Below are 72089 nucleotides of genomic sequence, written 5' to 3'. Positions count from 1 at the left end.
TAGAAATTAGGTGAATGCATTAGGGTTAACTAAGGGCTAAACTAGTAATTACACTTTTGAGATTTGAGCAGGGAGACGCCGGTATTTTTCGAAGGAAGGGCTTCTTTCCTTGAAGCTTGAAGAAGACGAAATTGTGCTGGGGAGGAATCCGGGCATATTGGTGTCGGGACGGGCGGATTGTAGCAGGGGAAGAGAGCCGGATTTGGGTGAAGACGGCCGGATTCTGGTGGCTGCTGCCCGGGCGTCTTTGAAGGAAGACGCACGGATTGTGTTGTGGGGGACGGGCGGATTCAGGGCAATCCGCTCGGATTGTAGCGCAGCATTGTTTCTTCTTCTTTTCTTCCCTTTTCTTCATAAAATCCTAAGGGATTTCCTCGGGGATGCAAGGATCCTTTCTCGTCATTGCCCAACTACTATAATATGTACAAAGGCCTTCTAATCTTGTCTCTCCTTGATGCTTGGTCATTGAATTCAATCAATTTAGTCTCGTTTTGCCATGAAAATGCAAGATTCTTACTCCTTTCCTACCAAGGGATCAAAATCTCAAAGAATATGCAAAACAAAGAACTAAAGACAATAAATGACCTAAATATGCACTAAAAAGCATGGGAACAAGGCTAATTCGGGGGCTAAATATGCGCTAATTATGGTCACATCAAATATCCCCGAACCGAACATTTGCTCGTCCCGAGTAAAGAGGTGACAAAGACTAGGACCATTATTTAAACTAACCTAATAACATAGCCGATATGAGGCAATTAGCGGGTCTCACTCCGCCCCTTCAACTCACAACAAGACAACCATGAGGTAGGATGCCTTCTTGCAAGGCAAGGTGGGTCTTGCCAAAATGGTGACACATCCAAACATTAAGCACACAAAATCAAGTAATGGATGCATCTACAAAAGAATAGCCACTTTCCTCATCTAAGTGGCGAAAATTATCTACAAGGGAAGCAATTCAAGGGTACACACTCCTTCATAGATGCAATTTCTTCAAACTACTAAGCCTAGAAGGATACCAATAAATCACCTCCAAGTTGTGTCAAGCTAGGGTACCTTTGTCCTCAATCGTTAAATGCTTTTGTCAAGAGTAGACTCCCTATGGTGTTAGAAACACTGGAGGATCGCGGAATTCCCCCTCTTGCCCAGACAAGAAGAAGGGTCGTCCCCTCTCTACCATGCACAAAAATGGATACGATGGATAAAGGGATCGATAGATATTTGAGTTTCATTTTGGGAGTTTGCTTTTGTTTTTGTTTTCCCCCCAATTTCTTGTGGCATATAACATTTGAGAACACTTTCTTGCCATTTCTTTTTGATTTTTGGCAATTCAACACTTGGCAACTTTCAACTTTTCTTTGCATTTCTTTTGAACATTTTCAAAGTCACCCCATATGTAGTGAGGGTGGCTTATATTTGAAGCTTTAGGAGTTCTATTTTTGCTCCTCTTTTGCAAACTTTCTTTCACTTTTCATTTCATTGAACTCAAATTGATTTCTTTTTGTGCCCATTCCCTTTGATGACAAAAATATGGTAGAACATGGATGACGGATGGATGCATGGTTTCAAGGGTCACCTTGGAATAAACGGTAGCCAAGGAGTTATCACACCACAAGGTATTCATGACTAGGCCTTAATCCATGGGTCAAAGGATACTAGCATGACACATCCTAGGGTGTTTTACAAGCATTCTAACAAGCAAAGTCTTAAGAAGAAAAAGCATCTACTAGGGCCTATATACACTTGTCAAGCATCCCAAGTAGACGGTTTCGCAAAATTTTCTAACATGCAAACTACATGCCATGATGCAACTAACATATAAACATCCTAATGCAAATGATTCTACCAACTAATATGACATATAAACTAAATGCAAGTCCCAAGTTCACATTGTTTATACCGCATCAATCAAAATAAAGCCACATAGTCATTAATATAGAGAGGAAAAAGGATATTGGAAAGATCATACCATGCGGTCTTCAATATCCTCATGTCTCGGATGTGGCGTAGTCGATCAATGTGAACAAGGATAAAACAAACACAATATATACAACAATATATACATGACTACACTACAAAGGAAATGAACTTGTTTTTGGTTTTTCAATTTTTTCAAATTTTTATGGTTTTTGATTTTATGAAATTAAAAGACATATTTTTGGGATTTTTCGAAATTTTTCAATTTTTATGTATTTTTGAAATATAAATTCCCATCCCCCACTTTATTTTGGACATTGTCCTCAATGTACATGTAGGCGGAGGAATAAAAAGGAAAACATGTTTTTGGATTTTTGAATAAATGCAATGATATGAATGAATGCATGCTCTAACTAAATGCAATTCTATATGACATATATAACAAATGAATGCAATCTACACAATATTATATGATGCATGATTTCTAGTAAACTATGGTCACTTATGATCAAACCTCCCCAAACCGATTTAAACACTATTTCTAGTGTAGAAGAGAATAGGATTGGTCATTAGTGACTATGCATGAATTCTAGTCTATATGCAACTATATACATGAATCATGTGAGATATATTACAATGCAACTATACTATATGAACTAGCTAATGTAAATGCAATATGAAATATAATACAAATGCAAGCTAAATGTATATGTATATAACTAAATGCTCCGGCTTATCCGAAAAAACAGGACAATCCGAGCGGATTTTCTTCGGGACGGGCGTCTTTTAGTAATGGGAGACGGGCGTCTTGGCTTGAATCCGGGCGGATTCTAATGCAGGGATTTTTCCAAGTTGAGAGCAGGAAGAAGACGGGCGTCTTCTGAGTCGGGCCGTGCGTCTCGCTCGGGACGGGCGTCTTGGATTAAATCTGCCCGTCTTCTGGTGCAGCGCAAGATTTTGTTTTTAGATGACATACGGGACGGGTGTCCCGCGAAGAATACGGACGACTTCTTTCAGGACGGGCGTCTTTGCTTGGATCCGCCCGTCTTCTGCTACAGCGCCAACCATTCCCTTGACGTGGGTCCTAGACGGGCGTCTTCCTCTAAATCCGGGCGTCTTCAGCTCCCTTTTCTTTTTTTTTTCTTTTCTTTTCCTTGCAATAACATACCCTTTCACCCATTTGCTATTCCTCCTTATCTTTTTCTGAAATTTGCTCATTAAACATGTAAGATGACTCTCTCTCTCACCACTCTCATGCAAGAAATTAAATGCAAATGCAATAATGTACAATATTATACAAGGTAAAGGGTCCAAGAAATATCTTACAAATGGTGGTTTGAGACAGGACTCCACCAAACTAGTTCAAATCGTAGAAGTTCTTATCCATAGAGCTCAAGGCTCTTAATAAGAGATCAACAGCTTGTGAACAAGCTCCAAATAAGCATGAATATGAGTTGCTCAACTTGAATATGTAATTTGGCCAAGGAATTTTGTCATATGTTCTTTCTTTCACCTTGTCCTTGGCACTAGAGCTTTCCCGATGCTTCAAACCAATTAGCCCATGATTCCTTTCATCACTAGGTATGAAGTATGGTTTATTTTCGTCCGGAGACTTCCACTTATTACATTTTCTTTCACTTTCGGTGATGATGATAGCATTTGAATTTATCAATCCTTCATGAGTAGAAGGAGAATCCTTATGACCTTGATGACCGAGTTCCTTGGAAGTGGACATTGTGGGTGCCAAGTTTCCACAAGTAGCTTCACGTGCAAGTTTCTCTTTGAGCTTTGCCACCAAGTAGCTTTTGTATGATGCCTTGACCTTTTGAAGAAGGTCCACCATATCCTCTCCAACAATCATTGGCTCCATGGTAGGGGCCAAGTAGTCTTCATGGGAAATGGGGAAAAGGAATTCATCTTCTTCATGGAAGCATACCTCAAACTTCTCAAGGATGGGCTCCTCAAGTAAGGCAATCTCACAACTCCATTCCTCTTCTTCATTGCAAGACACATATCCCGCATAAGCTTCTTCCATAGGCTTGTCATCATCGCTATCTCCATATGAATCATAGATGGGGGCTTCATTCCTCTTCATTAATTCTTCCTCCACCATCTCAACATTCACATCAAATGATACACCCTCATACTCACAAAGGTTAAGAGTATTTGGCTTACTCAACTTCATATCTTCCTCATCAAACACCACATTTTCATACTCACAAGAGCTCAATGAGGTTGGCTCTTCCCACTTCTCATCAAAGGTAACTCCTTCAAACTCACATTCATGGTCAATGTCTAAAGACTGGTGAGGGGTAGTTAGTTGGGTTTCTTTTATTTGGGCAATTTGAATTTCCAACTCCTCACCTTGAGTAACAATGCCTTGAAGAACAATGTCCCTTCTTTGGCTCTCTTCTAGCATTTGTTTGAAGAAGTTTTGTTGATCTCCCATCATTTGGAGAATCACATTTTGAATGGGTTCATCTTCTTGTTGTGGGTAGGTGTGAAAGTGGTTGTATTGTGGCATTTGGAATTGGTTGTAAAGTGAGTTTTGGGTGGTTGGTTGTTGTGGGTATTGGATGTGGTGATTTTGGTGGGGAAAGTTGGGGTAATAGTTAGGATTTTCATTGTATGAGGTGTAAGGTAGGTTTGTGTTGACTTGCTCTTCAAACTCCCCATACCCATAGTCATACTCAAAAGATCCACCACATACTCCATGTACCAAGTCTTGGGTCATCATTATAGCCAAGATAAAGATACAACTACAAACATGGGAACTACACAAAAACGGTAAGAATAATCCTTGAGGAACAAGTTCCTCAAGGTGAAAGCAAAATCAAAATAGACAAATAAGTAAGAACTTAATCACATAGCACCATCCCCGGCAACGGCGCCATTTTTGACGTGAGCGTGTCGTTGTACACCCAATCAAGACACATTTATAATACTCAACAAACAACTAGTTAGCGGTAAGTCGAGGTCGATCCATGGGACGGTGTGCTTTGGGTTCTAAGTCTATCTATCTCAATTTATGCTAGTGTCACAATTTTTTTGGGTTTGTAGTTGTGTCTAGACTAATGAAAACAATAAAGTAAAGCAAACAATGAAAGGGAAGATGTAAACAAATGATTAAAGGCACTAGGTTGTCATGGGTTCCTAAGGGATTCATGGTATTGATCATACAAACATGTTTACAAAGTTGCAAGCAATTAATGTTGTGGAGGAACCGAGTTGGTTTATGTCTTACGGTTCATAGGAAGAGTTGGGTCCCGGAGCCAAATCGATTAGATTGTACAACACCTACAAGTCGACTTACTTTCCTCCTATTCAACTTCTATGCATGGTCTAACAAGACTCGAGTTGGTTTATATCTTACAAGTCAAGTTTATTAGATAAGAGATTGTTGTAAATGCAAGGATTCATAGGCTTAGCATTTCATCAAACATAACATGTGCATAAAGTTGACATCACAACAAGCAAGCAATTTAATCATGTGAACATATTAGATTAAGCACGAATCAATCCCATGTTGGTTTCCCTTAATTACCCACTAATCCTAGCTAAGAGACTACTCACTTATTATCAAGTTTAGCATGTTAACAAGGTTGTCAATCATATTCACAAGGTAAAACATGATAAACAAGTAAGAATGATTAACAATAATTAAAACAAGGATTAAGAGGATTATACCTATGGAGATTCCAAAACAATAATGCAAAGAATAATAGAAGAAACTTGATGATTGATGGAAGGTTGTCAATCTCTCAATAATAACCCAATAATCTTCAATTACCCAATAATAAACTTGAATAATAAACTTGAATAATAATTAAAGAGAGATTAATGTGAGATTTGTGGAATGATTGAGATTAATCTATTCTAATCTACTCCTAATCTAATCTAAGAGAATTTCCTACTATGAGAGCTTGGTAAAAAGGATCCTCTTGATTATTTACAAATGGGGTATTTATAGTAGAAATTAGGTGAATGCATTAGGGTTAACTAAGGGCTAAACTAGTAATTACACTTTTGAGATTTGAGCAGGGAGACGCCGGTATTTTTCGAAGGAAGGGCTTCTTTCCTTGAAGCTTGAAGAAGACGAAATTGTGCTGGGGAGGAATCCGGGCATATTGGTGTCGGGACGGGCGGATTGTAGCAGGGGAAGAGAGCCGGATTTGGGTGAAGACGGCCGGATTCTGGTGGCTGCTGCCCGGGCGTCTTTGAAGGAAGACGCACGGATTGTGTTGTGGGGGACGGGCGGATTCAGGGCAATCCGCTCGGATTGTAGCGCAGCATTGTTTCTTCTTCTTTTCTTCCCTTTTCTTCATAAAATCCTTGGGGATCTCCTCGGGGATGCAAGGATCCTTTCTCGTCATTGCCCAACTACTATAATATGTACAAAGGCCTTCTAATCTTGTCTCTCCTTGATGCTTGGTCATTGAATTCAATCAATTTAGTCTCGTTTTGCCATGAAAATGCAAGATTCTTACTCCTTTCCTACCAAGGGATCAAAATCTCAAAGAATATGCAAAACAAAGAACTAAAGACAATAAATGACCCAAATATGCACTAAAAAGCATGGGAACAAGGCTAATTCGGGGGCTAAATATGCGTTAATTATGGTCACATCAACGCGTTATCAAATCCCTGAGGTAGAAGGTCCGCTCAGCTGGGGAACATGAATTGATTATCTTCTCCAGATATCTCCGCCCTTGTTTGCTTGTTTGAGATCCCTTCTCGAGTTTTGATGATTCGGAGAGCGAAACCAAGACCTTGTCATCGTCCGAACCGAGCACTAAGCTATGGGCAATTTTATTTTGGACTATAGTGGAGACTCAAAATATGTTTGAGGATAAAGGATGAGTGGCATTTTGAAAGAGAAGCCCCCAGTGTGAGAAGGTGGGAATTTGACAAAACAGGAAATGGGCAACGTCCTAAGGAAGAAGCCCCCAGTAAAAAGGTATAAGATTAATTTTTGCAGTTGGGTGGGCTGCTTTTGAGGATTGATGCTGATGGTTGAGATTGAAATGAGTGTGCGGTTGTGTCCTTGTTGGGGGACTGCCTACGTATTCGCGTGTTTGCGAAATCAAACCAGATCGTAGTTCTGAGCTAGTTATTGAGGATTGAAAATTGGAAAGGTTGTGAAAGGAGTATGCGGTTGTGTTGGAGTAAGTGTCCCCGACAATAATGCGATCACAGTTGTCGATCATATTGATCGCATATTTAAATCTCATATCAAGAATACGAAAGGGATGATACATTACATATATAGTCAACTGGTCCATACATATCGGTAATGATTGGCTGGCTAGAGTTTGACATTAATGTCGTGCGACGGTGGTGATCAGTTGATCCCTTGAGATCACACCTAAAGGACGATTCCCTTAATTGAAAAGGTTAATTAATTGTATGACGATACAGATTAATTAATTCCTTAAAATTGAACAAATTATTATAAGAGAGAGAAAAATGACATCTTATTATAATGTGATTAAATGAGATTTCATTTAGTAATTTAAGAAGTTATATTACTAAAATTAATCGGTGTTTATAAACACGCGAGATGAGAATGATAAGTCTGTTATAATTACAAGATGTTGTTAATTATACTAACTAGTAATCAAATGACCATTTTATGAGAAAGTAATTTTATATTACTAGTCAATTTGTTAAATTTGATTTATTTAATTTGTAAATGATATTTAATTTGTTAAATATGCATTTTAAATTAAAACATGACATAAGACATGTCACATGACATACAATTGTACAATTGACAAAAATAATGGACTCCATATTACTACATAGAAACCGAAATTGGGTGGGCATGCTTGGAAGTTTTGTCTTTTTCCATTTGTCTTATTCATTTGTCCATGACACTTGATAGTGACATGACTATGGACAAAGCCTTACACTTTTGACTTGTGAAGACAAAAAGAAAAAGAAAAATGGTCATAAGACCATACAATGCCACCGGTTTTGGGAGGGATTGAGAGAGGATTTTTCCTCAATTTTTATTATTCTCTCATGTTTAAGAAAAACATAAAAACTTCTCTCTCTTGTTCATCATAAAATTAAATTTGATGAATCTAATTTGTATAAATCAATAACTAATAATACTAGTAGTAGTATATGAATATTAGTAATCAATTTTAAGGTAAACCACATTACAAATATCTAGTACATATTAGTTTGTGGGTTTTTGGGATAGTCTTGGGTGCTACTAATTGGAGGGCTTCTATTTTGAAGTCAAGAATGTTCATCCATTATTGGAAAGCTCAAGAACTAACAAGAAGGAGATCTTGTTGGTGCCCATTTGACCGAAATTTAGATGGTGAGAAATTGATTTTCTTATCTTTTCTTATTTAGTTTGCATGCATAAGATTTGTAATTAATTTTATGACGAAATTAATTTAGAACATATATGATTATGTTAAGTAATGAGATATAGATTTCTAACAAGCGGTATCAAGAGCCTTTGGTTGTTTGCATGCAAATCGGTTAAGTTTTTCCGAGTTATACGATTAACATATAAAACTTGTAATTTTGTGTTATTATGATATATCACGAAATTAATTATGCATATTAAAGTTTCTGATCCTAAAATGTATTTAGGATATTTTGGTTAATTTATGGATTTTTATTGTTCATTTTATATAATATTGGCATTAAAATGTGATTTTTATGATAAAAATGTCATTTTCGGACGAAAATTAGCTAAACTTCGAATTTTTCAGTGATTTTTGGATATGTTTTCACATATATTATTTTTAGATGATCTGGAAATTTTCAGAATTTTTGGAGTTTTTATGCTCGAAATATGGATTTTTCATGTTAAAAATCGGATTTAGATGAAAAATAGGTTAATATGGGATAAATTACGAATCTGGTCGTAGAAATTTAGTATGTTGTCACATGCAATTTTACAAGATGTGTGTAAAATAATAGGCTATAATGAAGTCTTCATGCATGATTTATGGATTTTTGATGAAAAATAGCATAAATAATGACTTAATTAGTGAATAATTGCTAAAACATACTTCATGACTAAGGAAAAACGTCACATTTTGCATTTTATTATCTTTTTCAGATCTAAAATTGAAAAGTTGATGAATATAATTTTTCTCATGTTTTTTATGATTATTATTGATAAATCCGATAAACCGCAACATAGTTTTTCCGATAATTTTACGAAATTTTAACCTAAGTTTTTTGAACATTATGAGTGTCATGGTATTTTTCCAGAATGTTCATAAGTTTAAATTTCAAATTTCAAATTTATTTGGAATTTTTGTGATTTATTTGAAGTTTATGGCATTTTATTGTAATTTTAAGTCCATTAATGAACAATTTTAGAAATATGAGTTAATTATGGTCAAATAGTTAGTGGAGACTAATTTTGAGTCCTAAGAGGTTAGGGTAATTAACTTATGCATAAATATGAATTTATGTATTTTATTGTGATTTTAAAAGGTTGAATCACGCAAATCCATAAAAACCGTTTAATATACGATATTGGCTCCTTAAAGGCGATTTAGCATAAAATTGGGCATGTTCATACATATTATAATGCTGCATTTTATTTATGATTGTCATAATTTTATTTTATGTAATTTTTGAATTATGTAATTTTACTTAGTATGGCCTTAGTTTTTAATTGGTATTACCCGAAATGTATGGGAATATCGATTCGGTTGTAATTTATTGTGATCTCGTATCACCGTTTTGTAATTTAATAAATTTATTTTATTTTAATTACAAATGTATAATAGAAAATTATGTAATTTGTTATGTAATTTATTTATTCCGGAGTTCCTTGAAGACGGTGTCACTCAAGAAGGCGATACATAAAGACGGTGTTACCTCGAGATGCGTGCCAAGAACCGAAGTTCAAGGGACCAATGGAGTTGGTTTCCGAATATGTAATAGTTAATTAGATTTTCTATTTTAGGAAGGTCATACTATGATTTATTTTTATGCTTTGCATTTTATTTATATGTCGCATGCATCGCTAAATCGCCATAACGAAAACATGCATTGTCATTTTAATCGAGTTTATCGACCGTGTCAATTAGAATTATCGTAGTTCACCGCTTTAGTTCACTTAAAACGTGATAGATAATAAATTGACATGACCTCTCGCTAAAATAATCAATTGAGACATAGCCTTACCAAAAAGTAGAAACCATGAAAGCCTATTTCGTGAGGGAGTGCACTCGGCCACACCGGGGTACAAACTTTGTTACGTAGGGGAAGTGGGTGATAAATGTCTATCCTCCGAATTTATGTTAATGAAGGGTATTTCGGCCCACCGTGCCCTAAGTTGATATGAGTTTGGATCATGGACACATTTATTCGAAATTTGGGTTGAACTCAACGAAAGTATTCACGACGTATTTCCGGATGTGTTTCGGGCTAGAGAGAAATATTAATGTAATTTTATCGACCAAGAGTTCTAAAAGTAGAATCGATTAAAGAGTTAATCCACCGAGTTATATTAATAAAGGGTATTTCGGCACACCGTGCCCCAAGTTAATATGAATTTGGATCTTGGAATCATTTATCATAGTTGGGTAGAGGTCACTATGTAAATGCTTTACTTGTTATTTACAAGTATTAATAAAACGATAAATGTTAAGTTTCCACTATTCCGTTATCATATTGTTCTATTTCTTTACCACAATTCATATACGATATCATTTCGATTCTAATTCAAATCTCCATTAAAACATCGTAACAAAAGACAAAATATAAATTTGCTTCTAAGACCTCAAATGAACCATTGCTAAGGATCTCTTGTAAAGAGTATAGATAAAAGTTATTCATTATCAAACAGGTTTTTGATTCTTGACTAACACATCTACTTACAATGGATTGTTTTTCATATACTTAATTGAATTAAGTACCTTGAAGCGATAAATTATTATGGTAATTAAATTTGTTAGAATTCGTAATTGACCAAAATAACGCAACCACTTCAATGAAAGTTTTAAGACTAAAACGATAAATTGAAGAGTAGTCTTCATAGAATTAAATTTTTGCTTCTCTAAGCAAAGATTCATTGAAATGAGTGCGAGCATTCTCTTAAACCGTTAAGAAAAGGGTGAGGTTCAAAGAGGTAAAATTAGAATGGAATTGATACAAGGTTATGATAAAAGTGAAGTTATTGAGAATAACGATACTAAACCTATCAATCCCGACCGATAAAGTTTCGATTGTCTTAAATGTTGGACACAAGAAAGGAAACTACCCCAAATTATTGAAAAATCAACAAGTTAGTTGTGGGACATCTAATGGGATCTTCTTCTTTAAATGTTTATTTGATTGACATATATTTTGCTAGAACTACTTCGTCAATATTAGAAACCAGTGGAGGTTTTCATCATTGTGTTCGATACATAAGATGATTATAATATGACGACTAGCATCAATTAATATCGAGAGATAGAGTCATTATATAATCAATCTAGTTTTGGGTTTATAGTTGTACTTAGTTATGACTATTAAGTACATAAACTCTAAATAAGAATATATACTTGTTAAAATACAAAAGAGGTTTCACTTTTGTGACCCTATACACCACGATTTGATGTATGGCTAGCCCATTATCAAGGTGAGTATATTCTAAACCAAACTAGAATGATATATCATGTAGATGATGCAAGACTCAAATTGGTAACCCAAGATTAAACCTTAAATTCTCGAATGATAAACGCAAAGAGTTATCGAGTACTCTTGAAACCATTAGATTATTAATGGTATATGCGTATCTTGTATTCAAAGCAAGATGTCTCGTGCCTTTTGGTTGAAAAGGAGATCGAGATTGTAAATCATTGATCCAAAATAGGTTGATCATTTTCTTTTACCAACGATTTAAGTTGACGCTAATATGTTCACTTAATAAGGTAAATAGAGAAATCTTTGAAGAAGTTCAAAGTGTTCAAAAAATCACGATTTAGTCATGATGGGATTATCAAAGTGAAGACTTTGATATAAGCCAAAGGAAATGTGATTTAGAATCACAAGTTAATCTCTCTTAGCACGCATTATGGAATAATGTGTGGTTGGATAAGAAATCAAACACTATTCGATATGGTTTCGACTTCGATCAAGTTAATCTCTCTTTATTGGTTGTTTATTTCCGTTCCCCTGTATATATCTGCTGGTGTATGCTGGAGGACAACGAGGGTGTTGTCCGTTTTGGTTTGGGGAGGGTATTACATCCTTTTGAGTCTGCATTTGCATTTGTTTTGCATTCACGTTTATTTATTTCAGCTTGCATTGTTTATTTATTTCTTTAAAAATAAAAAAAATTCAAAAAAAATTAGAAAAATTCAAAAATATTCACGTTTATTTTTGCATATAGGTTGAGTCGGAACGGTTGATTTCCGTGATGATATTGCACTATAACTTGTCATTTTACTTGAGCCTTGTACTTCTATTGATGGTTTTTAGCTTTGTCATACGCATAGTCTACGAGTTTTTGTTCAAATATAGCTGACTGTTTAGACTTGACCTGATAAATTGGCAACCTACTTTACAATTTCTGAGGTTTAGAGCCCATAAATGGTGACATTCATGACCAGTTCATTAGGAATTAAGAGTAGTACTCCTTGCATAGCATGTTTATCATTTTTGCACTTTTATGACATTCGATTTCTTGTTAAATGCACACATTCGTGTTTGTGGTCGGTGTCACATGCAGGGAGGTGCTTGCAAATTTTTCCCTTTTCTTATATTTTTCACCCATTTAGCTCCACTTAAGCCAAAACTTGCCTTTTTGACCCATTAGCTACATCCCAAACTGAGCATGCCTAGTCAAGCTAGTTTAGTATGTCTATTGTGGTATATTTTTCCGTCTGCAGTTTGGCTTGTGTGTATATGATTGGAGTTGGTGTAAATAAAGGAAGGGAGAAAGAAGAAAAAAAATTTGGAAAAAAGACAAAAAAAAGAAAGAACAAAAAAGAAAGAACAAAAAGAGAAAAAAATGAAAAAAAAATCAGAAATCACGTTTGTACAGTGATAGAAGCCAGAGAAGGAAAATGAAAAAAAAAATTGAGCTGGTTATTCATTTTAGTCCTTCTGTATTCATCTCTATTTTGTGACAGTCTCACTCCTCCGTTTTATTCCATATTTTTGAGGAGATTGCGTATGTGAAAAGTGAGCTGTGTGCCAAATGAAGGGCACTTTTACTCTATTTTTCAGTCAGTTGAGATTCGGATGGTCTTATATGGTCCTGGTAGGAACTAGTTTGACGCTTTTACCTCCACATTTCCATAACTTGTTTTGCCTTTTTTCACCTAAACCTCACTATTCTCGTATCATTTGTAAGCCCTCGGCTATGACGGACATTATTGGTTGGAGTGTATGCATTAGTACTTGAATTATCTTTCATTTTTGTTGCATGCATGCTATGTAGGTCGCAGTTAGGTGAGTGACTGTTCCTCTTTCTCTCCTTCACATATATTCACCCTTTTACTTTCTGCCCTAATTACTTTTATGCAATTTAATTATCGTTTCATTATGTTTATTGTTATTTCACTCATCGTTATTAGTTTTGACAACATTAATAGTATGAGTAGCTAATCTGTTTCATGTTAGGATTAGGGGATCTACGGTAGAAATGTGACGATGTAGTAAATAGGTTAGATGAATTAATTGTGAGATTCTGTCCCCATAGCAATATAACTGTATTTACCGACTTAGTTGAGTGCACGCTTCTGAGTTACCTTTTTAACCTGGTTAAATTTAATCCTGGATCGGAAGATTGGACTAAATAGACTTGCTATGAACAGTAGACTACCCTGACGAGGACGAAAGTTAAGTTAGTGGTAATTTCGGATAGAAAGTGGACCGGAAGGACCTTTCCATATCCGTATCGCAGTAATTTATCTAAGTTGTTTACAGTTGAGTCATTGGACTACCGTAGTGAACCGAAATCCTGACATGTCCCCTCTCTATTGATAGTTTAATTCTACTCTCTGCCTTAATTGCTCTTTCTCTATTTCTCTTGCTTTTCGAATCTTTTAGTTTAGAAATCAAATTACAAACCCCCCTATTTGTGACCAAATAGACGGATCTTTTACAGATATCTTGCCTCCCTGAGGAGATCGACCTGACTTCCCTAGCTATATAGTTAGTTTAGTTAGTTATATTTGATAGGTATACGACAGCCCTGTCAAATTTTAGCGCCGTTGCCGGGGAGGCAACTACTTTATTTACCTGTTTTATTTTGTCTGTTTTTAGCCTCAAGGGGTTTATCCCTTGAGGCCGTTCTAATCTTTTTCTTTAGTGCTGTTTTGATAGGTCATGCAGGTTCTACCTAGACAGTTCTAAGTAAAAGATCGTCAAAGGGATGGCTTGAGTACCTTTGACCTCCGCATATGTTCCATCCTATGGTGCAACAGGTGGTTTACTATGGGAGATGTGGTGCTGCTAGGCACAATGCAGCTATTTACATGGCAGAGAACGACGAGGTCTACGCGTTCAAGCAGCATAGATGAGCTAGTCAACCTCCTGTAGTTGGGCCGCCACATCCACCGTATCAACGAGGCTATCAAAAGCCTCCATTTATCTGGCCACCGCACCAAGAAGCTCCTAATCCTGATAAGCGGAAAGAAGAGATTGCGGAGCTGAAATCTTTGATGAAGGCACTTGCATTCCGAGTGCAAGAAGATGATAGACGTAAAGAATCTCAACTAATTGATCTGGAGTCTCAAATAGCTCAGGTAGCTGCTCAGTCGAATAGTAGCCAACCAGAGAAGGTATACTTTACCGAGAGTGGTCTTTCCCATGAAGGACCCGAGTTGCCTAGCGCTACTAATGATTTGGATGACTCGGATTACGAAGATCTATCCGAAAATGAAGCGAGTTATGAAGATTTCTGCGATGCACTGCAAAAATCACTCGATCGAGCTAGTAATAGTGCTCGATCGAGTGGATTTCCAGAGAAAACGTTCGATCGAGTAGTTCAATGTGCTCGATCGAGTGAAAATCAGGAAGAAAGCCTTCGATCGAGTTCTATTTTTGCTCGATCGACTAGTTTGGCCAGAGAGAGCAACGATTTATCACATGGGTTCGTTTTGGGCGGCGATTTTTATGAAGACAATGGATACGGTGAATCTCCCATATTCAAAGCTGAGCTGGATGCGTTAAAGGCTGCGATTTACGGGACGGAATCCACTGAGGAGGGTGACGAGAAGACAGCTGAGTCGGTAATTGCTCCTAGCACGGATGAGGTATTATATTCTTTTGTCAATGATTCCGACATTGAGAGCAACCCACCTGAGGTAGTTAGCGATAATTTTATTATTGTTAATATTGATAGTACGCTACCTCGTATGACTCGTGTTTTTTCTTTTTATGCAATCGGTCAGTTAATTTAACAGTTTTTCACCGTTCTTGTCATCTTAAATTTGTTAAACTAAAACAATGCCCTAAAATATTATTAATTGCTCCTACGCTCCTTTATTTTATTGACAAATTTAGGAGCTATCATAGGAAATTTGTTAGGCTTAAACGGTCGCACATTTCAATTTCCTATTTTATTTTTATATTATGGTGCTACTTATGCTCTTGTGTAGCACATGCGTAGATATATGATCTCATGCTAAGAGCTTTGAGTTGTTTTGATTGTGACTGATTGGAGCAGCTGGATGAAAAAGAAGGTCGAGCTGGGACCTGTCTGAAACTAGCACTAACCGGGAGGCAACCCTGAGTTTATTTTTAATTTTTAGTTGATTTTTCAAACATTTCTTTTCAGTTGTATGTAATAATTGGTTTTCAAACCATAGACTATTCGGCTAAGCTTGTTCTGTTAGTTTTGCGGGCTGTTTTTATTGCGTCTTTGCAGGAATTAATTAAGGATGGATCGATCGAGTACTTTTTGTACTCGATCGAACCCTTTTGCTGCTGAATCTACTCGATCGAGCATTTATGCTACTCGATCGAGTACCTGCCAAGGAGAAACAACTCGATTGACCACAATTCTTCTTCGATCGAGCAGTTTAGTATGTCCAGCTCATTCGATCGAGTATCATTATCTCTTGATCAAGTGCCTTTGGATGCCCTTTGCTTGGATTAGCTTCCTGTGACGATGTTCTGAGCAATTTAGCGACCTCCCACGTTGCCGGCTGGTTTGGGGAGGTCCCTTATTCGTGAATCGTGTGAGTTTTCCGCATCTCCACTCTCTTTCTCTTTTAGTTTGCGTTTCCTTTCCATGTTTTGGTACAATGAGGGCATTGTACGGTTTGGTTTGGGGAGGTTATGCATCCATATCTGTGTCCGCATCTTGTTTTATTGCATTTCTGCTATCACGTTAATTTTTTCCGCTTTGAAAAATTCAAAAAAATTTGATAAAATTCAAAAAAATTCATGTTTATTTTAGCATATAGGTTGAGTCGGAATGGTAGATTTCAATGATGAAATTTCTCTATAATTTATCTTTTTGCTTAAGCCTTGCATAGACTATTATTCTTTTTAGCATTGTCTTTTTGCATATCTACGAGTTAATGTTAAAATTTAGCTGAACGAATAGACTTGACCTGAAATTTTGGCAACCTACTTATAATTTCTAAGATTTAGAGCCTTATAAACTGGTGTCATTTGTGACCAGTTTCATGTACGATTGTGAGTAGTTACTCCTTGCATATCATGTATCATTAATTTGCATGTATATGAAATTCAATTACTTTTTACCTGCATACATTCGGGTTAATGGTTGGTGTCACATGCAGGGAGGTGCTTACATTTCCTCTTTCTTACATTTTTACCCATTTAACTCCAAATTAGCCAAATTTGCCTGTTGACCCTTAGCTACATCCAAATTTAGCCTACCTTGTCAAGCTAGTTTAGATTATTTTGCGGTATATATTTTATTGTGCCGAGTTTGGCTTGTATCCACTGATTTGGAGTTGGTAATTTATAAAGAAAAAAAAGAAGGAAAAAACGTGAAAAAGAAGAAGAAGAAAAAGAAAAGAATTGAAGAAAAAAGACGAAAAATGATGAAAGAAAGAAACTGAAAAAAAAAGAAAAAAAAGAAAGAAAAAGATGTTGTTTGATGAGATGGTTTCGCTCCTATGCTTTATTTACATTTATTGAGGAGTATTTTCAGTTCGGTTTGGTGAGTTTTGTGCCAAATGAAGGGCATATGTGCTTAATTCATAATTGAGTTGGAAATGGATGTTGTCATATGGTTCTGTTTAGGTACTAGCTTGGCCGCCTATACCTCCACATTCCCATAAATGTTTCCCTTTTCTTACCCATTGCCTCACTTTACCATATTTTTGTAAGCCCTCGGTTGTGACAGGACCTTGTTGGTTGGAATGTGTGTACGGTAGCTAGAATTGTCTATCATATTGGTTGCATGCATGTTTATGTGGGTCGTAGTCTAGGTGAGCAACTATTTTTCTTTCTCTCTTACATATATATGTTCACCCTTTGCTTCATGAGAGAATAGTGACCCGTGAGAGTCCAATTTTAAAGGTCTTGCAAGGTCGACGGTTCAGCTTTTTTATAAACATCTTACAACTCGTTTGCATTTGACTGTTTGCTATAAGTATTAGTTTGCTTGCATTAAATTGGTTTAAGTGGGCATTTGTAGCTAGCTCTGAGTTATCTTTTCCGTTCCATTAGTTAGCATTTAGTTTACTCGAGGACGAGTAAAGGTTTGGTTTGGGGAGATTTGATACGTGCATTTTATATAGTCCTTTTTGGCCTTTTTATGCACGTATTTCTATGCTATTATCGTAGTTTTATGCTACGAAATGCCCCGAATATGCTACTTTGGTTTGTTTTGCCTTATTTGTAGGAATGGACCAGAAAGTAGTGAAATAGAGCCTTTTACCGTCCGTTTAGCATGCATTTGGAGGAAGAGTGAATTTGGAGCGGTAATGTAGCTATTTTGAGATGCGCATAGAAGTAAAATAGCTAGGCGAGCAAAGGAAGAACTTCAAATTGCTAGTGCCTACTTTTAAGAGCCATAGATCGAGTTATACAAAATATTTTCAGGATATTCCAATTGGAGATAAAATCTTGTTCTCTTAGCTTTCCAACGCCACCGGAAATGCTCTGTTTGCCTAAGTAACGAAGAAATGGCAGCCGTTTAAACTTTCGTGCGCGAAGCAGGAATTGTGCGCTGGAAAGTACTTGATCAAGTACAATTGTATTCTATCAACCCCTTTTTCTACTCGATCGAGTAGTGCCTATTTGATAAGTGTTCGATCGAGTACCTAAAGTACTCGATCGAGAGGTTTTAGCTTGGTTTTGCTCGATCGAGTGATATAAAAGTCCTCGATCAAGTATTTAGCTATTATACTCGGGATTTTTATCCCGTGATTAGGTTTAAGTTTGTACAATCCTGCTTCCCTATATAAAGGACGTCGGGATTAGGTCATATTTATCTTTGGCACTCCTTTGGACTACTTGGGACGACTCTCTACACTTCATACATTTCTTTTCTCTCCTTTCACTGTTAAACACTTCTTTTCTCTATTCCTTGTCGGATCTCTTAATCTGTAATTTCTTCCCTTTTGCTCTTTCTCTTCCTTTACTCTCTTCTTAATTTATGATGTTAATTATTCCTTTATTTTTCGCTCTTGTTCTACTTATTACTATGTCTAGCTAATTACCCTGTTAGGATTTAGGGGAGTCGATGGATAGTTGTTAATTGTTAATTAGGTTTATAGATCTGTCATTATTGTTTTGTCTATGTTGTTAATCACTGCTCATAATTGTATCTAGCTAATTGAATCGATGCACTTAGCCTTTTTAACCTAGGTAAGCCTTGACCTAGACCGGAAGGTTGGAAGGGATGAGACCCGCAGTGAACAATAAGATGCCTTAGTGAGGGCGGAAGCTAAGCTAATAGTATTTTAGGGCGAATTGAGACCGGAAGGAGATATTCGTTGCCCCTTAGACCGACACATCGACTGATCTGTGACCTTAGCTGCAATTAACGGACATTCAGTGATGACCCGACAATCCTAGTTTCCTTCCCCTCTTATTAATTTTTCATAATCTTTCCTCTTGCCTTAACCTCCTTTAGTTTAGTTTATTCAAATCAAACCCCCAATCGTGACCGTAGACAGACTAGAATTGACAATTAGATAGTGACCGCCTCCCTGTGGAGATCGACCCTACTTACCGCTGACTTCTGTTAGTAGTATCTAGGTATTTATTTTTGGTACCTGACGACAGTATCAAATAACCGAACCTTTACTCGTCCTCGAGTAAACTAAAATGCAACTAATGGAACGGAAATGAAAACTCAGAGTTAGCTTAACTTGTCTACTTGAACCAATTTAATGCAGCAAAAATTAACAGTCATAGCTAAGCAGTCAATACGCAAACGAGTTATAAGCTGCTCAGAAATATAGCCAACCTATCGACCTTGCAAGACCAACAAAATCGGACTCTCATGTGGTCACTCTTCTCTCATGACGCAAAGGGTGAATGATATATGTGAAGGAGAGAAAGAGGAACAGTCACTCACCGAACTGCGACCTACATAGCATACATGCAACAAAAATGAAAGACAATTCAAGTACTAATGCACACACTCCAACCAATAATGTCCGTCACAGCCGAGGGCTTACAAATGATATGAGAATAGTGAGGTTCAGGTGAGAAAAGGCAAAACAAGTTATGGAAATGTGGAGGTAAAAGCGTCAAGCTAGTTCCTAACAGGACCATATAAGACCATCCGAATCTCAACTGACTGAAAAATAGAGTACAAGTGCCCTTCATTTGGCACACAGCTCACTAATCACATACACAATCTCCTCAAAAATATGAAATAAAACGGAGGAGTGAGACCGTCACAAAATAGAGATGAATACAGACGAACTCAAATGAATAACAAGCTCAAAAAAATTTTTCATTTTCCTTCTCTGGCTTCTATCACTGTACAAACGTGATTTCTGATTTTTTTTCGTTTTTTTTCTCTTTTTTTTTTTCTTTTTCTTCTTTCTTTTTTCTTTTCACGTTTTCTTTCTTTCTTTTTTTTTCTTTTTCCAACTTTTTTTATTCTTTCTCCCTTCCTTTATTTACACCAACTCCAATCATATACACACGGGCCAAACTACAGACGGAAAAATATACCACAATAGACATACTAAACTAGCTTGACTAGGCAGGCTCAGTTTGGGATGTAGCTAATGGGTCAAAAAGGCAAATTTTGGCTTAAGTGGAGCTAAATGGGTGAAAAATATAAGAAAAGGGAAAAATTTGCAAGCACCTCCCTGCATGTGACACCGACCACAAACCCGAATGTGTGCATTTGACAAGAAATCGAATGTCATAAACGTGCAAAAATGATGAACATGCTATGCAAGGAGTATTACTCTCAATTCCTAATGAACTGGTCATGAATGTCACCAGTTATGGGCTCTAAACCTCAGAAATTGTAAAGTAGGTTGCCAATTTATCAGGTCAAGTCTAAACAGTCAGCTATATTTGAACAAAAACTCGTAGACTATGCGTATGACAAAGCTAAAAACCATCAATAGAAGTACAAGGCTCAAGTAAAATGACAAGTTATAGTGCAATATCATCACGGAAATCAACCGTTCCGACTCAACCTATATGCAAAAATAAACGTGAATATTTTTGAATTTTTTGAAGTTTTCTAATTTTTTTGAATTTTTTTGATTTTTAAAGAAATAAATAAACAATGCAAGCTGAAATAAATAAACGTGAATGCAAAACAAATGCAAATGCAGACTCAAAAGGATGCAATACGCTCCCCAAACCAAAACGGACAACGCCCTCGTTGTCCTCCAGCATACACCAGCAGATATATACAAGGGAACGGGAATATACAACCAATAAAGAATGAATAATAATAAAAAAAAAGGAGACAAAAATAAAAGAGTGAGATGGACATACAAAACACGAACTTCCCCAAACCAGCCAGAAAACTGGGGAAGTGAGTAGACCAGCAGCTACTCGTCGGCCTCCTCGTCACTGTCACGCATGTCCTCTACCGTTGCCGTGAAGTTCGGATCTACCTCCTGCTCTCTCCTCCTCCTCCTCTGCTCAGCTCGAGCTTTCTCCGCCGCCGCCGTCGGGTCCTCGTCCTCCTCCTCCTCACTAGCAGACTCCGGGTACCCCTCAGCTGGGTACCGGTAAAAGGAAGGGTGTGGCCAACCCTCTGTGATCGGACGGTGTCGCCGCATGTGATACTCGTATAGAGGGAACAAATTGTTGGAATATGTGTCCTCCGACAATAATGCGATCACGACTGTTGATCATGATGATCACATGTTTAAGTCTCATTAAAATGAATACAATTGGGAAGTAATATTGTTACTGTCAACTGGTCAACATATATCGGTAATGATTGGTGACTAGAGTTTGACATTTTGTCGTGTGACGGTGGTGATCGTTGACCCCTAGGTCATACCTAAAGGGCAACCCTCTTAATTGATTATTTAATTAATCGTATAATGTTACGAGTTAATTAAATTACTTGAAAATTGACGGACGATTTTGGAAGTAAAATTTACGTATCATATTGAAATGTGATTAAATAAGATACGGTCTGAGTAATTAAATTGTATAATTACTCGGATGAAATTATTGTTTAAAGAAACAATCGGAATTGAATGATTTATTATAAATACAATCTGTTGTGATTTATAAATTGGTAAAATATTTTGGCACAAGTAATTATGATATTACTAAGTCGATTTTTGTATGTGACGTATTTTTATTAATACGTTGATTTTTAATATGTTAAAAATACATAACAAATATATATATATATATCACATGTGACATGTGACATATTTACAATTGACAAAAATAAAATGGATCACTTGTTAATCCATGAATGCCGAAATGAAGGGGTAGTGGTAGCTAATATTGTGCTTGGTTAATTTATTATAAAGAACACAATGATTACCTATTTCCTAGCCATGCAACTCTAATTTTCTTGTGAAGACAAAATTGTTCATGCATTGGCTCCCCTAAAAGTCCCCCTTCCACCCGGTTTTTTATGTGAAAAATCATCATTGGTTTTTCACACAATTTTACCTATTACTACACTAAAGAGTTTAGTAGTATTCATTCATTCCATTCATCCAAAATACAAGTTTTCTAGAGAAATAAAATCCTCTCTTTATCTCTCATAATAACCGAAAATACTTAAGTGTTTTATAAATATTTTTGGTTCAATTTTCTCATAGATTAATATTACACTAGTATTGTAATATTAATTAGATTAAGTGAAAGCCTTGGGTATTAAGCTTAGGGAGAGATCTTGCTCTTAGATCTTTGTTCTTCCATTGGAATAAGCTCAAGAACAAAAGAGAAAGGTGATCTCTTTTGTGCCCAAATATCCGAAATTAATTATGTAAGGACATGATTTCTCCTCTATTTATATTATTGTTTGCATGCATAAGATCCGTTTTAATTTATGACAATTTTTTTAGACATATATGAGTATGTTATAATGTATATAGATCTACATTTCCTTCAATCGGTATCAGAGCCACGGTTGTTTGCATGCAAATTGGTTAAAAGTTTTTCCGAGTTATATGAATAACAAAATAAAACTTGTAAAATTTGTGTTATTGTGATATATCACGAAATAATTACATGCATGTTAATATTTCTGGTCCTAAAGTGTTTTAGGATTTTTTGGTTAATTTTTCGGATTTTTATTGTTCATATTTAATAATAATGACATTTAAATGTGATTTTATGAGTAAAAATGTCATTTTTGGTCGAAAATTAGCTATACTTCGAATTTTCACTTGGTTTTTGGATATGTTGTTACATATATAATTTTGAGATAACCTGTAAATTTTCATAATTTTTGCACTTGTTATGCTCGAAAAATGATTTTTTCATCATTAAATTCGGATTTAAGAGAAAAATAGGTTAATATGAGTTAAATTTCGAATCTGGTCATAGAAAATTAATATGTTGTCACATGCAATTTTACAAGATGTGTGTAAAATAATTGGCTATATAGAAGTCTTTTAGCATGATTTATGAATTTTTGAAGAAAAATGGCATAAATAGTGACATTATTAGTTGAAAATTAATAAAACATAACCTATGACTAAGGAAAAACGTCAAATGTTGCATTTTATTATATTTTTCCAGATCTAAAATGAAAAGTTAATGAAAATAATTTTTCCATGTTTTTATGATTATTTTATTAAATATCGATAAACCGCAACATTGTTTTTCCGGAAAATTTTCGAATTTTTTTTTAACCTAAGATTTTGAACATTATGAGTGTCATGGAATTTTTCCAGAATGTTCATGAATTTAAATTTCAAATTTTTGAATTTATTTGAAATTTTTCGATTTATTTGAAGTTTAATGGCTTATTTTTGTAATTTTTGGTCCAATTATGAACAATTTTATAAATAAAAGGTTAATTATGGTCAAATTATTAGTGAAGACTATATTTTGAGTCCTAAAAGGTTAGGGTAATTAACTTATGCATAAATATGAGTTTATGTATTTTTGTGATTATAAAATGTTGAAATCACGCAAATCCGTAAAAACCGAGTAATATACGATATTGGCAAATTTAAAGGCGATTTAGCATAAAATTGAGCATGTTCATACATATTATAATGCTGCATTTTTCTTTATGATTGTCATAATTTTAATTTATGTAATTTTGAATTATGTAATTTTACTTAGTATGGCCTTAGTTTTTAATTGGTATTTCCCGAAATGTATGGGAATATCGATTCGGTTGTAATTTTTATTGTGATCTCGTATCACCGTTTTGTAATATTTAATAGATTTATTTTATTTTAGTTACAAATGTATAATAGGAAATTATGTAATTTATTATGTAATTTTATTCATTCCGGAGTTCCAAAAGACGGATTTCTTCAAGAATGACGATACATAAAGACGGTGTTACCTCGAGATGCGTGCCACAACCGAAGTTCAAGGGACCAATGGAGTTGGTTTCCGAATATGTAATAGATTAATAGTTTTTCTATTTTAGGAAAGGCCATACTAGGATTTATTTATTTTTATGCTTGCATTTTATTTATGTCACATGCATCGCTAAATCGCCATAACTAAAACATGCATCCTTATTTTATCGAGTTTTTCGACCGTGTCAATTACAATTATCGTAGTTCACCGCTTTAGTTCACTTAAAACGTGATAGATAATAAATTGACATGACCTCTCGCTAAAACAAACAATTGAGATATAGCCTTACCAAATAGTAGAAACCATGAAAACCTATTTCGCGAGGGAGTGCACTCGGCTACCCCGGGGTACAAACCTTGTTACGTAGGGGAAGTGGGTGATAAATGTCTAATCCACCGAATTCATATTGATAAGGGATGTATCGGCTACCCCGTGCCCAAGTTGATGTGGGTTTGGATAATGGACACATTTATTCGAAATTTGGATTGAACTCAACAAAAGTTATTGATAAGGGATGTATCGGCTACCCCGTGCCCTTGTTGATGTGTTTTGGGCTATAGATAAACATTAGAGTAATTTTATCGACCAAGAGTTCTAAAAGTAGAATCGATTAAAAAGTTAATCCACCGAGTTATATTGATAAAGGTTGCATCGGCTACCCCGTGCCTAAGTCGATATGAATTTGGGTCTTGGAATCATTCATCTAGTTGGGTAGAGGTCACTAGAAAAATGCTTAAAACTTGTTTAAATCATACATTTTTACAAGTATAATTAAAACGACATTTGTTTTACTCCTTATTTTTGTTTTGTAGAACACTTCTTATTCATAACAAATGGCAACACCAACTCCCAATGCTACACCACTCGCTACTTCATCATGGCTCCGATCCTTTATGGATCGATGTAAACTTGAAAAGAATGGGTCAAATTTCTCCGAGTGGGATGCCCAACTCAAATTAGCCGCCGAAGGTGACGACAAGCTTCGTTACCTCACCGAGGCCTCTCCACCCGAGCCCTCCACTAGGTCCACCGCGGCCACTAGGGAAGCCTATGAGACTTACCAAAAGGAGTCCGCCGCAATGAAAAATGTCTTAATATTTGCGATGGAGGCGGAACTCCAAAGGAGAGCCTTCAAAATGGGCAATGCTAATGAGATTTACTCCAAACTTGTGACCATGTTTTCACAAACTCCGCGTATCGTCCAATATGAGGCGGCCGCGGCATTCTTTGATCTCGACTTCAAAGAGGGCCAAAAGGTTAGCCCTCATGTGCTCAAACTCATGGAGCTTGTCGAGACCTTGAAAATTCAAAAGGTTGAAATCCCCAAAGAACTCATCGTAGATAGGATTCTACACTCCTTGTCTAAGGTTAAGGCATATGTGCAATTCCGGGTGAATTTCAATATGCAAGACAAGGATGTGTCTCTTGAGGAGTTGCACAAGTTACTTGTGCAAGCCGAAAGGGACATGGGGTTAAATGTGAACCCTCCCAAGGATGTGCTTAACATAAGCACAAAGAGTAAGGGGAAGTTCAAGAAGAATGGGAGAAAGAGTAAAAAGCAAGCTCCCACATTCACCAAAGCTAAGTCTTGTGAAGCTAGCACATCCAAAGTCAAGAAGGGTCCTCTTGACAAATGCCATTATTGTAATGGCATGGGACATTGGAAGAGGAATTGTTCCAAATATCTTGGTGATATCAAAGCTGGAAAGATCACTCAGAGGTAAATGACTAACCTTCTTTTATGTTTCTAAATTCAACTATGGTATTATGATGCAAAGTTGTGATAATGTATCTCCCTTTTTATTGTAAATATGGCCTCCACCAAGCAAAGACAAGGGAAAAGAAAAACAAGCATGATAAACCATGGAGAAGCTAAGGATAGCTTTTATGGAGCCTTGTTTTTCATTGTCTTATTTTAAGTTATGTTTTGAATATTAGAACTTTAAGTTTCCGTGTTCGACATGGAAAGGTATTTTGGATAATGGTTTGTATTTTGAATGATGGTGACTTGGTTTGCAACCCAAGTTACCCGTTTTATCATTTATCCTTTTAATGTTCTAAATTTCATCTTTAAAATGCTTGCGTTTTGAAACATAAGATTATTCACTTAAGGTGATCTAATAGACAAATATAATGACCGGTTTCATTATATGTCCACATGCTTAAGGCGTGTGTATGATCACTTATAAAGTGATTTTGAGTCTATGAACTCTCCTAAAGGTATGTCAATCACCAAGTACACATATGAAATCAATTAGTCTATCTATGAGATAGTTCTCCTTAAAATTCAACTTCATTAATTTGTGTCTCAAATGCTATCTTTGAATCTATAGTGTATTTATTCTAAAGATAGAGTGGGAGAAAAATGAGGACACAACACACAAGGCAAGATAAAATTGTGTACTTGTGTATATGAAGATCTACACAAGAGAGAATGAATTGAATAAAGGTATATCTATTTACATAGTATACCGAATAGATGAGATCTATGGTCTCAAGTGAGTTCTATATGACTAAAGAGACCAAGTGTAGTAATAATAAGAATATATTCTCAAGATAACTACACGAGGAGACCAAAAGAAAGTTTTGGAAGAAAAATGAGTAATTTAAAGTCTTAACGAGTTTTGACTAAGTTTATGAAGCATTTGACCAATAGTTTCAATCATGAGTTTTACTTAAGAGCCTAAATGAATCAAAGTAACATACTAGTTATAATCAAGATTAAGTTGCAAAGATTTGATATACCGATATCCTCAATTGCTAAAAGTTAAACCATACAAATGTCATTGCTTAACCTCCCTATGAAATGGTTAAATTTCCTTCCAAAAGGGTATTTGTGAAGGACGTATTCTAGATATTGTTTATATTTGAATAATGACATTGTTACACATCATTATGACATGAGTGTGTTGGAGATTTAAAATCTCTTCACGTAAGGTTGAGATGAGACCACTTCAAAATAGGCATTTTGAAAGGATATGATGGGAACATATATGGTTTTATCCTAGTAACTTGGCAAAGCGATTTATATTCATATTCTTGACAAATTTCGATTGAGAAGTCAATTTTGAAGTATGTAGAATTAAGTGGGAGTTAGGAAATTCTCATGTGTAGACATGGAATTTAGTGGGAGCTATCATCCTTGAATATGTAAAACCCATTACTCATTAAAGAATGACGAGCTAATATCTTCTTTCATAAAGAAGCTTTTGAGTTTTCAATTCTGGATGAAAATGGACAATGATGAATCCAATTACATCAGGGATGTTGGATTAGTATTAAGAGATACACATCATATCAACATACATAGGTTATTCATATGAATGAAAATGGAATTACCATTAGCAGTCATGGTAGTTCATTGAACCTGAGAACGGTTAATCTCATGATTATTAGTAACTAATGTTTCCGCCATTAGAATAATCATGTACATGTCCAATTTTGAATCGTATGCATAAGAGCATGATGATTGGTTGGTGAGCCATAACAGAAACGTCATGAATTCTCGAGTAGAATCCGATGAGCGATTTCGGTGATTGACGGAATGTTCCATTGTGTGTTAAGAGGTTGCACATACTGTAGAAAATCCGAGCACATATGAGGATTTATGAGAATCCCAAATCTTTCAAGCCTAGAAAGAGAAATGAGAAGTTTTGGAAAGATACTTGGTTAAATAAGAGGTTATTCAAAACAATCTTTCCTAATAAAGCTAGGACTTATGAAAAGTACCAAGCCAATAATCTTGTCAATTGTTACAAGATTCTACAAAGCATATACCTAGTGCATTGTGTGTGGATGGAATACTTGATCGTACAAGTTGTATTATTCATCGCAAATTCGTTCGTTATGAGATGATCGATAAGAAAGTTCTTTCAAGTTAAAGAACCAAAACCAAGGTGGAGAACCTTGATGTGTACTTGGTAAGATTCATGCTATGAGAACATGAATGTGAAGGAAATAGCAAGTGTAAGAAGTTTGAACACATGGACACATGGGATGTTAAACTTCTATTGCAATCAATGAGTGTTTACACTTATGATATACATCACAAAGTTGTAATATGATATTGACTACCCGAGTGTGATGCCGACATTTGTCGTTTGAGTTATTATTAACTCACTTGGTACATTGTTATATCCAAACGGGTTGTAGAGACAATTGAACCCCGTTAAAGTGAACATGGATTAACATTGTTTTTTGCCCATAGTTACTTATATGAGGTGACGTCTCGAAGTGACTAGAGTGTGATGCGATTGATGGCAAGTTCAAGTGCCATAGAGTCATGTGAGATGACTAGTCGATCACATAAGTGATTGTTAGGAACTTTTTGTCGGGCCTTATGACCGCTTATAGAGTTCGGCAAATTTATATAGCCTGGTCGTGGCGAGAGCTACTATAGTATTCAAATGAGTCGATTCTTTTGACTAAAGACTATTCGCCTAAGATGGCACAGATTTAGATTAACTTTGATTTGTGTTACTACGACCTTCGTAAATGGGGTCAAATGGGCATATTTTGGGTTATGATGGTGTGGCTAGTCGAAGGGAATAAGTGCGATAGGAATTGTCCACCCCTAGTCGGGGTTATAACAATATCTCGGGGCCACTCGAGGAGTAATGAATTGGAAATGCGTGGCCACGCTCGGAAGGTATCCAGAGTGGATAAATCCGGTCAATCGGTTATTCTCGGATCGAGGAAACCACTCTCGATATGATCACTTGCAAGTACGACTGAAAGAGACCTTGCATTGAGTGGGAGATAGTAATAGGACAAGAGAATTGGTGACGCACACTTGTCGAGGACAAGTGGGAGATTGTTGGAATATGTGTCCTCCGACAATAATGCGATCACATTTGTTGATCATAATGATCACATGTTTAAGTCTCATTAAAATGAATACAATTGGGAAGTAATATTGTTATTGTCAACTGGTCAACATATATCGGTAATGATTGGCTGACTAGAGTTTGACATTATTGTCGTGTGACGGTGGTGATCGATTGACCCCTAGGTCATACCTAAAGGGCAACCCTCTTAATTGATTATTTAATTAATCGTATAATGTTACGAGTTAATTAAATTACTTGAAAATTGACGGACGATTTTGGAAGTAAAATTTACGTATCATATTGAAATGTGATTAAATAAGATACGGTCTGAGTAATTAAATTGTATAATTACTCGGATGAAATTATTGTTTAAAGAAACAATCGGAATTGAATGATTTATTATAAATACAATCTGTTGTGATTTATAAATTGGTAAAATATTTTGGCACAAGTAATTATGATATTACTAAGTCGATTTTTGTATGTGACGTATTTTTATTAATACGTTGATTTTTAATATGTTAAAAATACATAACAAATATATATATATATATCACATGTGACATGTGACATATTTACAATTGACAAAAATAAAATGGATCACTTGTTAATCCATGAATGCCGAAATGAAGGGGTAGTGGTAGCTAATATTGTGCTTGGTTAATTTATTATAAAGAACACAATGATTACCTATTTCCTAGCCATGCAACTCTAATTTTCTTGTGAAGACAAAATTGTTCATGCATTGGCTCCCCTAAAAGTCCCCTTCCACCGGTTTTTTATGTGAAAAATCATCATTGGTTTTTCACACAATTTTACCTATTACTACACTAAAGAGTTTAGTAGTATTCATTCATTCCATTCATCCAAAATACAAGTTTTCTAGAGAAATAAAATCCTCTCTTTATCTCTCATAATAACCGAAAATACTTAAGTGTTTTATAAATATTTTTGGTTCAATTTTCTCATAGATTAATATTACACTAGTATTGTAATATTAATTAGATTAAGTGAAAGCCTTGGGTATTAAGCTTAGGGAGAGATCTTGCTCTTAGATCTTTGTTCTTCCATTGGAATAAGCTCAAGAACAAAAGAGAAAGGTGATCTCTTTTGTGCCCAAATATCCGAAATTAATTATGTAAGGACATGATTTCTCCTCTATTTATATTATTGTTTGCATGCATAAGATCCGTTTTAATTTATGACAATTTTTTTAGACATATATGAGTATGTTATAATGTATATAGATCTACATTTCCTTCACAAAGTCAAAGCCATGTCGAGCTCCATACGAGCCTGTCTCTCTGCAATCTCAACTAACAAACCATCAGGGCGCCCATGGTCCATGACCGAGGACGCCTCAAAAGGTGGTGGGGGTACAAAATTAGCCGGTATGACCGACTGTGTCTGGTCGGCAGGTGCCGAAGTATGAGTAGGAGTAGGAGTAGAGATCGAGGTAGGTGTAGTTGTGGAAGTATGGCCACCCGTGGAAGGTGTGGATCCCTCTCTGGTCTCAACTCTACGCCGCTTCTTAGCGGCGGGTAAAGTAGTAGGTGGGCGGACCTGGAGGTGGTAGTCAGGTAAGGGTGGTGCAAGGTAGGTCCACGGACAAGGAACCGTCTATCTTCCAAGTCCGGTAGTCAGAAGTCTGCCAGGTCTGAGAGTGCATAGACGCTAGGCTCAGGTACCTATCTCCCTCTATGTACGGTAAGTCACGAGGCCAGGCAGGGAAGATGGAACGGGCAAGAATGGTGGCTCTGCCACCGCAGACAATAGATCCCGTGACCTTCTCCCCCTAGGCCTGGAAGTACTGGGCGGTCAAATAGGCGATGTTGAGGGTAAAAGGACCCTCGCAGTCAATGTTCAGGTAACCGCCTAAGATGGAGAGCTTGTTGTTGTTGATGTTGTTTGGCTCCCTTCGGCCAAAAATGGTACTCCCCGTCAGTCTAAGAAAGTAACGAGCAGGGGGAAGGTGGACCTGAGCGAGCTTTCGCTCGGAAAAGGTGGTCTGGGCCAAGGTCCGCCAAAGCTGACTAATGACCTTCCTAAGGGAAGCAGTGGCGCCCGTAAAGGAAAGGCCGAGTCTGGTACCAAACTCCTCCAATGTAATCGAAAAAGTCCGGTTGAACAACCGGAAAGACACAGAAAGACTAGTGGGGACAGCGTCGTGTGCCCCGGAGGAGATGGTGAAGGAGCTGAAGAACTCGAGACTCAGCTCCAGAAAGGTGTGGCCATTCATAGTGATGAGTTCGGCCATCCCCGTGCCCCGTAAAAGCTCACAAACAGGCTCATAGAAACCGAGCCTCTCTAGTGCTGGACGGTCTAAGAATCGGGTAGGAAGAAACTCACAGTCAACCAAATGATAAAACCTCTTCGATGAATACCATTAACAAAAATTACCTGAGGGAACCGAGGGTGCGAGTCAAGAGAGTCATCCCCTCGAACAGTGACCGTGCCAGAAGGAGTAGCAGAAGTACTAGGAGCTGGCGTAGCACGACCACGACCACGACCTCGGCCCCGGCCTCTAGAACCTGAGGTAGAAGACCGTCCAGTGATGGTACGAGAAACTAGGGCTGCCCGTAAAGTAGCTGCGACTGCGGGTGAGTCCGCCACAGGTGTGCTCACCGTGGCAGAAGTAGAGGATGTGGCTGCAGCTGTGACCGCCACTAAAGAAGAAAGGCTAGCAGTAGTGCTAGCAATAGTAGTGGTTGTGACTAAGGTGGTGGCTGAAACAGGGCTAGCAGCAATGCTAGCGGCATTAAAAACCGTACCAGCAGTAGAGACTAGAAAAACAGAGGTACTGGCAGGTGCGGAGACGGTAGTAGCAGCAAGGACTACCGTCTCAGACAGGGACAGGGACGGACTGGCAGTAGAGCTCGAAGAAGGCATCGAGCTAGAGTCCATCCTAAACAAATTGGGCAGGGGAATTTGATAAGGAGACAGCACGAAAACAGCGTGAAAACAACGTGAAGATTCCCCTAACTAGTCGAAAAATTCGACTATAGCCCAAAAATTACCAAATTACATCAAAATTTTGAATGGTAGCAGGTAGACAGCAATAGGGGCAGGGTGGCAGATGACATAAGCAACAATTTAAGAAACAAATGGGACAAATTAAGCCTAACCAGCAGCAAAAACCAATTTACAGTCGAAAATTCCGACTGTAAATACCCCTAATCGCAAATTTCTCGCTAAATTCGAATTAAACATGCAAAAATCAATGAGGTACGGGAATTGATCAACAAGCAAGACAAATTGGGCATAAAATTACAATTATAGTCGAAAACCTCGACCAAATAAGGAATTTCGAAACCCTAATCCTAATTCACATCATAATAAGCAAAATTAGTGAAATTAAAATGCAAAGAAGTGTAGGAATTACTTACTTGATGATTAGGAACCTACAAAGAACAATTAATCGACAAGAAACAAGCAAAAGGGGCGATTTTTGATCGAAAAACCGCGGAACCCTAATTCTCTTAATAGACCGTGTAAAGCAGCACGAATCATGGGGAAAGTAGAAGGCAAATGACAATTAATTAACAATAAACACAATGTAGGTGGTGGATTTGGCAAATGGGCAAGAAAATGGAGGAATTTGAGGATGATTTTGATCGCAAATTAAGGAAGGGGGTCCAAAAATTGGGAAGAAAATGAATTAGAAGTAAAAAAAAAAAAGAGGGAAGTTAAGGAGACTCCCTGCGTGGGCTTTGCAAAATCACTCGATCGAGTGGTTTAAAACTACTCGATCGAGAACTTCTAGCATGAATCCACTCGATCGAGTAAAAAGTTATACTTAACTCCACAACTTGTTCTAGCATGAATCATTCGGCAATTTCCCCCTGTCAAAATTTGACAGGGCTGTCGTATGCCTATCAAAAATAACTAACTAAACTAACTATATAGCTAGGGAAGTCAGGTCGATCTCCTCAGGGAGGCAAGATATCTTTAAGGTCCATCTATTTGGTCACAAATAGGGGGGGGTTGTAATTTGATTTCTAAACTAAAAGATTCGAAAAGCAAGAGAAATAGAGAAAGAACAATTAAGGCAGAGAGTAGAATTAAACTATCAATAGAGAGGGGACATGTCAGGATTTCGGTTCACTACGGTAGTCCAGTGACTCAAATGTGAACAACTTAGCTAAATTCCTGTGAGATGGATATGGAAAGGTCCTTCTGGTCCACTTTCTATCCTAAATTACCACTAACTTAACTTCCGTCCTCGTCAGGGTAATCTATTCTTTAAACCAGGTCTATTTAGTCCAATCTTCCGAACCAGGATTAAATTTAACCAGATTAAAAAGGTAACTTAGAAGCGTGCACTCAACTAAGTCGGTAAATACAGTTATATTGCTATGGGGACATAATCTCACAATTAATTCATCTAACCTATTTACTACATCGTCACATTTCTACCGTAGATCCCCTAATCCTAACATGAAACAGATTAGCTACTCATGCTATTAATGTTGTCAAAACTAATAACGATGAATGAACTAACAATAAACATAATGAAACGATAATTAAATTGCATAAAAGTAATTAGGGCAGAAAGTAAAAGGAGCAAAACAAACAATTAAAATAAATGCTCTATCTGTCTTTGTTTCGTTTATTTTATACAAAATGCACGTATCAAATGATTCAAATGTGCGACTTGTTCTCTTAACTCCACGATAACAATTTCATTTTTATTGCATTTTGGCGCCGTTGCCGGGGAGACAATTGCCCTATCTGTCTTTGTTTCGTTTATTTTATCCGTCTTAGGGAATTTTTATTCCTTGAGGCAGTTCTTATTTATTTTCTTTCAGTGTTGTGTATGCTCAGGTCAGACCGGTTTGAGTTAGTTTCAGTTGATTCTGAGCCAGAGAGACTGTTCAGGCATAGACTCCGTCTGCAAAGAGAATCACGAAAGGAAGACTTGAGTACTTTCGAACCAGAGCTTGAGCATTTCCTATTTACAGAAAATCCATCTTTTGAAGAAGATACTTCCAGTTCTGTAAGCCAACCAGTAAAGATGCCGAACATTGCTAGTCATTCGGAGCCTAAAGCATCATCAATTCCAAAGGGTTTCAATCTCCTGACTGAGGATAGGAATACATTTGACATCCGACCTTCCTATATCAATCTGGTAGAGAGAAATATCTTTAGAGGTGTGGCAGGTGAAGACCCGAGGAAGCATATGGAGGTCTTTACAGACTAATGTTCTACTATCCCCGCCACAAAAGGGGTAACTCAAGACAAGATTAAGGAGGTTCTGTTTCCTTTTTCTTTGACTGACTCAACTAGGGAGTGGCTGACTGATTTGGACCGTACGGCCGCGGGGGTCAGAGATTGGGAGACCCTTGCTCTTGCTTTTTATAAGAGATATTTCCCTCCACAGCGCACCAATCAGCTGAGGGCAAAGATCACAAGTTTCAAGCAGGCACCTGATGAGACTCTCTATGAAGCATGGTCTCGTTTCAAGAAGTTGGTGAGGTCTCTTCCTCACCATGGTTTTGATTCGTGGTTTATGTCCAACCAGTTCTACAATGGGCTGTACGATGATCACAGAGCCACACTTGATGCATCATCTAACGGAAGATTCCAAGAGAACACTGACGATGATAAGGGATGGGCCCTTATTGAAGAGATGGCGAACCACTGTGCTGAGTATGGAAACCCGATGGATGGTATTAGAACAGTTCATGCAGTCGATAAGCAAGTCGTGGCTCACCTGGAAGCCATGAATGCCAGGTTCGATAAGTTGGAGTTGCATTCTGCTGGGGAGACTCAGACGGTCCATTTGCTTACTAGAGGGGATACTGTCACATGTGAGAGATGTGGGAGCAACGCCGGTCACACTACTGTTGGCTGTCTTATGGAGAAGGAACAGGTCCTTGCTTTTCAACAATACAGGCAAGGAGGGGGTTCCTATTATAACAACAAAGGGGCAGTCCATCCCAATTTGAGGTGGACAAGTCAAAATGTGCTCAATCCTACCCCTCCTCCGCAGCACCAGCAGCCGTATGTCCCTCCACATAAGACTCAACAAGGCTTTCAGAAGCCTCCTTCCTTTCCGACACCTAATCAAGGTGCATCATCTTCTGGTGGCATAAGTGAGCTAGGCGAGTTGAAGTCGATGTTGCAGTCTTTGACAAAGCAGTAACGACTGAGTGATCAACAAAAAGATGCATCTATCAAGGCACTTGAAACTCAAGTTGCCCAGTTAGCTGCGAACCAGTCCACAAGGAAACCGGGTTATTTACCATCACAAGCTGATGAGAATCCACATGAGATAGTAAATTTAATTAATTTGAGGAGCGGTCGTTCATATGAGGGACCGGACGTGTTGAAATCAGATCCGAGGAAGATAATTACTGCTGATGAACAGTGTTCTGGTGAAGAAAAGGAGCTGACGACAAACAAAGTACTCGATCGACTGATTACAGGGGTTCGATCGAGTAGAAGTGCTGAAGAAATGACTCGATCGAGTAAAATTTCTAATCGATCGAGTGAACAGGAAAAAGATCTTACTCGATCGAGTGAAATTTTTGGTCGATCGAGTGATTTTGTTGAAGAAACTGCTCGATCGAATGGTATTTCTGGTCGATCGAGTAGTGTAGATAAAGAACAACTCGATCGAGAGCCTGCTAGTGCTCGATCGAGTGAAATATGACCTGAAAGACCTCGTTCGAGAGGAAAGAAGCGTTCAAAGGATTTGGAGCTTGATCCAGCTGACACGTTGGAGGAGAGGAACAAGGGAGTCGAGATACCCATCACAGTGCCCTTCCCGAGGCGTTTGCAAAGTAATAAAGCTAATTAACAATTCGGTAAATTTGCCGAACTCCTGAAAAGCTTGCAAGTCGCTATGCCATTCGCCGAACTGCTGACACAGGTACCCTCTTACCTTAAATTTATGAAAGAAATTTTATCCCGTAAGAGGCACATTAACGACCATGAGACGGTAGCTTTCACCGAGGTAACACGGCCCTAGTTCAGAATAAGTTACTTCCCAAACAGTCAGACCCGGGTAGTTTTTCGATTCCGTGTCATATTGGTACCCATTTGATTGATAACGCGTTATGCAATCTTGGCGCTAACGTGAGTGTCTTACCGCTGTCTCTGGCTAAGAGACTTGGTTTGACCAAGTTTAATTGCACAAACATGACTGTTCAGATGGCTGACCGAAGTATATCACAGCCACTAGGTGTCATAGAAGACATACCTGTTAAGATCGGGAGGTTCTTTATTCCCGTTGACTTCATTGTACTTGACATCCCCGAAGATACCCATACCCCTATTATTTTAGGGAGACCATTTTTATTTACTGCCCGTGTAGTAATAGATGTCGGGGGCAAGACATTGACTTTTCAGGTTGGGGACGAGGAATTGATATTCTATCAGTCTAAGTTCCGAAGGGCTCCCATGCAAGCTCAGCCTTGCAATGCCCTCTCTTCTATTGACCCTCCTATTGACACTCCAAACGAGAATTTGGAGTATTGTGCTGCTATTGTGACCCCTCCGTCTCAGGTTGAGAGCAAAAAGGAGGAAAGTTCGTCTGTTTTCCTTGTTGCAGGTACAGATGAAAATAATGTAGGAGCTGTCAAAGGGTATTGTGCAATCAATGTCAGTCAAAGTGGGAATGACGATGTCAAAGCCGGTGAGAAAGGAGTAAGGATGAGAAAAGTTCGCGCGTACGTGGACGTCAACTATTCTCCTCCTAATGATTCAAATGCAAGCTCGTGGAAATTGAAGAGGACGATTAATGTTGCTGAGATGACGTCCTCCAGCCAGAAGCCCTCCGAGGGGCTACTGAATTGCTTCGAGAAGTGAGCGGGGAAATGCCCCGTGTAACAAATTGTATAAACAATTTTTAAATTTTCCGTCGAATTTCATTTATTGCTTTTAATTAGGAAAATTAGAATTTAGACATTTTTAGCGTAGATTAGAGACATAGACTGTTACTTTTCATTTTTGGTATTTTGGGATATTTTTACAAGTGTTCTTCTGCAGGTTTGGGGTATTTTACGCAAATTCAAAGGAATGATAGCAAATTCAAGAGCTTACACGAGGAGAAGAGCTCGATCGAGTACTTTTTGTACTTGATCGAGTGAATTCTGTTCGATCGAATGATTCCATTCTACTCTATCGACTAAAACAGAAAAGGGGAGTTCTCGATCGAGTAACTTTTTACTCGATCGAGTAGATTCATGCTAGAAGTTTTCGGTCGAGTAGTTTTAAACCACTCGATCGAGTGATTTTGCAAAGCCCACGCAGGGAGTCTCCTTAACTTCCCTCTTTTTTTACTTCTAATTCATTTTCTTCCCAATTTTTCGACCCCCTTCCTTAATTTGCGATCAAAATCATCCCCAAATTCCTCCATTTTCTTGCCTATTTGCCAAATCCACCACCTACATTGTGTTTATTGTTAATTAATCGTCATTTTCCCTCTACTTTCCCTTTGATTCGTGCTGCTTTACACGGTCTATTAAGAGAATTAGGGTTCCGCGGTTTTTCGATCAAAAATCGCCCCTTTTGCTTGTTTCTTGTCGATTAATTGTTCTTTGTAGGTTCCTAATCATCAAGTAAGTAATTCCTACACTTCTTTGCATTTTAATTTCGTTAATTTTGCTTATTATGAGGTGAATTAGGATTAGGGTTTTGAAATTCTTTTTTTGGTCGCGTTTTTTCAACTATAATTGTAATTGTTTGCCCTATTTGTCTTGCTTGATGATCAATTCCCGTACCTCTTTGATTTTTACATGTTTAATTCGAATTTTGCGAGAAATTTGCGATTAGGGCTAATTACAGTCGAAATTTTCGACTGTAAACTGGGTTTTGCTGCTGCCTTATGCTTAATTCGCCTCAATCGTTGCTGAATTTGCTGTCATTGATGCGTGCTACCCTTCCCCTGTCGTTGTTTACTTGTTACCATTCGAATTTTTTAGGAAACATTGAGAATTTTTGGGCTGTAGGTCGAATTTTTTCGACTGTTAGGGAATTTTCATGCTGATTTCACGCTGTTTTTCTTGCTGTTAAACTACTGTCTCTTATTAAATTCCCCTGCCCAATTTGTTTAGGATGGATTTTAGCTCGATGCCCTCTTCGAGCTCTGGGTCGATGTCTCTGTCTGAGACGGTAGTCCCTGCTGCTACTACCGTCTCTGCACCTGCCAGTACCTCTGTTTTTTTAATCTCTGCTGCTGGTACGGTTTTTACTACTGCTAGCCCTGTTTTAGCCACCATGTTAGTCACAGCCACTACTACTGCTAGCAATGCTGCTAGCCATTCTTCTTCAGTGGCGGTCGCAGCTGCAGCCACAGCCTCTACTTCAGCCACGGTGAGCACACCTGTGGCGGACTCACACGCAGTCGTATCTGCTTTACGGGCGGCCCTAGTTCCTCGTACCGTCACTGAACGGTCTTCTACCTCAGGTTATAGAGGTCGGGGCCGAGGTCGTGCTGGTGCTCGTGCTACGCCAGCTCCTAGTACTTTTGCTACTCCTTCTGGCACGGTCACTGTTCGAGGAGATGACTCTCTTGACTCGCACCCTCGGTTCCCTCAGGTAATTTTTGTAAATGGTATTCCTCGTAAGAGGTTTTATCAATTGGTGGACTGTGAGTTTCTCCCTACCCGATTCTTAGACCGTCCAGCACTAGAGAGGCTCGGTTTCTATGAGCCTGTTTGTTAGCTTTTACGGGGCACGGTGATACGAATTGAGCAGCGGATTTTAGAACGATTTGGATAGTGCAGAGGATTGTTCGTACTAGGTACGCGCAAACCTGAAACTGATCAATTTAGAGAACAAAAGATTAAAAATTAACGGACTGTTTTTGGCGAACCGAACGTACTAGGTACGACCAGTTCTGATTTTTGTATATAAGGGATAGTGTTTTGAACAAGTAAGACCTATTACTTGATCAAAGTGAGTGAGACCAAGACCTATTGATCAACAACTCGAGAATTTTAATTAGAATCGCGTTCTAACCAAAACCAGTTTTGTTTCTAAGCAAGAAACGATTTTTGTAAACACAAGTTTGAGCAAATTTCTGAGATCATTTTATTCAAGCAAATGAAGGCATTATATAGCCCTCCAAGCAGTCGTGCAAAGCCAAGCAAAGTGAAGAGTTAAGCTTTTACTCTTCACTTAATTACAATCATTAAGACTCCTAATTCATTGAACTTAGACAAACAACAATTTAAGCTAACATTTTATTGTAAAGATAATCTGAAATGTAAAGCTAAAAATGTCTTATGGACCGTCCTCCTTGGGTTGCGTGCCTTCCCCATCAGCTCCCATGTTCCACACTTAGCAAATTAACAAAAAAAGGATAATTGTAGCTTAAAGGCTGAAAATTACGGACCAACATCAGACCTTCCCCTTGAGTGTTCATAACCAACTCGTCCAGCCCATCAACTAACTCCGAGTCATTAGCTTGGTTCGCATCATCCCCTCCCCCTTGAAAAGGAATTGACCTCAATTCAGCTAGGCCATCGTCATCCAAGTAAGGAGAGAGATCACCAACATTAAAAGTGGCGTGAACACCATAATCACCGGGAAGTTCAACCTTGTAAGCATTGTTGTTGACTCGACCCACAATCTTGTAAGGACCTTCCGCTCTAGGCATGAATTTATTCTTTCGTTTGCTTGGAAAACGCTCTTTTCTCAAATGCACCCAAACCAAGTCTCCAACCTCAAACACCCTTGGCTTCTTATTCTTGCTTGACTTGCATTTATAGGCTGCATTCACGGCTTCAATTCTGGCACGGACTTGCTCATGGAGCTTCAACATTGCTTTCAACTTGGACTCGGCATCTTTATGCACCAAATCATCCTTAGGCAACGGAATTAATTCCAAAGGAAGATAAGGATTAATACCGTATACAATTTCAAACGGCAAATGACCCGTATCATGAGTAGGCGACCTGTTATAAGCAAATTCGGCATGAGAAAGCTTGAGATCCCAATCTTTTTGTGTCTGGCTCACAAGCCCACGCAACAAAGTACCCAAAGTTCGATTTGTGATTTCGGTTTGCCCATCCGTTTGAGGATGGTGAGAGGTACTAAATAGCAACTTTGTACCCACTTTCCTCCACAATGTATTCCAAAAGTAGCTCAAGAATTTAGAATCCCGATCCGACACAATGGTCTTTGGAATGCCATGTAACCTCACAATTTCCCGATAGTATAAATCAGCCACATTAGAAGCATCATCGGTTTTATGGCAAGCAACAAAATGAGCCATCTTGGAAAAACGATCAACCACCACCATGATAGCATCCTTACCACGTTGAGTGCGTGGCAAAGCAACAATGAAGTCCATAGAAACATCGTCCCAAGGTCTGACCGGAATTGGCAAAGGAGTATACTCGCCCGGTTTGAACTTGCTCTTCGACACTTGACAAGTAACACACTTACCCACGACATTGTGAACATCCTTTTGCAATCGTGGCCATAAGAAATGCTCTTGTAAAATCTCCACGGTCTTTGCCACTCCGAAATGGCCAGCCAACCCTCCACCGTGAGCCTCCCTTACAAGTAGTTCCTGGATAGGATGCTTAGGAACACAAAGTCGATTTCCTTTAAAAAGAAAACCGTCTTAAATCAAATACTCTCCCTTAGCTCCTGATTTGCACTCAAGATATATTGCACCAAAATCTCCATCTTCAACATAGTAATCTTTCAAAGTTCCAAAGCCCAAGAGACGAACATCAAGCGTGGACAGCAAAGTATAACGACGAGATAAAGCATCGGCTACAACATTACTCTTCCCATCTTTATATTTGGATGAAAAGTGAAATGATTGTAAGAATTCAACCCGTTTTGCAAGCCTATGGTTCAACTTCTGCGGCCCAGTGACTCCAATGATCAAGAGCCCGGACGATAGCATAAAATTCTTTATCATAAGTGCAATAGTTCAATCGAGCTCCTCCCAACTTCTCTGAAAAATAGGCTATAGGTCTTTTCCCTTGGATCAAAACAGCACCTATACCTACGCCACTAGCATCGCACTCAACTTCGAATGGTTGAGAAAAATCAGGTAACGCTAAGATAGGAGCGGTAAACAACCGTTCCTTAATCAGTTCGAAAGCTTGTTTAGCAGCCACACCCCATTCAAACCAGCCCTTCTTCAAACACTCCGTAATAGGGCTGGTTATGGTGCTAAAATTATGAATGAATCGTCGATAAAAAGAAGCAAGCCCATGAAAAGGTCGTACCTCACTAACTGTTTTAGGCTCCGGCCATGATCGAATTGCTTCGATTTTTGATTGATCTACCGAGACACCATCCTTGGACACCACGTATCCCAAGAACACCACGCTCTCCACAAGAAAAGAGCACTTCTCTCGCTTCCCATAAAGTTTCTGATTTCGCAAGGTTTCGAACACTTGCCTCAAATGTTCAAAATGCTCATCAATACTCCTGCTATACACCAAAATATCGTCAAGATAAACCACAACAAACCTGCCCAAGAAGGATTTAAGTACCTCATTCATCAATCTCATGAAGGTACTTGGAGCATTGGTAAGACCGAATGGCATAACGGTCCATTCATATAATCCATGCTTCGTTTTAAAAGCCGTCTTCCATTCATCACCCTCACGCATCCGAATCTGATGGTAACCACTTCTAAGGTCGATTTTTGAGAAGATAACCGAACCATGAAGCTCGTCAAGCATATCATCAAGTCTCGGTATTGGAAAGCGATATTTGATGGTTATGTTGTTTATAGCCCGGCTATCAACACACATACGCCATGAACCATCCTTCTTTGGTACGAGCAACACCGGAACAACACAAGGACTCATACTCTCACGCACATAGCCCCTCTCCATTAATTCATCAATTTGCCTTTGGAGTTCTTTTGTTTCTTCCGGATTACATCGATAGGCAGCCTTGTTTAAAAGAGTTGAGCCCGGAATAAGATCAATTTGATGTTCAATGCCTCGAATAGGAGGCAAACCAGCGGGCAATTCATTGGGAAACACATCCCTGAATTCTTCAAGCAAATCGTCAATTGGGTTATGTTCCTGCAAAACAACATTAGCACTCGAATTTTCTTTAGCAACAAGCAAATAAGCTTGCTCTCCATCATCAATGGCGCGCCCCACATCTCGTTCTCCAATCAACATAGCAGCATGGGCTTTTGCTTTCGGTTTTGAACCCAAAGCGCGGACAGCTTGTGGTGACATTGGTTTAAGCACAATTCGTTTCCCTTTGTCTTTCAACTCATACTCATTACTCCTCCCTCTATGAAATACATCCCGGTCATATTGCCATGGTCGACCCAACAAAATATGACAAGCATCCATGGGAATAACGTCACACAACACCTCATCGACATAGGAACCCATAACCAAACCAACTCGGGCCTGTTTTGTCACCTTAACGCTGCTACCGTCATCTAACCAATGCAACTCATATGGGTGTGGGTGTTTAGTAGTCACAAGACCCAATTTTGACACCATTTCAGTAGAGGCCGCGTTGGTACAACTACCCCCATCGATAATTAGACTACACCACTTATCATTTACCCGACACTTGGTATGAAACAATTGATTTCTTTGTTCCGAATCAGTAGGTAAAGTCTTTACTTGCAAGGTTCGCAAAACCAGATTTGTGTCATAAATCGGTGCCTCATAGTCCTCTACTAACTCGTCCTCTTCCTCAACTTCATTGAAATTAAACAGTTCACCCAACTGTTCTTCCTCGGCTAACAACTCATCCCTACACTCTACCGCCTCTCTCAAGGTCACGACTCTTTTTTTTGGACACGTACTTTGGTAATGACCGAAACCTTGACATTTGAAACAACGGACTTTGGACAGATTAGTCTCCTTGGCCGTGGTCCTAGGGGTAGCATTTGAAGATGCCGCGGCTTTGCTAGGACTCACAAACGAACTCCTAGGTGTTTCGGTTTTGGGGTTTGTTTCAGTTTTGGTCCATGATTTGTTCTTTCCCGAATCTGAACTCGACCCTCCCCCATATTTAGACTTCCCTTGTGACTCCACTTTCAAACAAAGACCACAAAGAGTATCAAAATCAGAATATGGGTATAACTCAACGGAACTAGCAATATTATAATTCAATCCACGCAAAAATCTCGACATTTTCTGCTCTTCTACTTCCTCTAATTCACCCATCAAACATAAGTTTTCAAATTCATCAATATATTCACTAACACTTAATTTTCCTTATCTCAAATCAGCAATCTTACGATATGTAGCTAACCTATGGGTCGTTGGCACATACCTTTTACGAAGTTTACGTTTCAGAGACTCCCAAGAATCTATCTTCTCCTTTCCCGCACGCACTCTCTTGGCCTTCAACCCTTCAAACCAAAGAGATGCTCCCTTGCTTAATTTCAGAATTGCATACTTGCACCTTTTCTCATCATCCAACTCCTTGAAATCAAACATACGATCTATCTTCCGTTCCCACTCCAAATAGGCCTCGGGATCAGCCCCTCCAACGAACTCAGATAGTTCGTTCACCTTGAATGGTTCAGCCACCCTTTCAAAACGCCTTGGCTGCCACCTATCATCCCCTTCTTGCACGTTTCTCAAGGAATCACGGAGTTGTTGCAAAAAGTTAGGGTTATCAAAATCCATAGATAAATAAGGATCAAGAGCCGAAGCTCTGATACCACAAATGATACGAATTGAGCAACGGATTTTAGAACGATTTGGACAGTGCAGAGGACTTTTCGTACTAGGTACGCGCAGACCTGAAACTGATCAATTTAGAGAACAAAAGATTAAAAATTAACGGACTGTTTTTGGCGAACCGAACGTACTAGGTACGACCAGTTCTGATTTTTGTATATAAGGGATAGTGTTTTGAACAAGTAAGACCTATTACTTGATCAAAGTGAGTGAGACCAAGACCTATTGATCAACAACTCGAGAATTTTAATTAGAATCGCGTTCTAACCAAAACCAGTTTTGTTTCTAAGCAAGAAACGATTTTTGTAAACACAAGTTTGAGCAAATTTCTGAGATGATTTTATTCAAGCAAATGAAGGCATTATATAGCCCTCCAAGCAGCCGTGCAAAGCCAAGCAAAGTGAAGAGTTAAGCTTTTACTTTTCACTTAATTACAATCATTAAGACTCCTAATTCATTGAACTTAGACAAACAACAATTTAAGCTAACATTTTATTGTAAAGATAATCTGAAATGTAAAGCTAAAAACGTCTTGTGGACCGTCCTCCTTGGGTTGTGTGCCTTCCCCATCAGCTCCCATGTTCCACACTTAGCAAATTAACAAAAGAAGGATAATTGTAGCTTAAAGGCTGAAAATTACGGACCAACATCAGACCTTCCCCTTGAGTGTTCATAACCAACTCGTCCAGCCCATCAACTAACTCCGAGTCATTAGCTTGGTCATTACCTTGGTTCGCATCACACGGGGATGTCCGGACTCATCACTATGAGTGGCCATACCTTTCTAGAGCTAAGCCTCGAGTTCTTCAGCTCCTTCACCTTCTCCTCCGGGGCACACGACGTTGTCTCCACTAGTCTTTCTGTGTCTTTCCGGATGTTCAACCGGACTTTTTCGATGACATTGGAGGAGTTTGGTACCAGACTCAGCCTTTCCGTTACAGGCGCCACTGTTGCCCCTAGGAAGGTCATTCGTCAGCTTTGGCGAACTTTGGCCCGGACCACCTTTCCCGAGCGAAAGCTCGCTCAGGTCCACCTTCCCTCTGCCCGTTACTTTTTTAGACAGATGGGGAGCACCATTTTTGGCCGAAGGGAGCCAAACAACATCAACAACAACGAGCTCTCCATCTTAGGGAGTACCTGAACATCGACTGTGAGGGTCGTTTTACCCTCAACATCGCCTATCTGACCGCCCAGTATTTCCAGGCCCAGGGGGAGAAGGTCACGGGATCTATTGTCTGCGGTGGCATAGCCACCATTCTTGCCCGTTCCCTCTTCCCTGCCTGGCCTCGTGACTTACCGTACCTAGAGGGAGATAGGTACCTAAGCCTACCGTCTATGCACTCTGAGACCTGGCTAACTTCTGGCTAGCGGACTTGGAAGATAGACGGTTCCTTGTCCGTGGACCTACCTTGCACCACTCTCCCCCGTCTAGCCCCTTTGCCTACTGTTGCACGGGGCGCCCGTCTACCACCCTTACCTGAATACCACCTCCAGGTCCGCCCACCTACTACTTTACCCGCCCCTAAGAAGCGGCGTAGACTTGAGACCGGAGAGGGATCCGCACCTTCCACGGGTGGCCAGACTTCCACGGCCACACCTACCCCTACTCCTACTTCTACTCCTACTCCCGCACCCGCCGACTAGACACAGACACAGTCGGTCTTACCGACTAAATTTGTACCTCCACCACCCTTTGAGGCGTACTCGGTCATGGACCAAGGGCGCCGTGACGGTTTGTTAGTGATATTGCAGAGAGACAGGCTCGTATGGAGCGGGACATGGCTTTGACATTGTTCCCTCTATTCGAGTATCACATGCGACGACACCGCCCGATCCCAGAGGGTTGGCCACACCCTTCCTTTTACCGGTACCCAGCTGAGGGGTACCCGGAGTCTGCTAGTGAGGAGGAGGAGGACGAGGACCCGGCGGCGGCGGTGGATAGAGCTCGAGCTGAGCAGAGGAGGAGGAGAGAGCATGAGGTAGATCCGGACTTCACTGCGACGGTGGAGGACGTCCGTGACAGTGACGAGGAGGCCGACGAGTAGCTGCTGGTCTACTCACTTCCCCAGTTTTCTGGCGGTTTGGGGAAGTTCGTGTTTTGTATGTCCATCTCACTCTTTTATTTTTGTCTCCTTTTTTCTTTTATTATTTTTCATTCTTTATTGGTTGTATATTCCCGTTCCCCAGTATATATCTGCTGGTGTATGCTGGAGGACACTGAGGGCGTTGTCCGTTTTGGTTTGGGGAGGGTATTGCATCCTTTTGAGTCTGCAATTGCATTTGTTTTGCATTCACGTTTATTTATTTCAGCTTGCATTGTTTATTTATTTCATTAAATAACCAAAAAAATTCAAAAAAATTAGAAAATTTCAAAAATTTAAAAATATTCACGTTTACTTTTGCATATAGGTTGAGTCGGAACGGTTGATTTCCGTGATGATATTGCACTATAACTTGTCATTTTACTTGAGCCTTGTACTTCTATTGATGGTTTTTAGCATTGTCATAAGCATAGTCTACGAATTTTTGTTCAAATATAGCTGACTGTTTAGACTTGACCTGATAAATTGGCAACCTACTTTACAATTTCTCAGGTTTAGAGCCCGTAACTGGTGATATTCATGACCAGTTCATTAGGAATTGAGAGTAGTACTCCTTGCATAGCATGTTCATCATTTTTGCACTTTTATGACATTCGATTTCTTGCCAAATGCACACATTCGGGTTTGTGGTCGGTGTCACATGCAGGGAGGTGCTTGCAAATTTTTCCTTTTTCTTATATTTTCACCCATTTAGCTCCACTTAAGCCAAAACTTGCGTTTTTGACCCATTAGCTACATCCCAAACTGAGCCTGCCTAGTCAAGCTAGTTTAGTATGTCTATTGTGGTATATTTTTCCATCTGCAGTTTGGCCCGTGTGTATATGATTGGAGTTGGTGTAAATAAAGGAGGGGAGAAAGAAGAAAAAAAAAGTTGGAAAAAGGAAAAAAAAAACGTGAAAAGAAAAAAGAAAGAAGAAAAAGATAAAAAAAAAAGTGAAAAAAAAAATGAAAAAAAATCCGAAATCACGTTTGTACAGTGATAGAAGCCAGAGAAGGAAAATGAAAACAAAATTTGAGCTGGTTATTCATTTGAGTCTGTCTGTATTCATCTCTATTTTGTGACGGTCTCACTCCTCCGTTTTATTCCATATTTTTGAGGAGATTGTGTATGTGATTAGTGAGCTGTGTGCCAAATGAAGGGCACTTGTACTCTATTTTTCAGTCAGTTGAGATTCGGATGGTCTTAAATAGTCCTGTTAGGAACTAGCTTGACGCTTTTACCTCCATATTTCCATAACTTGTTTTGCCTTTTCTCACCTGAACCTCACTATTCCCATATCATTTGTAAGCCCTCGGCTGTGACGGAGATTATTGGTTGGAGTGTGTGCATTAGTACTTGAATTCTTTCATTTTTGTTGCATGCATGCTATGTAGGTCGCAGTTAGGTGAGTGATTGTTCCTCTTTCTCTCCTTCACATATACCATTCACCCTTTGCTTCATGAGAGAAGAGTGACCACTTGAGAGTCCGATTTTGTTGGTCTTGCAAGGTCGATAGGTTGGCTATATTTCTGAACAGCTTATAACTCGTTTGCGTATTGACTGCTTAGCTATGCCTGTTAATTTTTGTTGCATTAAATTGGTTCAAGTAGACAAGTTAAGCTAGCTCTGAGTTTTCATTTCCGTTTCATTAGTTGCATTTTAGTTTACTCGAGGACGAGTAAAGGTTTGGTTTGGGGAGATTTGATACGTGCATTTTGTATAGTCTTTTTAGCCTATTTTAGCACGTATTTCTATGTACTTTCGTACTATTTATATTGCATTTTGCCCCCGAATTGGCTACTTTGGTTCGTTTTGTCCGTTTTGTAGAAATGAACGCGAAAGTAGTGGAATCGTACCACTTTACTCTGGAAACTACCGTCTCCTCAAAATGCATGCGAAAAGGACGAAAATGGTACGATTCCACTACTTTCGCGTTCATTTTTACAAAACGGAAACGAACCAAAGTAGCCAATTCGAGGGCAAAATGCAATATAAATAGTACGAAAGTACATAGAAATACGTGCTAAAATAGGCTAAAAAGACTATACAAAATGCACGTATCAAATCTCCCCAATACCGAACCTTTACTCGTCCTCGAGTAAACTAAAATGCAACTAATGGAACGGAAATGAAAACTCAGAGCTAGCTTAACTTGTCTACTTGAACCAATTTAATGCAACAAAAATTAACAGTCATAGCTAAGCAGTCAATACGCAAACGAGTTATAAGCTGTTCAGAAATATAGCCAACCTATCGACCTTGCAAGACCAACAAAATCGGACTCTCACGTGGTCACTCTTCTCTCATGAAGCAAAGGGTAAATGATATATGTGAAGGAGAGAAAGAGGAAAAGTCACTCACCTAACTGCGACCTACATAGCATGCATGCAACAAAAATGAAAGACAATTCAAGTACTAATGCACACACTCCAACCAATAATGTCCGTCACAGCCGAGGGCTTACAAATGATATGGGAATAGTAAGGTTCAGGTGAGAAAAGACAAAACAAGTTATGGAAATGTGGAGGTAAAAGCGTCAAGCTAGTTCTTAACAGGACCATATAAGACCATCCGAATCTCAACTGACTGAAAAATAGAGTACAAGTGCTCTTTATTTGGCACACAGCTCACTAATCACATACACAATCTCCTCAAAAATATGGAATAAAACGGAGGAGTGAGACCGTCACAAAATAGAGATGAATACAGACGGACTCAAACGAATAACAAACTTAAAATTTTTTTCATTTTCCTTCTCTAGCTTCTATCACTGTACAAACGTGATTTCTGATTTTTTTTCTTTTTTTTTCTCTTTTTTTTCTTTTTCTTCTTTCTTTTTTCTTTTCACGTTTTTTTTTTTTTTTTTTTTTTCTTTTTCCAACTTTTTTTTTTCTTCTTTCTCCCTTCCTTTATTTACACCAACTCCAACCATATACACACGGGCCAAACTGCAGACGGAAAAATATACCACAATAGACATACTAAATTAGCTTGACTAGGCAAGCTCAGTTAGGAATGTAGCTAATGGGTCAAAAAGGCAAGTTTTGGCTTAAGTGGAGCTAAATGGGTGAAAAATATAAGAAAAGGGAAAAATTTGCAAGCACCTCCCTGCATGTGACACCGACCACAAACCCGAACGTGTGCATTTGACAAGAAATCGAATGTCATAAAAGTGCAAAAATGATGAACATGCTATGCAATGAGTACTACTCTCAATTCCTAATGAACTGGTCATGAATGTCACCAGTTATGGGCTCTAAACCTCAGAAATTGTAAAGTAGGTTGCCAATTTATCAGGTCTAGTCTAAACGGTCAGCTATATTTGAACAAAAACTCGTAGACTATGCGTATGACAAAGCTAAAAACCATCAATAGAAGTACAAGGCTCAAGTAAAATGACAAGTTATAGTGCAATATCATCACGGAAATCAACCGTTCTGACTCAACCTATATGCAAAAATAAACGTGAATATTTTTGAATTTTTTGAAGTTTTCTAATTTTTTTGATTTTTTTTATTTTTAAAGAAATAAATAAACAATGCAAGCTGAAATAAATAAACGTGAATGCAAAACAAATGCAAATGCAGACTCAAAAGGATGCAATACCCTCCCCAAACCAAAACGAACAACGCCCTCGTTGTCCTCCAGCATACACGAGCAGAGATATACAGGGGAACAGGAATATACAACCAATAAAGAAGGAAAAATAATAAAATAAAAAGGAGACAAAAATAAAAGAGTGAGATGGACATACAAAACACGAACTTCCCCAAACCAGCCAGAAAACTGGGGAAGTGAGTAGACCAGCAGCTACTCGTCGGCTTCCTCGTCACTGTCACGTACGTCCTCCACCGTTGCCGTAAAGTCCGGATCTACCTCCTACTCTCTCCTCCTCCGCTGCTCAGCTCGAGCTCTCTCTGCCGCCGCCGCCAGGTCCTCGTCCTCCTCCTCCTCACTAGCAGACTCTGGGTACCCTACAGCCGAGTACCGGTAAAAGGAAGGGTGTGGCCAACCCTCTGGGATCGGACGATGTTGCCTCATGTGATACTCGTATAGAGGGAACAAAGTCAAAGCCATGTCCCGCTCCATACGAGTCTGTCTCTCTGCAATATCAACTAACAAACCGTCACGGCGCCCTTGGTCCATGATCGAGTACGCCTCAAAGGGTGGTGGAGGTACAAAATTAGCCAGTAAGACCGGCTATGTCTGTGTCTGGTCGGTTGGTGTGGGAGTAGGAGTAGGAGTAGGAGTAGGAGTAGGAGTAGGGATCGAGGTAGGTGTGGCCGTGGAAGTCTGGCCACCCGTGGAAGGTGCGGATCCCTCTCCAGTCTCAAGTCTACGACGCTTCTTAGCGGCGGGTAAAGTAGTAGGTGGGCGGACCTGGAGGTGGTATTCAGGTAAGGGTGGTAGACGGGTGCCCCGTCCAACAGTAGGCAAAGGGTTAGACGGGGGAGAGTGGTGCAAGGTAGGTCCACAGACAAGGAACCGTCTATCTTCCAAGTCCGGTATTCAGAAAGCCAGGTCTGAGAGTGCATAGACGCTAGGCTCAGGTACCTATCTCCCTCTAGGTACGGTAAGTCACGAGGCCAGGCAGGGAAGAGGGAACGGGCAAGAATGGTGGCTATGCCACCGCAGACAATAGATCCCGTGACCTTCTCCCCCTGGGCCTAAAAGTACTGGGCGGTAAAATAGGAAATATTGAGGGTAAAAGGACCCTCGCAGTCAATGTTCACGTAACCGCCTAAGATGGAGAGCTCGTTGTTGTTGATGTTGTTTGGCTCCCTTCGGCCAAAAATGGTACTCCCCATCAGTCTAAGAAAGTAACAGGCAGGGGGAAGGTGGACCTGAGCGAGCTTTCTGATGCGTGTCCAAAATATGATGTTTCACACTTTATTCTACACGCATTTCAGAGCTCAAATGTGCAATATATGCCATTATTTCCCTATTTTCCTCTACTTTCGTGTTTTTGTCTATTATTGTAGAAATATGAAGAATTGAGCGAAAATCGAGCCGAATCCGTCCCTAAGTAATTCACATTGCTTTTGACATGAAGTATTGACTCGAGGAATGAGCTTGGTGCACGTTTCAAGGCCTAAAGATAGCAAAAGCATGGGTGCGTACGAATTTAACAAGCGAAGAAGTGCTTCTCGACGTTGCAGCCTTCTTCAGATGGCTATATCTCGAGTTCTAGAGCAGATAATCGAGTGATTCTAATTGGAGATGAAAGCCTATCCTCTTAGCTTTCCAACGCCGCGTAGAACGCCTGATTTGACCAAGTAACGAAGAAATGGCAGCTGTTTTAAGATCAGTGCGCGCTGCAGGAATCGTCAGAATGCAAGTGCATGACGGCTACCGTTGGTCGATCGATGGTCCAAGTGGTCGATCGACCACCCCACGAGTTCCGTAGCTACTGTTCGCTGCTACTCGATCGATCGACTGCCATGCTTAGTCGATCGACTGAACAACGGTCGATGCGCAAATTAAAAGATCGAGAATTCCAAAGCCCATTGTGATTAGGTTAGGAATAAAGGTTACGCAGGATTTTCCCTATATAAACTAACCTATGTTTTCAGAATAATGATCAGTTTTGAGGAGAGGCATTAGGTCTCGATTTTAGCATAGTTTACATTCAATTCAAATATTTTAGTTTCTCAATAATGTTCGCTATTTTGCATCCGGATTTCCTTTACGCCTTGGTTTCGGTATTGCTCAATCATAATTTTAGTCTTTAAGTTTATTATTTTGTTAGTTTAGAATTGATTAGATTAGTTCCCAAAGCCATCAATATTTCGTCCTTTGCATCTCTATTGCTTAGTTAGTTTAATTATGTATTCGTTTCCGTTAATTGTTAATTTAGTTGTCGTTATAAATTCTATCATGCGTAGCTAGAAACCCCGTGCTAAGATGTGAGGGGACTGCGGTGAAGACGAGCGTAGATTAGTAAAACTGATGTCGGCCTTTGGTCGATCGATCGGATTAGTCGATCGATCGATGGATTCTGTTGGTCGATCGACTGGCTTAGCTGGTCGATCGACTTACGCGCGATAGATTAGCACCGTTTCAATGTTTTAATTGCAATATTTGACAACGAGACCGAGAGGAGACTTGTTAAATGCTTAGTATTTGACCGACCCACAAGATCGAGAGATAGGGGAGGGAAAATAGATTAATAAATTGAGACGATTAAATTGCTAAGATCGAAAGATAAGTAATTTAGGCATTAGGAATCACTTTTCAGGGCGAGAGCTAGTATTAGTGAGACCTAGGGACCAGTAGCATAGGCTGAGAGGCGCTACTAGTTAAGAATGGACCGAGAGGACTTCTTATTTGCCCACCTATCGTGATCTATCAGACTTACTTAGATACCGTCGTCGTAGCTGCAGTGAACCGACCGTCTTAGCATTCTTTTTATTATTGTTTACATCTCTTTTTGCCTTTTATTTATGCATTTAGACTTAGAAATAATCCACTCCAAAACCCCCCACAACTGTTACTCTTAGACTAGAATTAATAACAACTATTATCTCCCAACCTCCCTGCGGATCGACCCTTACTACCGCTTGCTAGTAGTAGTTTGGTTTTATAAATATTATTTTTGATACTCACTTCGACGGGTATCAAATTTTGGCGCCGTTGCCGGGGAGGCAGCGCTAGTTTTAGTTGTTTTTAATTTTAGTCTTTCTTTCTTTAGTCTCAGGGAACTTCGGTTCCTTGAGACCGTTCTCATGTTGTTCCTTCTGAGTTTTCCGCAGGAAGAGAACGAAATCTTTGGTGTTTATTTAGCCAGACTTTGGGAGTTTATTGAGCCCAGACGAGATGCCTTCTCTGATCTCCAAATATGCTGCACCATTTTCCGGTAAATGAATGACCATACGCGAGCATACCTCGAGTCTATAGGTAAGTGGGATTTCGAAGGAATCCCCGTCATTGAGGTATTAGAATTCTTTAATTGGTTTGCTACTGAATCTCTTAAACCTACTTTTTCTCTTCATGTTGACTCAGATGAGGGGGTGGGTGAGACCTTAGAAACCAATCTAGGAAATGCTGACGGAGACATAGAGGAGACCATTAGCGTGGTTGACAATCCTTTTTATGAGGACAGTTTAGAACCCCTTTATGATTCGCGCGATAGTGAGGTCGATTTGGAGGATCTCTTTGAGAATCTCCAACTTGACGAGTCTAGCGATAAGGAGAGTGAGGAGGAAAATTTTGACAGTCTTGAGGTTAATTGGGATGTATATGACGATATTATAGATGAACCTATTACAGAGGACCCGATTGACCCATTTGACTTTACCACCCCATGCATTTGGGACGATTATCCACCTTCTCCCTTAGTTGAACAGACTCCTCCACCTCACAGTTCATACCCGTCTGAGCATCTTAATTCTACTCGCGTTATTTTTGAGTTAATTGCTCCTGAGCTCTCTAATTTTCCACCTGCGGTTAACTTGAGCTTTTATATTCCGCCCTTAGCTGGAGGGCAGAATAACTTTGTGGACAATTTTAGGAGCTGCCATAGGAAATTTGTTAGGCTTAAATGTTTTTACATTTTGATTTCCTATGTTATTTCCATGTTATGGTGCTACTTACAGTTTTGTGTAGCACATGCGCAGATGTATGATAGGTTGCTGAGAGCCTTGAGTTGTTTTGATTGGGCTCAATTAGAGTGAGCAGCTGAAGAAAAAGAGGTCGAGCGGGACCGGTCTGAAACCAGCGCTAGCCGGGAGGCAACCCGGATGTGTTTTGTTTTTGTTTTGAATAAAACTTCATAGTTGTTTAGAAATAAAAACTCTTAGTGTGTGCTTAGTTTAATTTTCGTCTTTAGACTGTTACAACTGGGTTTTGCGCAATTTTGGGCGCGTTATTTTGTGCATTTACAGGTTCATAGACCTCATTAGTTCAATTCATTGAGCTAATTAGAAGAAAACAGAACTTACAAAGAGTATTTGATCGATCGACTGGCCCTTGTCGTCGATCGACTGAGCTGCGACTTCCAGGAGTTTCTGTTCCTGTTCACCTTGGTCGATCGACTGGGTGATGTGGTCGATCGACCAAGTTCGCTGCTGTACCTGTTTGCGATCATTCCCCTGCCGTGTTTGATCGTTTTGCGGAATTGAGGGAGTCTTCCCTCCACTTTATTTTCCGTCTTATTTCTGATTTCTTCCATATTCTTCATTTTGCACATAATTTTACCGTCCCAAAATTGTTTTCTCGATTTTATGCGTGGTTTTGTTTGTCTTTTCAGGTACTTATTAGTAGCACTGCTGGCTACTGAAACCTCCTAGCTCACGCTGGTTTTGGGAGGTTTCCTTTGCTGCGCTTAAAGTCTTGTGAGTTCCCGATTTCCACTTCATGTCATATATATTTATTTCATTTTCTCGCAAATTCCCGTTTCTCTTTCCTTTCATTACATGATTTTGCACAATGGGGACATTGTGCGATTTGGTTTGGGGAAGGGTTTTGCGTCGCATTTACATATGTCTTATTGCATTTCTGTTTCACGTCTATATTTTTGTATGCATTGTTTATTTCATTTCCTATATATATACAAAAATCCAAAAAAATTGAAAAATTCCAAAAAAAAAAATTTTGCACGTTTATTTTAGCATATAGGTCGAGTCGGAACGGTAGTATTTCAATGATGATATTGCATTTGCATCTGTTTTTGCCTAAGCCTTGCTAATTGACATGTTATTAGTAGAATCATATATGCATATCTACGAGTTTTCGTTAAATTATTTGCTGAGCTTGAAACTTGACTTAGAATATTGGCAAACTACATCATATTTCTGAGAATTAGAGCCTATAACTGGTGACATTCATGACCGGTTCATCTAGGATGAGAGTAGTACTCCTTATGAGACATGTTTCCTTAATTTGCATGAATATGAATTTGATCTACTTAATACTGTATGCATTCGGTTTGTGGTTTGTTGACACATGTGGTAGAGGTTTCCCTTTTCTTATTATACCCGATAGCCCCACACTGCCAAAAATATCCTTTTTGTCCTATTTACTACATCCTACATTTAGTTGTCCCTTGTCAAGCTAGTAGCCTAGTTTCTGGGATTGTTACTCGTTTTTGGTAGTATTTGCTCTGTTGAGGTGATGGTTGGAAAATGAAAAGGAAAGAAAGAAAGAAACAAAAGAAAGAAAAAAAAATGAAAAAAAAAATGATGAAAAAATGATTCGGAAAAGAAATGAAAAAAAAAGAGGTTCTGTACTGTTCAAATGCGTCGATCGACTGGCACACATGGTCGATCGACTGAGATTCGAGAAAAGATATCAATTCGCATAATTTAATCCTTATCTTTTGGCGATTTTTGCTCCCATGTTTCATTTATATCCTATGGGGAGTTTATTGATTTGTTAGTTTGGAGATTGTGAGTTTTGTGCTTGCTATAGCACTGTTTCGTTCGATTATGAGCAAGAAGTGGATATTGTCACATGGTTATGTTAGGTACTAGCTTGATCACCTGTATCTCCACATTCCCATAAATGTTTTGCCTCTTCTTACCCATACCTCACATATCCCATATATACCTCGGCATGTGTCATTGGTCATCTGTCTGGTTGGAATGCGTATGTACGGTTGTAGAGGTCATTTTCATATTTTATTGCTGGCATGTTTTCATAGGTCGTAGTTAGGTGAGAGTCACTACAAAATTACTTCTTTCTATCTTATACATTATTCACCTGTGCTTATCGAGTGATTTGAGCGACCCGTGAGAGTCCAATTTGATAAGTCTCCACAGTTGACGGTTCAGCATGTCTTTGACGACTCTATAACTCGTTTGCATGATTCACATTACTAATTGATTGTTGGTTGTGCATTAAATCGGTTTAGGCTTTACAGTTTGCATTTCGCTCTGAGATTGAACTCGTTCCATTAGGTCATTAGATCGAGTCTAGTTCTTGCTTGGGGACAAGCAAGGTTTGGTTTGGGGAGATTTGATGCGTGTCCAAAATATGATGTTTCACACTTTATTCTACACGCATTTCAGAGCTCAAATGTGCAATATATGCCATTATTTCCCTATTTTCCTCTACTTTCGTGTTTTTGTCTATTATTGCAGAAATATGAAGAATTGAGCGAAAATCGAGCCGAATCCGTCCCTAAGTAATTCACATTGCTTTTGACATGAAGTATTGACTCGAGGAATGAGCTTGGTGCACGTTTCAAGGCCTAAAGATAGCAAAAGCATGGGTGCGTACGAATTTAACAAGCGAAGAAGTGCTTCTCGACGTTGCAGCCTTCTTCAGATGGCTATATCTCGAGTTCTAGAGCAGATAATCGAGCGATTCTAATTGGAGATGAAAGCCTATCCTCTTAGCTTTCCAACGCCGCATAGAACGCCTGATTTGACCAAGTAACGAAGAAATGGCAGCTGTTTTAAGATCAGTGCGCTGCGAGAATCGTCGAATGCAGTGCATGACAGTATTTGTTGGTCGATCGACTGGTCCAAGTGGTCGATCGACCACCCCACGGGTTCCAGTAGCTACTGTTCGCTGCTACTCAGTCGATCGAGTGCCATGCTTAGTCGATCGACTGAACAACGGGTCTTATGCGCAAATTAAAAGATCGAGAATTCCAAAGCCCATTGTGATTAGGTTAGGAATAAAGGTTACGCAGGATTTTCCCTATATAAACTAACCTATGTTTTCAGAATAATGATCAGTTTTGAGGAGAGGCATTAGGTCTCGATTTTAGCATAGTTTACATTCAATTCAAATATTTTAGTTTCTCAATAATGTTCGCTATTTTGCATCTGGATTTCCTTTCTGCCTTCAGTTTTGGTATTGCTCAATCATAATTTCAGTCTTTAAGTTTATTATTTTGTTAGTTTAGAATTGATTAGATTAGTTCCCAAAGCCATCAATATTTCGTCCTTTGCATCTCTATTGCTTAGTTAGTTTAATTATGTATTCGTTTCCGTTAATTGTTAATTTAGTTGTCGTTATCAATTCTATCATGCGTAGCTAGAAACCCCGTGCTAAGATGTGAGGGGACCTGCGGTGAAGACGACGTAGATTAGTAAACCTGATGTCGGCCTTTGGTCGATCGACTGGATTAGTCAGTCGATCGACTGGACCTGTTGGTCGATCGACTGGCTTAGCTGGTCGATCGACTTACGCGCGATAGATTAGCACCGTTTCAATGTTTTAATTGCAATATTTGACAACGAGACCGAGAGGAGACTTGTTAAATGCTTAGTATTTGACCGACCCACAAGATCGAGAGATAGGGGAGGGAAAATAGATTAATAAATTGAGACGATTAAATTGCTAAGATCGAAAGATAAGTAATTTAGGTATTAGGAATCACTTTTCAGGGCGAGAGCTAGTATTAGTGAGACCTAGGGACCAGTAGCATAGGCTGAGAGGCGCTACTAGTTAAGAATGGACCGAGAGGACTTCTTATTTGCCCACCTATCATGATCTATCAGACTTACTTAGATACCGTCGTCGTAGCTGCAGTGAACCGACCGTCTTAGCATTCTTTTTATTATTGTTTACATCTCTTTTTATTACTTGCCTTTTATTTATGCATTTAGACTTAGAAATAATCCACTCCAAAACCCCCCACAACTGTTACTCTTAGACTAGAATTAATAACAACTATTATCTCCCTACCTCCCTGCGGATCGACCCTTACTACCGCTTGCTAGTAGTAGTTTGGTTTTATAAATATTATTTTTGATACTCACTTCGACGGGTATCACTTTCGCTCGGGAAAGGTGGTCTGGGCCAAGGTCCGCCAAAGCTGATGAATGACCTTCCTAGGGGCAACAGTGGCACCCGTAATGGAAAGACCGAGTCTGGTACCAAACTCCTCCAATGTCATCGAAAAAGTCCGGTTGAACAACCGGAAAGACACAGAAAGACTAGTGGGGACAGCGTCGTGTGCCCCGGAAGAGAAGGTGAAGGAGCTGAAGAACTCGAGACTCAGCTCCAGAAAGGTGTGGCCACTTATAGTGATGAGTCCGGCCATCCCCGTGCCCCGTAAAAGCTCACAAACAGGCTCATAGAAACCGAGCCTCTCAAGTGACGTACGACAAAGAAAACGCGTAGGGAAAAACTCAGAGCCAACTATGTTATAAAATCTAGTACGATGTACACCATTAACGAAAATTACCTAAGGGAACCAAGGGTGCGAGTCAAGAGACTCATCCCCTGGAACAGTGACCGTGCCAGAAGGAGTAGCAGAAGTACTAGGAGCTGGCGTAGCACGACCACAACCACGACCTCGGCCTCAGCCTAGGCCTCTAGAACCTGAGGTAGAAGACCGTCCAGTGATGGTACGAGGAACTAGGGCCGCCCATAAAGCAGCTGCGGCTGTGGGTGAGTCCGCCACAGGTGTGCTCACCGTGGCTGAAGTAGAGGCTGTGGCTGCAGCTGTGACCACCACTGAGGAGGAAAGGCTAGCAGCAGTGCTAGTAGTGGTAGTGGCTGTGACTGAGGTGGTAGCTGAAACAGTGCTAGCAGCAGTAAACACAGTACCGGTAGTAGAAACTAGAAAAACAGAGGTACTGGTAGGTGCGGAGACGGTAGTAACAGCAGGGACTACCGTCTCAGACAGAGGCAAGGATGGACTAGAAGCGGAGCTCATAGAAGGCATAGAGCTAGAATCCATCCTGAACAAATAGGGTAGGGGAATTTGATAAGAGGCGGTAGTTAAACAGCGTGAAAATTCCCTAAAAAGTCAAAAAATTCGACCTACTGCCCAAAAATTCCCAAATTTTTCTCAAAACTTTCGAATGAAGGCGAGTAAACAGCGATAGGGGAAGGGTAGCAGAGGATAAATGCAGCAAATTAAGCAACAACGGAGACAATTCGAGCAAATGACAGCAGCAAAACCAGTTGACAGTCGACAATTTCGACTGAAAATAGCCCTAATCGCAAATTTCTCGCAAAAATCCGAATTAAACAAGTAAATATCAACGAGGCATGGGAATTAAGCATCAAGTAAGATAAACTAAGCATTGAATCAAAATTATAGTCGAAAATTTCGACCCAAAACGGAAAACCGAAACCCTAATTCCTAATTCACTTCATAAGGGCAAAATTAATGAAATTAAAATGCAAAGAAGTGTAGGAATTACTTACTTGATGATTAGGAACCTACAAGTAGCAATTAATCGACAAGCAACAGGCAATAATGGCGATTTTTTTGATCGAAAAATCGCAAACCCTAATACCCTTAATAGACCGAGTAAAGCAACACGAATCAAGGGGAAAGTAGAGGGCTATGCACGATTAATTAACAAGGAATAAAATGTAGGTGGCGGATTTGGTAAATGGGCAAGAAAAATGGACGTTTTGGGGTTTCTTTTGATCGCAAATAAGGAAGGTAGTCGAAATAAGGGGGATGAAATGAATTAGAAGTAAAAAAAAGAAGGAAGTTAAGGGGACTCCCTGTACGGCCTTTGCAAAATCACTCGATCGAGTGGTTTAATACTGCTCGATCGAGAACTTCTAGCATGAATCCACTCGATCGAGTAAAAAGTTACTCGATCGAGAACTCCCCTTTTCTGCTTTAGTCGATCGAGTAGAATGGAATCATTTGATCGAACAGAATTCACTCGATTGAGTACAAAAAGTACTCGATCGAACTCTTCTCCTCCTGTAAGCTCTTGAATTCGCTATCATTCCTTTGAATTTGCGTATAATTCCCCAAACCTGCATAAAAACACTCGCAAAAATTTCCCAAAGTACCAAATACGAAAAGTAACAGTCTATAGTCTCTAGTCTACGCTAAAAATTGTGTAAATTCGAATTGTCCTAATTAAAAGCAATAAATAAAATTCAACGGAAAATTTAAAGAGTGTTTATACAATTTGTTACAAAGGGCATTTCCCCGCTCAATTCTCGAAGCAATTCAGTAGCCCCTCGGAGGGCTCCTGACTGGAGGACGTCATCTCAGCAACATTAATCGTCCTCTTCAATTTCCACGAGCTTGCATTTGAATCATTAGGAGATGAATAGTTGACGTCCATGTACGCGCGAACTTTTCTCATCCTTACTCCTTTCACACCGGCTTTGACATCGTCACTCCCACTTTGACTGACATTGGTTGCACAATACCCTTTGACTGCTCCTACATTATTTTCATTTGTACCTGCAGCAAGGAAAACAGACGAACATTCCTCCTTTTTGCTCTCAACCTGAGGCGGAGTGGTCACAATAGCAGCACAATGCTCCAAATTTTCGTTTGGAGTGTCAATAGGAGGGTCAATAGAAGAGAGGGCATTTAAAGGCTGAGCTGGCATGGGAGCCCTTCGGAACTTACACTGATTGAATATCAATTCCTCGTCCCCAACCTGAAAAGTCAATGTCTTGCCCCCGACATCTATAACTGCACGGGCAGTAAATAAAAATGGTCTCCCTAAAATAATAGGGGTATGGGCATCTTCGGGGATGTCAAGTACAACGAAGTCAACGGGAATAAAGAACCTCCCGATCTTAACAGGTATGTCTTCTATGACACCTAGTGGCCGTGATATACTACGGTCGGCCATATGAACAGTCATGTTTGTGCAATTAAACTTGGTCAAATCAAGTCTCTTAGCCAGAGACAGAGGTAAGACAATCACGCTAGCGCCAAGATCGCATAACACGTTATCAATCAAATGGGTACCAATATGACACGGAATCGAAAAACTACCCGGGTATGACTGTTAGGAAGGTAACTTATTCTGAACTAGGGTCGTGCCTACCTCGGTCAAAGCTACCGTATCACGGTCATTAATGTGCCTCTTACGCGATAAAATTTCCTTCATAAATTTAAGGTAAGAGGGTACCTGTATCAGCAGTTCGGCGAATGGCACAGTGACTTGCAAGCTTTTCAGGAATTCGGCAAATTTGCCGAATTGTTGATTAGCTTTAGTACTTTGCAAATGCCTCGGAAAGGGCACCGTGATGGGTATCTCGAGTCCCTTGTTCCTCTCTTCCAACATGTCATCCGGACCAAGCTCCAAATCCTTCGAACGCTTCTTTCCTCTCGAACGAGGTCTTTCAGGCGATATTTCACTCGATCGAGCACTAGCAGGCTCTCGATCGAGTTGTTCTTTATCTACACTACTCGATCGACCAGAAATACCATTCGATCGAGCAGTTTCTTCAATAAAATCACTCGATCGACCAAAAATTTCACTCGATCGAGTAAGATCTTTTTCCTGTTCACTCGATCGAGTAGAAATTTTACTCAATTGAGTCATTTCTTGAGCACTTCTAATTGATCGACCCCCTTTATTCAGTCGATCGAGTACTTTCTTTGTCGTCAGCTCCTTTTCTTCGACAGAACACTGTTCATCATTATTAATTTCCTTCCTCATGCCTGATTTCAATATGTCCGGTCCCTCATATAAACGACCGCTCCTCAAATTAATTAAATTTACCGTCTCATGTGGATTTTTATCAGCTTGTGACGGTAAATGACCCGGTTTCCTTGTGGACTGGTTCGCGGCTAACTGGGCAACTTGAGTTTCAAGTGCCTTGATAGATGCATCTTTTTGTTCATCACTCAGCTGCCACTGCTTTGTCAAAGACTGCAACATCGTCTTCAACTCACCTAGCTCACTTACCCTACCAGAAGATGATGTACCTTGATTAGGTGTAGGAAAGGAAGGAGGCTTCTGAAAGCCTTGTTGAGTCTTATGTGGAGGGACATATGGCTGCTGCTGCTGTGGAGGATGGGTAAGATTGAGCACATTTTGACTTGTCCATCTCAAATTGGGATGGACTGCCCCTTGGTTGTTGTAGTAGGAACCCCCTCCTTGCCTGTATTGTTGAAAAGCAAGGATCTGTTCCTTCTCCGTAAGACAGCCAACAGCAGTGTGACCGTCGTTGCTCCCACACCTCTCACATGTGAAAGTCTCCCCTCTAGTAAGAAAATGGACCGTCTGAGGCTCCCCAGCAGAATACAGCTCCAACTTATCAAATCTAGCATTCAAGGCTTCCAGTTGAGCCACAACTTGCTTATCGACTGCATGAACTGTCCTAATACCATGCCTCTGGTTTCCATACTCAGCACAGTGGTTCGCCATATCTTCAATAAGGGCACATCCCTTATCATCGTCAGTGTTCTCTTGGAATCTTCCTTTAGATGATGGATCAAGTATGGCTCTGTGATCATCGTACAGCCCATTGTAGAACTGGTTAGACAGAAACCACGGATCAAAACCATGGTGAGGAAGAGACCTCACCAATTTCTTGAAACGGGACCATGCCTCATTGAAAGTCTCATCAGGTGCCTGCTTGAAACTTGTGATCTTTGCCCTCAGCTGATTGGTGCGCTATGGAGGGAAATATCTCTTATAAAAAGCAAGAGCAAAGGTCTCCCAGTCTCTGACCCCCGCGGCCGTACGGTCGAAATCAGTCAGCCACTCCCTGGCTGAGTCAGTCAAATAAAATGGAAATAGAACCTCTTTAATCTTGTCTTGAGTTACCCCATTTGTGGCGGGGATAGTAGAACAGTAGTCCGTAAAGACCTCCATATGCTTCTTCGGGTCTACCTGCCACACCTCTAAGGAGATTTCTCTCCACCAGATTGATATAGGAAGGTCAGATGTCAAATGTATTCCCATCCTCAAACTGGAGATTGAAACCCTTTGGAATTGATGATGCTTTAGGCTCCGAATGACTAGCAATGTTCGGTATCTTTACTGGTTGGCTTACAGAACTGGAAGTATCTTCTTCAAAAGATGGATTTTCTGTAAAAAGGAAATGTTGAAGCTCTGGTTCGAAAATACTCAAGTGTTCCTTTCGTGATTCTCTTTGCAGACGGAGTCTATGCCTGAACAGTCTCTCTGGCTCAGAATCAGCGGAAACTAACTCCAACCTGTCTGACCTGGGCATAAACAACACTGAAAGAAAATAAATAAGAACTGCCTCAAGGAATAAAAATTCCCTGAGACGGATAAAATAAACGAAACAAAGACAGATAGAGCAATTGCCTCCCCGGCAACGGCGCCAAAATTTGATAGGGCTGTCGTATACCTATCAAATATAACTAACTAAACTAACTATATAACTAGGGAAGTTAGGTCGATCTCCTCAGGGAGGCAAGCTATCTGTAAAAGTCCGTCTATTTGGTCACAAATGGGGGGTGTTTATAATTTGATTTCTAAACTAAAAAGGTTTTAAGGAAGAGAAATAAAGAAAAAAGCAGTAAAGGCAAAAAAAGAGTGATAAACTATCAATAAAGAGGGGACATGTCAGGGTTTCGGTTCACTACGGTAGTCCAGTGAATCAACTGTAAACAACTTAGATAAATTACAGCAAGACAGATATGGAAAGGTCCTTCCGGTCCACTTTCTATCCTAAATTACCGCTAACTTAACTTCCGTCCTCGTCAGGGTAGTCTACTGTTCATAGCAGGTCTATTTAGTCCAATCTTCCGATCCAGGATTAAATTTAACCAGATTAAAAAGGTGATTCAGAAGCGTGCACTCAACTAAGTCGGTAAATACAGTTATATTGCTATGGGGACAGAATCTCACAATTAATTCATCTAACCTATTTACTATATCGTCACATTTCTACCGTAGATCCCCTAATCCTAACATGAAACAGATTAGCTACTCATGCTATTAATGTTGTCAAAACTAATAACGATGAATGAACTAACAATAAACATAATGAAACGATAATTAAATTGCATGAAAGTAATTAGGGCAGAAAGTAAAAGGAACAAAACAAACAATTAAAATAAATGAAAGAAAGATTAATATTAAGAAAGGAGAAAGAGATTACAATCGCAAGAATCCGGCGTAAAGAACAAACAAATCCGAGGGAGAAAATCCCAAAGCAAAAGTTACAGCGAAAAGAAAAAACAACGCAGTCTTTATTGTAAAGATGAGAAATGATAGATAAAACTTAGATAGAATAGAATATGACCGATGATGACCTAGCTAATGTACGTTTAAATAGAAAATATGCTAAGTTCAAAAACTAAAACAAGTTCACGGGCTAATTAAAGCCCACGCAAGCCAAGACCACTCGATCGAGTAGTCTGAAACCACTCGATCGAGCATTTCTCCAAAATATCTACTCGATCGAATAGAATTGTTACTCGATCGAGTAACCTCAATTTCCAGCACTTCTTGATCGAATATAAAACTACTCGATCGACCAACTCCAGCTATAGAAACCACTCGATCGAGTGATAAAACAGCTCAATAGGGTATTCTTCCTTCAAATCAGCTCAAACTCGTGACCGTCTGCCTCGTAACCGTTTCTTCACGCATCATAAAACAAGGTCTCACTCTGGAAAATCCCGTCTCCTCAAAATGCATGCAAAAAGGACGAAAAATGGTACAATTCCACTACTTTCACGTTCATTTCTACAAAACAGACAAAATGAACCAAAGTAGCCAATTCGGGGGCAAAATGCAATATAAATAGTACGAAAGTACATAGAAATACGTGCTAAAATAGGCTAAAAAGACTATACAAAATGCACGTATCAATGGGCCACCTGCACGCCAAGCCAATCTGTGGACATGCAGCGGTCTAGAAAGCCACGCTCGATGGCATTGAAATGCTTTCGACCGGATCGCTTTAGATCGGTCGGTTTCGTCTCAGTAAAGGTCTCGAAATGATGCAGAGATGTTCGGAGTCGCCACCAAGAATTTGTGGGATGCTTGGAACCTGTTCGAATCCACTTTATACCTAGGTCAACCAAGGCAAAAAGCGGTATTTGACATAGTTACTAAAGATAAGGACTCCTCCGCCTTTTAGCATTCTATGCCTAAAATGACTCTCTTACGCCCTGGATAAGGCCATCCACTATCCAAAGGTTCCGAGTAAGGGGTGAAGGTACGTATTGGGAAGTCCTTTAATCGGACACCCAATCCCACCCGCATTAGCGGCCTCTACTGATCGATCGTGGTTGTTTAAAGGCAATAGTTGATAAAATGGTTTAAATGCATGAATGCGCATCCAAAATTTTTAACCTAACATGTGAAAATTTTCTAAGTCGGTTTGTTAATCCAAATATCAAGCATAAGATGTCAAGTTGGATTTAGATTGATTTGCATGTGAAAACGGAAATTAAACATCCATTTACCAAATTCGGATTATGATGCTTAACACAATCCATTTATTTGAAAAAGGGTGTCAAATGACAAAGTGTAAAAACGTAAACTTGTCAATCTGATCCGTCACGTATTCGGGTTAACCGTAATCGGGATCGTCCTAGACAAGTACCAAAATGGGACAGAACAGTGCCAGGCAGCCCCATTAGGGCGCGAGCCTATTGGCGAGGGGAGGGGCTCTGCCCAGGTTTTTAAATAAGAAATCATACGGCCTCTTGGGGCGCGAGCCATGAGTCGACCCAAGGAGCATCTCCTGGTTGTAAAAAAGGTTGTTTAAAACCGTATTTGTGATTAATGATTTGCAAGTATGATTTGCATGACTCGAAATAATTATTATTGTGTTAGTAATATTCTTTGTCGGATTTGAAAGTTTGAAAAGCATAGTTTACAAATAAAAATGTAAAATGTTTTATTTGAACTAATTATGTTAAGTTCATTTCTTTGTAATTAGTCAAGTTTGTCATCGTACTCGGATTAAACCGACATGGTATAAGGAACCAAGGATGATTATGAATTATGACTAATATGTTTACAACTGTAAAGAAATGAGAAAATGGTAAACAAAAGAAAAGGGTGTTAAAATACCCATTAAAATGTAATTAACCAATAATATCACCGAGTCACGGATAAAACTGTCATGGTATAAGGAACCAAGGATGATTACATTTATAGTTAAAATATTTGTCATAAAAATGAATTAAAATGGTAAATAACAGAAAAGAATTTCCTTTAAAATGTAATTAACCAATTAATATCACCGAGTCACGGATTAAACTGTCATGGTATATGGAACCAAGGGTGATTATGATTTATGGTTAAAAAAGTTTGTCATAAAAATTATTTGGAACATTTGAAATGGTAAAAACCGATTGCAAATAAGGAATGAAATAAAGAGGAAAGACGAGAACAAACACGGATGAGTCTGACCCGATAACCCACAAGAGGCGCGAGCCTCTTTGCATAGCAAAGGGCTTCTGTCTCGGGCCAAAACTCGGTTTTGGCTCACCTAACCTATATTTGAATCATGTTATGCATTGTTCATGCATATAAACTCGTAAAAATGGTAAATACATGAAATAAAGTGAGTTGTTTACACTCTAAAACTTACGTGTATTGATGTTTGCGACGTAGACGACTTTAGAGATGGTTTTCTCGTTGCGACTACTCACGATCAAAGATGTTTAAAAGAGTGACTTAAAAAAGGTTTTTGTTTTGAAAAAGAGTTGAAAATATGTTGATTGATGAATTTAGTTGGTCAAATGGGTCGGTCGAATGCACGGCGACGGTACCAAACAATATGTGTAAGGCTTGTGTTTACGATCGGTAGGTCGTAAACACGTGTCGATTTTGTGACTTAGGAAGTCGGGTCTAGATGTTTAGGGAGAAGGAGGGGGTGGACTCTCGCGTAAGTATTGTGGTGTGTGATGGTGGGTATTTATAGAGAAATGTGGGGAGGTAGGTCGGTTGTGTTTGCTTAGAGGCTAAGCAGACACCCTAAAGAGGCGCGAGCTACCTTGAGATACAAGTGAGTGTATTGTCCCTTTCAATTTTGACGTGGGCTTTGCTCCATCCATTGTTTGGTTTGCAGTATTGAAATGATATGTCGTATAACAATATGGGCATCTAATAAGATGATTTTGGGTGTTACTTGAGGTAGGTAATTTGGGTGCTTGACTCAGGTTTGATCCGTGTGAGTCGGGATTTGAGTTTGGAGTCGGTTTTTTGGCCCGGTGTCAGTTTTGACTCTAATTAGGGTCATTTTAATGGAAATGACATGATGAAGACATTCATGGCATTATTTTTGACATTCGAGATTTGGGTTGACTCAGGTTAACTCGAGTTGCGGGTTTCTGAGTCGGTTTTGGGTCCGAAGACGGTTTTGACTCTATTTAGGGTCATTTTAATGGAAATGACATGATAAAGACATTCATGGCATTATTTTTGACATTCGAGATTTGGGTTGACTCGGGTTGACTCAGGTTGACCCGAGTTGCGGGTTTTTGAGTCGGTTTTGGGTCCGAAGACGGTTTTAACTCTAAATCTTGTTATTTTAATGCAAATGAAGTTAGAAAACTTTTGAAATCATTTTTCATATCCGAGTAGCGCATTAAACCGTCTCATGTATAGCCAATCCACGCACGCATATCAAAATCACGTTATAGTCCGATCATCATCGGGTGGTTTTTGGAAGGTGCAGATACTGGGTATCTACAAGAACTACTCGGAAACAAGGGATGACCGTATACTAGACCAAGTGTGACCTAAAGTAGACCTAGTGGGGCTGCAGTGGATCGAGTAGAGTGTTTACTTGATTGAGTGACTGGCACTCGGCCGAGTGGACGAGCACTCGACCGAGTGCCAATGTGAAGTACCCGACAAACACCAATTTCGGGATTACACCATTTCTTATCCAAATCATTACCTCCTTTTATCTTCTCACTCTAAACTCTCTCCCTTCTCTCTAAAACCCTTACAAACACACTCTTATGGGATTAAAGCTTGATTTGGTGGATGGTTCAGCCTCTTCCTTCTTTCCTCTTGCTTTGTAATTTAAGATCTACCCTTCTCTATTTAGTTTAAACCCTAAATTTTGTGGGTTTTGTTTTGGGTAATTAATTAGTAACTAGGGTATGTATTATGGGTAATTAATAGGTTATAAAAAGGGGGTTTGTAGTGTATAATAGTGTTGGATGTATTTTTGATAGTATTGTGTGGTTTGTATAGGATGAGACGGTTTCATAAAACGGAATCGGGTCGGATTCGAGTAGCTTATGAAGATTGCTAAAAGGTAGGTTAATCTTACTCGGTTTCAATAATGTGTGTTTATTTGTGTGTCATTTGCATCAATTGCATCTTATGAGTTGTGTTACATCACATGGTAATGTTTCAGGTTCTTGGTAAGTCTCTTATATTGTTGGATTTGCATTATAACATGTGGTGCTTGATATACATGGGTATGTGGTATGATTGGCATTCATGATATATGAGAAAAAAGCACAATTGGTAAGAAGTGTGCAAATTCATTGTGAAATGGGCATATTGGCATATTGTGAAGCATTTAGTGATACATGTGATAGTTCGAACTTGTTGGTGGTGATACTTATGTTGAGGAGACGTAAGACGGTTGGGAGACCGTCTTACGCTTGAGTCGCGTCTTGAAGCTTCCCACTCCAAGAGGGATGTGCACATTAATGGCTTGAGTACAGAGGGACTCGTGTGGTTGAGACACGAGGTCGGGCCGGGGATCCGGTTGGCTTCCGGACCCGGTACGTCTGGGCGTGTCCCGGTAGCTTTGTGTGAGGAGTGGTGTCATGGGCGTGTCCCCGGCACAAGTGGTTATGATTACGTCTGGGCGTGTCCCAGTACCGATGCGGTGATTGTATAATCGTATCTCATTCATATCATTGGCATGTTGCATATTTAATTATTATGTTGTGTCTTATATTTATTTATTGAAACTAATGTGTTGTGTGTCTGTGTAATTGTCAACAATTTCCAGGGTAGCCTTTCTCTATCCATATGATATTTTCGATCATATGGGGAGCAGGTTAAATACAGGTTATTTTGATGTCACGCGGGAGACGGGACGAGCATCGGATATGGAGCCGAGTAGCATAGATATATTGTAATACCCGCCCTTTTAGAGACCCTTTGACCAGCGTTGACTGACCTTGGGAGCGGGAGTAGTCTTAGAATTGCGTGCCAAAACCATCTTGGGTTGCGTGATATGAGTGGTACTCGATAGAGTAGAGGCTACTCGATCGAGTAGCTAGGTTACTCGATCGAGTAGGGGGCCACTCGATCGAGTATGTTGGGTACTCGATCGAGTACCGAGTTTTCAGCGAGGGTTTTATATCGCGTTTTTTTAAATCCGCAAATCACTTCCGCCACTTTCCTCCTATCCTTCAGTCGCCTCTTTCCCTTCTCTTCACCATAAAACCTCCATGGAAGCCTTTGGATGATCCTTGTGCCTTAGGAGAGCATAGCTTGAGTCGGGTAGCGGCCTTTTGCCGGGTTTCTCCTTATAGGTATGTCATAATCATCAACCGTATCCTAATCTTTGCAGTTAGGGTTTTCTTGGTAGTAATAGATGATTGTGTTGTGCTTATAGGCTTTGCTTGATTGCTGGATATGTCATATGCTGGCATGGATTGGTTGCAGTTGCTTAAAGGTAGGTTCGCCTACTCAGTTTCTGTAGATGGTCTAGTGTGTCGGTCGTTGTGGTTGTATTGTGATTGATTAGTATCGTGATTGTATTGTGACGGTTGTGATTGTGATTGTGGTTGTTGTCTCTGGTTCTCGAGATGCGTTCTCGGCTGAGTGGGGTCACTTGCGGGAGTGGCTTCACGCCCTAGTTTTGCCCTTCGTGGAACCCGCCACGGGAGGGGATGTGCACATTAATGGACAGGGTTGTCGCTCGATACGATGAGCGGGGCTTAGGTGGGAATGGTTGCGGTCCCCCACTGGCAGGGCTGGTCCAGTGGACAGCCAGTGATAGAGTTGGTTGGGTTACCGTAATTGTGTTTGAGGTTGATAACATTGTATTGTGTTGGTATTTGTAGTTGCTGTTGTTGTATCTTATCTCAGTACTGACCTTGTGTGGTTGTTTGTTTGTTACGTGTCTGCCGTGATCCCTTATGGTGAGCAGTCGGTCTTAGCAGGTGGTGATGTTGTTGATAGCTGGAGTCCGGGCAGGGATGAGTCTTCACGAGATATGATGGTCATAGCGAGTAGTCCTTGAGTTGTATCTTTTATATCGTTTGTTGGTTTAAATCGCTTGTAATATAACATAATAGTTCTTTTATCGACATTTGATTATTACTAACCTCGGGCAACCGAGGTGGTAGCGCCCTTATATGCTAAGGAAGGCCTAGTTAAGGCTCCTCTGAATATGGGGGTGTTACAAAGTGGTATCAGAGCGACGATTTTGGAATCTGTGACAAATGAACTTAATTAACGTAGTGAGTCTAATAAAATGAACCTGGTGTATGTATAATGGGAGCCCCGCTGATGCTAGATTTTGGGTGAGTAGGCGCCCTCATTTCAAAATCTTGGGCCCCATGACACTTAAGCCAGTCACATGGTACGGGAATGTGGAGTCCGTGTGTCTATGTGTGATATGTATGTTAATTGTGCTGGAGCTACCTCTGGTTAAGTCTTTGCTAGAGTTAATAGGGGTGTGATAGTGGTATTTGGGCCGCGTATGGTAATCGTTGGTGAAATTAGTGAAGTTTTTGGAATGATTAGTGAGCTTATATGATGGTTATGAGATATGTGACGAAAGTTTACGTAATAGAGATGCGTGAAATGTGGAATTGAATGTCGTGACATGAAGAGTGAACATGTGGGTGTTTGTTATAAGTTAATGATGACGGTAGTCATATACGAGTTTATAAATCCTACTGTAATTACAATGATGCTAATTATAAAATTTTTGAGTTATAATATGAACTATAGCATATAGTAATGCGTATATGCCTTGTTCATTGGTTGAAATTTTTCCGCTGCGTAATAATTGATTTGTGTAAAATGATTTGCTGATGATGGAATGTGGAAAGTGATAGATTAATTTGTTATGAAGATTATGAAATTACATGTTATATGAAGGAAGGAACTAATGTTAATTACATGTTTCAAGTTGATAATAATATATAAAGTAAGTTTAAGTGTAATATGATGACGCGATTATGTTTATGGAAGATTCGGTAGCAGGTAAACCGAGTAGGGTAATTTGTGTAGCGTAAGGTGGAATAAACTTTATTTGTTGGACGATACGGTATGCTTTATTAATAATGGTAATGCGTGAATGAGTGCGATAATTAGTGCCGAATTCCGAACTTAGTTTGGAATCGACACGAGGTGTTGTTTTTGCAGGAATCTTCAATTTACTTCGTACTTCTGACCGAGTACTTAACCATACTTGACCGAGTGCGAGTGCTTACTAGACCGAGTAGACCTCACTCGATCTAGTTAGGAAGCTATGACGTCGGGAGGTGGAAATTTCTGCAGATACTCGATGAAATAGCTCCTACTCGATCGAGTAGGGTGTCACTCGATCGAGTACCCTAGACACTCGATCGAGTAGGTTACTGTACAGAGATCTTATGGGTTTCTTAAACCCCTATCCTTTCTAATTCTTCTCATTTCTTCCTTTTCTTTCGTGACCTAGGCTCTCAAATCCTCAAAGATCCCTCATATCTTGTGTTAGTAGTGATTAATTTGGGGTTATTTCCTTGGTTTAATTTCGTTCCTTTACTTTACTACTTGATTAAGGTATGATTTCTACCCTATTTACATGTTTTTATGCTTTAAACTTGTTAAGGAAGAGTATATAACCTTAAAATTTCGATCCATATGATTAATTTGTTACTTTTAATTGTTGAAATATGATTCACATGCTTTCTTTCCATGTTTGTTGGAGATTAATTGCTGTACATTAGACTAGAAATTGCAAAAAATTGAAACCGAAATTTCTAGGGTTTGCAAAATTGAAATTGCTTTTTGATTGTTTTACAATAATTAGATGATGGAATTGAGTCCTATGTATGGTTGATATCATGTTGAAGGACGGATTTTGATGATTATCACCTTTAAAAGTTGCATTAAAACTCCGTCTTAAAAGTGCCTCAAATGAAAATTCGTGATTTATATGTGGAATTTGGTGTTGTTTATGACTGTTTAGGTAAAGGTTGAACTTCAATATGATAGTAGTGATGATAAATGATGAAGAATATGCCAAAATAATTACAACTGTAGAGACCGTCTGACAAGTTTAACTGGGTTATTTGTTCCTAATATTGAAGATGATGATAATATGTCCCAAGTTACTTCTCCATGAACTTGTATAATTGCCTCATATGTTATTGGAAGTGTTGTGGAGTAGCCCTAGAATTATGCTAAGTTGTTGGAATTTGCTGAGTATATGTGTTCACCATGCTAAAATTCTCACAACTACGGTTAATAAGTAGCTATAAACTGAGGTTATATGTCAAGATTGAGGAAACTGTTGGTGAATGTGTGTACCTAGCTGGACATCCAAAGTTTAATGGCATGAATTATGTGCTTCAAATATCGAACTGGTTGATGAGTTACTGAACTTAGTTGGGTTTAAAAATCTGAATTACATGAAGTATATGCTTTACATGTTCATGCCAGTTGTTTAAGTATATACTGAAACAGATGCCGAGACTGAACCTAGGGACCCGTCAGAGCAAACGGGGGAGGGTTACACAGCCTGAGACTGGGGAGGGGAGCGGACCCGTGGTACCCGCGGTTCCGGAGTACCCTTCTGTTGTTTTTGTCGATTTCAAGTAGAGAGAGCGTTTTGTAGCTTTACAAAAACGCAAAATGAGACCTACGAGGTGTATAGACACTACTTTGTTGGAGGATTTGGAGATAGAGACGGATGTCCGTCACATATTTGAGACTTTAGGTCTTCTTGGGTTATATAGGCTGAGGAAACACTCTTATCCTTTTCTTACCTTGGAGTTCATGAGCTCCTTTAGCTATTACCCAGCGGGCCAGACTGTTGAGTTTAGATTGATGAATACCAGTTTTCTGTTGACTATGGATTTGTTTGCCTCTCACCTTGGGTTGGCCAAGCCTCC

General features: G+C 39.4%; 2 non-coding genes across 2 annotated transcripts; one reads left to right on the top strand and one right to left on the bottom strand.

Annotated features, from left to right (window-relative positions):
- Positions 1 to 34045: 34045 nt before the first annotated feature.
- LOC141620714 (small nucleolar RNA R71) lies at positions 34046 to 34151 on the bottom strand. The gene has a single exon (XR_012532022.1). It is a non-coding gene; the product is annotated as a small nucleolar RNA R71 (small nucleolar RNA).
- Positions 34152 to 61564: 27413 nt separating this feature from the next.
- Positions 61565 to 61670, top strand: LOC141621508 (small nucleolar RNA R71). Its single transcript, XR_012532406.1, has one exon. It is a non-coding gene; the product is annotated as a small nucleolar RNA R71 (small nucleolar RNA).
- Positions 61671 to 72089: the final 10419 nt, after the last annotated feature.

The sequence above is a fragment of the Silene latifolia genome, chromosome 1 (assembly GCF_048544455.1).
Source record: "Silene latifolia isolate original U9 population chromosome 1, ASM4854445v1, whole genome shotgun sequence".
Taxonomy (NCBI): domain Eukaryota; kingdom Viridiplantae; phylum Streptophyta; class Magnoliopsida; order Caryophyllales; family Caryophyllaceae; genus Silene; species Silene latifolia.
This window is presented reverse-complemented; position numbering and strand designations above follow the sequence as displayed.